The sequence below is a fragment of the Nannobrachium achirus genome, assembly GCF_963921795.1.
Source record: "Nannobrachium achirus genome assembly, chromosome: 3".
Classification (NCBI taxonomy): domain Eukaryota; kingdom Metazoa; phylum Chordata; class Actinopteri; order Myctophiformes; family Myctophidae; genus Nannobrachium; species Nannobrachium achirus.
This window is the reverse complement of record NC_137812.1, coordinates 60,484,694-60,556,782: the sequence shown is the minus strand read 5'-3', so window position 1 is coordinate 60,556,782 and position 72,089 is coordinate 60,484,694. Positions and strand designations below refer to the sequence as shown.

General features: G+C 43.7%; 1 protein-coding gene across 1 annotated transcript; it reads left to right on the top strand.

Annotated features, from left to right (window-relative positions):
- Positions 1 to 21,165: 21,165 nt before the first annotated feature.
- Positions 21,166 to 64,347, top strand: LOC308282353 (high affinity choline transporter 1-like; the record flags this gene model as incomplete). Its single annotated transcript, XM_080722700.1, has 10 exons — positions 21,166 to 21,231; positions 21,550 to 21,682; positions 23,302 to 23,369; positions 27,726 to 27,786; positions 29,033 to 29,146; positions 56,629 to 56,777; positions 57,598 to 57,744; positions 62,103 to 62,256; positions 62,811 to 63,028; positions 63,673 to 64,347. The coding sequence occupies 10 exons, from the start codon at positions 21,166 to 21,168 to the stop codon at positions 64,345 to 64,347; spliced, it is 1,785 nt and encodes a 594-aa protein (XP_080578826.1).
- Between the last annotated feature and the right edge of the window lie 7,742 nt (positions 64,348 to 72,089).

The following is a 72,089-nucleotide window of genomic DNA, read 5'->3' as shown; positions in this document are numbered from 1 at the left end:
TTGAAAATATCAGATCTAAAGCTCACAACGTGCTGCAATATTGATCTCTGGCATTCCCCAGTGTGTTGTAATGTGTTCTCTTTTACACTTTCCCTTCACTGTATGAACTGTTTCAATGGTGGAGGTGCAAGCCCATAAAGAACCTTAAAAATTAGACAAGCATCTGCAACATTTTTAAAGCTATCAAAAATAATACAATTATATTATTAACTATATCGCAATGGTGGTAACAGTTAGGCTTTTTGATCAAGTGCTTTTAATGTCTGTTTGTAAATTGCCTATAGGTTTCCAAGTTAATAATGAACTTACCCACAAAAAGCTTCTTTCTGGATGTACTTTTAACATGTGCCTCATAGGGACACCTCGATGAAAATGACCTAGCGTGGAAATAATCACAAGCAGATATAACTATATATTCCAATGTTACTATTGCTTACAAATTTGTAGCAGCCGTTTACCTCACCCTCAATGTGATAAATTGCTTGTACACCAAACACGCCACTATCAAGCTCTGCACTGGAAAGAATGTGGAAAGGTACGTGTCGGTGATGATACAGGATGATACGGCACTTAACTAGTAGGGGTGTAACAATACATTTTAATAGCGATTTGATACATATCACGATACATGGTTGAAGATACGATACATGGACGATATTGGTTCATTCATGGCATTACGATACGATTCGATTCAATGATTTAAAATCGATATAGTAACTATTTAGCAAAGAAATTAGATCTGTGTGAAAAGTGTGGATAGTGCTGGTTTTTAAGGGAAACATGTATTATTATGGATATAAATAAGTAAACACTGTGATTATCTTCCAAATACATGGACATCGTATATTGACAAACCTGCACCTTGACATGAACCCAGAGATTACACACATTTATCGATAGACCAGTGTAGCTATATGGAAAGGAAAAGTAATTAAACCCCCTCCCTTTATTTTTTCTTCTTAAAAATGCTAAATACAATGGACAAGTAGGTAGTATCGATACAATCGATTCTTTGCACTGCCGATTCGATACGATACAAAATAAAACGATACGATTCGATTTTAGCTGTTTTCATTTCGATATACTTCGATTTTTTAAGTTAAAAACGGTATTTCGATACAGTTACTATATCGTTACACCCCTAGTAACTAGCTTTTGAATTTTGGCATGGTGTTAGGTATGGGTATAAGGTTTTCAAAAACCATCGCAAACTAGTTGGGCTCGCCCCCTAGTGGACGGTTTCCAATGAATTCAATAGTAGATTGGTCAGTATATGGTTGAAACCCCAAATCATTGATAAAAGAAAATTCTCAATGGATTCTGTTACTATTGGGTATGATAAACAACATAATAAAAGTTTAGGAAGAAATAACTACCAGAAAGGCATCATTTCCTAGATGGCGTCCACAATGGCTGCTGGGAGCTAAAAATGCCTAGAAACTGGGTTTTAATGTGTAGAAATTCATAAGAAATATGCACTTTGTGACTAGCTTTTGAATTTTGGCATGGTGTTAGGTATGGGTATAAGGTTTTCAAAAACCATCACAAACAAGTTGGGCTCACCCCCTATGTGGTCTACACTATACTGATTTATCTAATATTTGATTCATTGCAAACATGATGATGATTTTGACCAGTGATTTCATACTCTGCGCTGAGCCAGTCCGCTCAGAGAGTGGGCGGGTCTATGGACTGGAGCCATGCAAGGTCTAAAAGGTTTTCCTAAAGGTGTCTCCACACCAATAATAGTTTTGACAGGCCTAGTCACACGCAGTGTCAGTGCTGCTTTCTACCTGTCACGCGGGTATACGGAGTGTGCTGTGTTAAGACTTTCTTTTTTTTTTTTTTGTATGCCCTCGTGAACCTTTCAAAGTAGCGCATCTGATAGGCATTATGCAGTGTTAAAGTACGGTAACTAGTAAAGTGTCTGTCTTTCTGAGTGTCTGTCTGTCTGTCTGTCTGTCTGTCTGTCTACAGTGTGACAATGGCTCTAGACATAGGTGGGTTGGTAGCACTGTTGGTCTTCTATGCTCTGATCCTGGCAATGGGCATCTGGGCCTCTAAGAAATCCAGAAAGGAGGAGAAAAAATGTGTGGGCTCCAGGACTCACATCACCATTCTAGGGGGACGCAACATCAGCCTTTGGATTGGAGTCTTCACAATGACAGGTAAGGACGTCTAAGTTGTGTTTGTTTGCCTGTGCACATGCCATGGTGATCTGAATGAGATCCGAATGGGGTAGCACTTTATAATGAAGTACCTCAATAAAGGCTAATTAACAGCTAATAAGGCACTTATTAACAATTAATTAACTCTTATTCAAACGTTATTAAACCGTAATTAACGAGTTAATTATAATTAATTACGTTATGTGCTTATACGTTTCTTGTTCTATCTTAACTAATAGTTATAAATGTATTATAATACTATTTAGATTTATAAATGGTTAATAAGACTTAATTAATAATTATTAGTCCCCTTAAGGGAAACTTAATATCCGTTGAGTCCTAATAGTGTATTTATAAACCCTTTACTATGCACTTATTATGAGATCAATTAACACTAACAAATCCTTAATAAAATCTTTATTATAGCAGTATAAACAACAACAAGTCATCAATTAAGCCTTTATTAACACTTTATTAGGCAATTTGCAGCCACCTATGCTAAAGTGGGAACACATCGGTTACACCCGCCACTCCGACATGTCTCCTTTCCGACATGTCTCCATTCCGACACGAACCCTATCTCTAACCCTTGCCCTAAACTTAACTTCTATGGAAGTGTCGCCACTCCGAAATTGACTTCTTATTAATGCGTTTCTGGTCCACGTAACACTGATAAGAACTAGATGCGCGCGCAGGTCGGTACTCCCCAAAACAACAGGTTTGGGGATTGGTGGAATTGATTACATGATGTTACATTTAGTCTCAATGTTTGTAAAAAAGAAACCTGTCTATTGTCGGAATGGAGAGCGACACCCGAACACATCGTATAAACGTTAACAAATCCTTCATAAAGTCTTTATTCACAATCGCCATTGTTTATAAGGACCTTATTAAGTATTTGTTAACGTTTATAAGAAGTGATCCCACTTTAGAATAGGTGGCTGCAAAATGTTTAATTAAAGTGTTAATAAATGCTTTATTAGGGTTTTATTGATGTGAATAACACATAGCTTGATTGTTTATAAGGACCTTATTAAGGATTTGTTAACGTTTATACGAAGTGTTCCCACTTTAGAATAGGTGGCTGCAAAATGCTTAATTAAAGTGTTAATAAATGCTTTATTAAGGAGTTTTAATGTTAATAACACTGCTCCATTGTTTATAAATTGCCTAATTAAAGTGTTAAGGCTTTATTAAGGATTTGTTGTTCCTTCCACGCGCTACGTCCAAACCAGGGAAATCTCCACTGTCAGGTGAAAAGAAGCAACTTGGACTCCTCATGCATAGAAGGAAGCATGAGGTCAGTCCGTTGTCTTCCCAGGCGGCAGAGGGAGAGCAGAGCCCAGGATTACATAGGCAATTAGCACTGGGTGAAAAAATGGGTTACAAAAATTGTGGGATAAAAATTATAAAAGAAAAAAAAAAAGAGATAGGGTTTGTGTCGGAATGGAGACATGTCGGAAAGGAGACATGTTGGAGTGGCGGGTGTAACCGATGTGTTCCCACTTTAGAATAGGTGGCTGCAAATTGCATAATAAAGTGTTAATAAAGGCTTAATTAATGACTTGTTGTTGTTTATATTGTTATAATATAGATTTTATTAAGGATTTGTTAGTGTTAATTGATCTCATAATAAGTGCATAGTAAAGGGTTTATAAATGCACTATTAGGACTCAACGGATATTAAGTTTCCCTTAAGGGGACTAATAATTATTAATTAAGTCTTATTAACCATTTATAAATCTAAATAGTATTATAATACATTTATAACTATTAATTAAGATAGAACAAGAAACTTATAAGCACATAACGATTAAGTATCTCATAAATACACTACCCCCCTTATTATTGCTTTATTAATGTATAAGCACATATTAAGGTTAATAAGTATCTTATAAGTGTTTAATTAGTTGTTAATTCATTATAATTACAGTTTAATAACGTTTGAATAAGAGTGAATTAATTGTTAATGTTAATTAATTGTTAATAAGTGCCTTATTAGCTGTTAATTAGCCTTTATTGAGGTACTTCATTATAAAGTGCTACCAGATTCCTAAGAATATTGAATTAAATCCTGACTGAGATGGCGATTAATAGCATTATAAAATATATAAAGACGGGGTGTTGTGAGTTTGTGACATATCATTTTGGAGGTCCTTGATGTGACAAAGTATGAGAACCACTGATATATGTTTTTCATTTTTTTTAGAAAACTGTTAGGATTTAGAAGAATCGGAAATATGTAAAATTAGCATCAAAAGATGTCCGCCAATTGGGACTATTATCAGAAAATTGGAATACATTTCTGACCAAGTAATTGTTTTCTTCACAGACCATTTCTATGACGTCTCCAGGACCCCATACTAAAAGTTCTAAGAAATCCTAGATGTGGAAATATTTTTAATTGGCATCAATCCAAAAAGCCACATCAAATTATGACATGTCAAATTTTAATTTTTCTGAGATTTCAATTGCCTTCCAAATATATTTTGAGATGATGAATTCAGATAAAATATTCCAAAAGCCATTTTTGAACACATAACAGAACTACAGACTCCATAGAACACGTTGCCATCACTTTGTTACTTTAACTACTATTCATTTTGAAGTAGATCACTTGCTAGCCTAGCACTAGTAAATGCTAGTATTCATAATTGCTGCCAGACAGCTTATTTTTTTTCCAGAAACCCAAACCAATTTTTTATAGTAATTTAGTTGCCACTGCCCTTTTCCCCAAGAAATACATAATAATAGTTACAATGGTTGCTCTCTGTAATGTTGTGGCTGTGGGTGTCTCTCGAAGTAGTTAGACAGGTATGAGGGTAATGAGGACACTGTCCCTTACATACCTATCCCTTTGATATTTGCCCAAATAGGTAACCTCTTGCTTGAGATTACTTATTGTCAACTCTGACCTTGAAATGATTTACATGACTAATATAAGGGTATGTTTAGACAAAAAATAATGGATTCTGTTTTACCAAGGTAATGACAAAAGCCAAGTAGGCTACAGATTTCAGCACCGATCTCTTCTTGCGTCCCCGACCCAGAGTCGTGTCCCCACGGTGGGGACTCGTGGGGACAGAAGTTAACATTTCACCAGCGTCCTCCCGTGGGGACGTGAGGATGCGTCCCTGCGGCCAGCATCAGTTTTACTCAGGTTAGGGTTAGGGTTAAGGTTAGGTTTAGGCCCTCCGTCCCCCGTGGGGCTCGTGGGGACGCGACCCCAGTCTTGGATGCAAGAAGAGATTTCCCTCCCTCACAGATTTTGCAGAACTAAGGACTTCCTCAACTTGCATTTTGTCCTTGCCCGAGACTACGAGTGCTGATTCGACAGCAAACAAGACCAAAACGCAGTTAGAAACTGCATGAAAGTTGCCTGCGGTTTGTTCGTTAATGTATTGAAGGAACTGTAACTTCCCTAGTATGCTTCCTTGGGGGACTAGGGGTGGCTCGGTATCAACATTTTGTTATCGCGGTTACCGTCCTCCCATTTACCGCCGGTTTTGCGGTAATTACCGCACCCCCGTATCTATTAATTAAGGTTCGGCGATAAGACAAAATATTCCTATCATCTGCCCAAAATTCGTCTCTCCACGGTCCTATAAGCCCGACTGCTCGAGTTCCCCGTACAGCACAGTGGGTCTGGCTTTTGAAAGTAGCAGATCTACAAGCTCACAACGCGTCGCGTTCGCAACGCGTTCTGAGCTTGTAGATCTTTGCAGTGTCGGGTTACTATAGTAACGTAGGCTACAGAGGCGTCAATTGGGTATGGCACCTGCCATACCTAGGCTACAGGGGGAAATAATAAAATGTACTTTCATCGTGCCTGTTGCTAAGGTATGGCAACATGACTGGTGTCTGTCATGTTGCCATACCTTAGCTTTTTCTGAACTGACGCCACTGGTAGGCTACTGGGGCTTCAGACACTGCACGCTGTATGTGAACAAACAAACCAGATGAGACGGGTATAGTGATTGTGTACGGTCTGTGATTATGCAAACTCACGTCTCAAATCGCATTGATTGAGTGGTGATATAAACATAGTAAACAGGTTTTAGTTACCAGACTTGACAGAAAAGGTTGTAGTCGAACAATGACGGGCACACGCGCTATACTGTAAAAGTACTCACTAGCGCTGGTTTCATTTTCGGTTTTAGTCCTCGCGCTCCGCGCGTATGAATAAAAAAAGAAACGGCCACGAGGTATGTATAAACATACTTGTGTGAGTTGTGTCGTGTGGATTATGGAGAAAGTTTAACTCTGCTGAGGCTACGAGGCTACTGCACTGCTCCAGTGTCTACTGTGTCTCACTCTCTGTCGGAGACTGTGACGGGCCACGCTTCCAATTGTTCCAAACATGTGGTGCGCGGCCCAGAGCAGAGCGGCATGAAGCGCATGCGGTCCTCGCTTCTCCCCCGTTTTAAAACTCGCTCGTTCTCAATAAAAATAGCCAATTTTTTGTCTTTTTTGACCGCGGTAAGGACCCTGACACCGCGGTAGGCCGCGGTATACCGCGATACGGCGGTACGGCGGTTACCGAACCCAGCCCTATGGGGGACCCCACAGTTCACTGGGAGGGACAAGGGGGAGCGTGTCGCTGTTACTACATGTCATCTTTACGACACCCGACTCTAACCCTCACCCTAGCCTCCGTGGAGTGAGTCGCTAACCCTCCGGTCGAAATGATGGTTGTTCGAAAGAGCATGATTTTACCGGGACAAGGACTTGTTCTCTACCCTCATTGCAAGGTATAGGATTCATCCAGTTCACAAAATGTGTTATCAAAACGAATCGCCTGGTCACCTTATTCAGTATAATTGAATGACTGACAGTGTCAAACGCCTTATGGAGGTCCAGCATGACCATGCCCCGGATCTTCCTTACGTTTGATGTAGTCGGTCAAATACAGTAAGCCGGTGTCAGTGGTGTGGGATGTTCTGAAGCCAGGTTGGAATTCAAACAGCAGTTTTCTGTGAGGTAACTACTGATCTGTCCCTGAATTAATCTCTCTATAACATTTGAGATGAAACAAAGGATGGAAACAGGGAGGTAGTTGCCAGGTTCTAATTTGTTTCAGAGGGATTATATTCACCAGCTTGAATTCTTGTAAGACACACTGACTTATGGATACATTTGTTACGTGAGCTACCTTGTTTCTGAGGAATCTTAATGTCATGGCCAGTGCCCAGATTTTACCGGTTTAAGTGAAATTTTTTGAACCCTTAGATTTTCATAGTGTGCTTGGATATTATCTATTCTACTGTATACCATAGTAACCGGAATGCGAGGGAATTTTGCCAACCAACAGTGAAAAGAACATTAAAAGAAAACTAAAAACAAGGTGCTCTGGTGGCGCAGTGGTAAAGTGCCTGCCCACCACCACAGATTGTGATACACACAACTGCCCGTCTCTTTGTGTATACATGTGACCTGACGGTCGCGTATCGATTAGCGAGCCTTACTGGTGGGTTCGAATACACACAACTGCCCGTATTCAGGGAAGGAAAGCAGGGTAGGGAGGGTGATATTTGTCGAGGAGTGAATTTGAGGCTGTTTATTGTAAAATGTTCACGCCCCTCACTGCTTGGGAGCTTTTGGCTACGCACCCACGGGGAGGTGCCTAAAGTCGGGGGAAAGAAGATTTACGATTCTCTCCCTATTGGGACGTAACTTGGACAGCGCTGAGTCGTCTCAAGCAGACTTCGTAACGCTCGACATGCCGACTCTCTTGCTTTAGCTCACTCTGCGGTGTCTTGCGTGGATCAACTCCGCTTGAGACGGCGCGCATCCATCATATTTCCGCAGATACAGTATGGTGTTCTAGGGTCTAGAACACCCGACACCTCGTAGAAACTATGTGCGTTGAATTCCTGAAAAAAAGTACCTCTTGGTCAGGAATTCCAAGATTGGCAAGCCTTTTATATAATAGTCCCATTTGGCAGACATCTTGAATTGATGCCAATTTAACATATTTCTGCAACAAGGATTTCTTAAGACTTTTAGTAGGCTACAATGTTCTGGAGACTTCATAGAAATGTTCTGTGAACAAAAAAATCTGTTACAATTACTTTTTGTTAAGGAATTTATTCCAAGATTGGCAATTTTTCTGAAAATAGTCCCAATCAGAGGATATCTTGGATTGGTGCCAATTAAACATATTTCCGCAACTAGGATTTGTTAGGACTTTCAGTATGTTGTTCTGGAGACTTCATAGAAAAGGTCTGTGAAGAGAAAAAGTCTGTTACAATTACCATTTGGCCAGGAATGTATTCCAATATTGTCCATTCTTCTGATAATAGTACCAATTGACCGATCGCTATGCCCCTCCTAAAGCCGTCCTTGCCCAATGCCACGTTAGCGACAGGTTACTAAGGCCATGGCGGCGTGCAGACTGCAGAGGAGAAGCCAGCTGTCAAAATCCCATGTTAAACCTGCCACAAACGCACGTCCAGGAAGAAAACAATAGCCTATACCATGCGCGCAGCAGATAGGGGGGGATGGGGGGGATTAACACCCCCACTTTTTTTTGGTTGGGGGGATATCCCCCCCAGTGTTCAGGTCCAAGAAAAAGCCGCAAATATGATCGATTATACTGTACACAGTAGTTCTCATTTCAAGGCGTATTACTGCCCTCTAGAGGCACAGTCCCACCAGTGCAGTGCAGTCGGCAGCTCAGCTCAGCTGTTCTGAATGAGTTTAATTAATGCGACGCGATAGTGACAAGCAGGCAGGCAGTGGCAGAAGGAGACCGTCATTGCAGGTGCTGGACCTGCTGCTGGTGTGTGTAGGCTAGTCTCACATCATTCTCAGTCAAAATGAAACGGTCAAAAAACCAACAACAACAACAAAAAAAAGACAGCAGCCGACATGTGTCTTTGGTTTGACACTTGTCAACATGCACAGAACATAGTGATTTAATTTTCATGGTTTATGACCAGGCAAATTCAGACGACAACAACAGCTGGAGGGCAGCCAGTACAGGCTTTGGAGGAGGTGAGGAGAAACCTACAAATTATTAATTATACCATTAATGGCCCCCTTTAACCTTTATTTTCTTTATATTGCATTGTGTATGAAACTACTATTTCCTTCATGTTTTCAGGACATTTCTAATCATTTTAAAAATGCCTTGAAATCTGCGTAAAACAACTGTGTAATTCAGCTCAAGTGGAGGGGATATGTCCCCCCCTCCTCGGGGCAAAAGTGGGGGGGATATCACCAAAAGTGGGGGGGATACCCCAAAATGTTTCGCGCGCGCGCCCACATACCTCCCAGATATGTCCCCTTCACTTTTAAAATGCCTCCTGCGCCCCTGGCCTATACTAAAGTCAGATTAACATACAGTACACAAGTGTTACCAGTTATATTTTCTCATGAAGTGCTCCTAAATTATTCCTGTGGGTTTGTAGGTCAGTGCAATCCGTTCTGTTTTTGTTTCAGTGTTTGTGACACGGAGCGAGTGGGTGGGACGTTCGCGAACGAATCGAGTCTTTTGAACGGCTCTTTGAAATAGTGCGACGATTCGTAAGGATCAAAGCTAGTTCAGGGGGCGGTCCCAAGGGAGCGCGCGCGCGGAGGGGGGTGGGTCACTAGGTCCTGCCCCCCCCCTTACCCATAGTTTTTAGGGAAGTCAGATGGTGGGACTCAGTCTTGTTGCATAGCACTGCTGCTGCTACCACGCTGCAGTACACACACAAGTGCCACACTTGTTGCTTGCAGGTAGCTGTGCTGCTGCCCACCGCTTGGACAGGGTGTCTAACTTGGCTGAGTATTTCTGGCGGTTTCTGCTATTTTACTATCGCTCAATTCATGTTCTTAGCTGCCAAACTAAGAAGCTGTGTTCTTGGCCAGGTGTATGGGAAGTTTGAGATTGTTATTCTGGTAATCGCGGAATTCTAAACTGCTGTTTCAAGGTTCAGATTCTTGCTATCGTTGCTGGTGCCTAGCTGATTTCTGTACTTTCAGTTGTTTGTTGCTAAAGCTATTTCAAAGGTGCTACAGGCTTGCTAAAGTTGCAAAGGTAAACTCGGTATCATAGAAGTTGGCCGTGGCTACGGGCTAAATGCTAACTTATTTCGTGCCCTGGTGGGCCTTTACTGGGCTACCATGAGTTAAAGTAATCTCAGTCGTTGGGTTTGTCGATAACAATGTCAGTACTTTGCAACGGCGCGGGCCGTATCGGCTAGCGCGGAACAACAGGTTTAATGTACAGTCAGCTAGGAGCTAGCTGGTGGCTATTGCTAGCCGGCTATTTCGGTAAGGATGCTGTTAGCTGGTAAATCAGTAGCAGGTAATGAATCACGCTAGGAGGATTCAGTTTGTAGGTTGCAGGTGTCTGTAAACGGCAGCGTTCACCTAGCTCCTGAGCTAGCCGAGTCACGTCAAGCGGTGATTTACGGCATGACGTTCGGCAGCAAATACTAGCGCTGCGTGTGGGAAATGTAGTTCTCTATCATGCCAAGCCTCGGCGTCGTGCTAGTAGCAAGCTTCGCCCGCAGCGTGCTTAATCTAGTTAGTATGGGGCCTATATTGCTTCTGCCTCGCCTCGGGTTATGTGTATGTTTTCCTCTTTTTGCACTGTCTGGCCGTCTTAACAGCTGCTGCTTATGAGGTGCTAGTTGCTATAACATAGCAGCTAAATGGTTTCTGTCGCTTCTTGGACCACAGTAGGGCTGCTGCCAGTTACCGTGGCGTAGAAGCCCTCGCGGGATGAATTATTAAATACAGTAATCGCCTCTCTTTGAGAAGCCTATAAAGGATGTCTGTCTGCATGGGCTCCTGAGAGGAGGAAACCAGCAAGCTCATAGGTGCCACAGTTTACGTGCAAACAATGTTTTGCTTCCGCTAACGCAGGTCGTGCCTGTCTGTCCTGACGTCACCAGTTGAACTCGCTAGTGCATGCAGGGAATCGTAGTCTTCTCTAAATGCTCGGTAGCTCCAGCTAAATATTCTCTTCAGTTTCAGCATCCATCAGCTGCAGCTCATCAGCTTTCTTCGCACCGCAAGCTTTAAGTTAGGGTTTGATAAGTTCTAAGTTGTCAGTTGTTCTGCTTATTAAATGCTAAGTAAAATAGGCAAATTGTTGCCGCTGCCGCAGTTGGATACTGTCATGTCTCCGTGGTTTCGTCTGAGGCTAGCTCTACCCAAGCTGCTAATGCTGCGGTAATTGCTGCTCATAAATTAAAACTGATGCTACCGCTTGTAGGATGCTGACACCATGCTTATCTGGGCAGTGCATGCTCAGCTCCCACGCGTCTGTTACTAAACTAGAAATGTGCAATTTGGGAAATTGCGAGTGTGCTGCTACACCATCAAGCTATCGGTACTGCTGTATGTTAAAGCTGCTACCAGTGTATCAGAAGTAAAAGGGATGGTTATAGTATTGGGTCACATAGCACACTGTATTTCTAGTAGTGTTTCCTTAGCCGCCGCACTTGGCTTCAGTGCTGGTTACAGCTCACGCTTAAGCTGCTACATGTCCGTTTGTAACATCATGTTCATATCCAGGATTTCTCCTTATCCGTTGTGCTGCTATCTTGGAGGCAAAAATGGTCACATTATGGTGCTAGTGGCTCTTGTTGCCGCTGCTACAGTCAGATACCACAATGTCTCCTATAGTTTCAGCTATTGTTAGCTCCACTCAACCTGCGGCTGCGTGCTAGCATAACTGCTAATAATTACAGCTAAGGCTGATGCTTGTAAAAATGCTGCATCATGTTTTCTTTCAGCTCATGCTAAAACTAATACTTGTTAGTTGCTAACATCTGTTTATTATTTCAGCTCCAGGCCGGAGTGGCTGCAGGCCCACATGTTCCACTAATCGTGTTTTACCCTATAGCTTCTTGCTGCGGCTGCTACATGTCTAACTGCTAACACAATTTCTATCCTTTCAGCTCGTGCTGGAGATGCTGCATAGCTGCTACCAGAGCAGTATAATCAGAGAGTGGTGTCACCGCGGGGTCAGAAACAGCGCTGGTCATGTGGTTCATTGTCACTTTACACCTCATAGACTTCAATGCATTTTGTAAACTTCCGGTTGGCCGTTTGTCACTATACGCCAATAGATGTGTGCGTAGACGACCTGGCCCCACGAAGTGAACGGGAGTGACGCAACTCTCCATTCTAGGGCTCTGGCTGCTACTACAGCAGGTCGCCATAGCAGCATGGCGCTGCAGCTGCTGAGGTTTTCTGCTAACATATTTATCATTACAGCTCCAGGCCGGAGCTGCGGCATGCCCCCTGCCACGGCATCAGGTTAGCACTGCAGCTTCATGATAAAGCTGCTTCATGTTCCACTACATCGCGTTTTTCTTTATAGCTCGGGCCACGGCTGCTACATGTTGCTGCTAACATCATGTTTGTCCTTTCAGCTTCTTGCCGGAGCCGCTGCATAGCGGCTGCTACAGCATGCCATCATTGCAGCGTTGCGCTGCAGCGGCTGAGTGTTTTCTGCTAACATGTTTCTCTTTATAGTTTCGTCCACTACTGCATAATTCCATGAGACCAGTCAGGAGTCGGTTAGCACTGGAGAGGGCATTGCTACTACAGCTTCCGCTACTTCTGCCGCTACCATGAGCTGCCAGCCTGCCCGCCCGCCCTCCCGCCCGCCTGCCTGCCTGCCCGTCTGCACGCGCCATATTCAGCAGACGGAAGTGGCCTACCGCCAGCCCGCCGCCTGCCTTCCCGCCCGCCTGCCTTCCCACCTGCCTGTCGGCCCTCCCGTCCGGCTGCCCGCCCGCCCGCTACAGCATCAGTTAATGCTATTACTGCTGCTACCATGAGCATGAACCAGCGCTGCGTCGTGCTGGAAGCCTGTGGTGCCGGCCCATCTTCCGGAGGCGCTGTCAGGCTGCGACCGTCGTCGCCACCGCCAGGTCGCAAGGGAACATGGGAAGCTGCAGTTCCAGCACCAGCGGTGGGAACTCCATTCCTCACGCCAGCTGCAGCTTTCCCAGATGCCCTGAGGAGCCTCACTCTAGCAGGTAAATAGCAACGCATTTGCTTGTTCGATTCTGTGAGCGTTCAGCCGCTCTCTAAGCTTGCTAATAATAGGCAACCATAGTTACATAGCAGCGACTTACTTGTACTGAATGTTGGGCTTTAGCCGCTCTCTAGGCTTGCATAGCTTGCCTTTAAAGGTCAAGACGGGTATCTCGTGGAGATTCTCATATGTGCAGCAGCAGACTCTGCAGCAGAGCGCTCCGTGGGCTGCGAAAATTTCTCTGTGATCTTAAAAGTCAGCGACCTTAGGCGTGGTTTCATTGTTATGGTCAGCTAAAGCTAAGATTGTAATTTCTGCGGCAAGCACATGCGGTCACCAAGGCCAGGCTTAAGATGCGACTAGCACATGGCCTCTGAAGATTGCAGCTCGCAGTTTAAGCAGGGAAGGTACACCAGTGTCAGTCGCAGAACTAACTCTCCCTTCTGTCCTTTCATGTCCATGCTGAACACCGGGCTGTCTGCCCGACGTCCTCGTCACACGACCCCCGGAGAGAGCTGCCAGATTTGCGGCCCGCCCCTCTTCACTCTGCATTCTCTCCGGATCGGAGCAGCCACACCACCAGCACTTCTGGTGCCCTCAGCTAACTCAAGATCCTGCACGCCAAGCTATCAAGCACACACAACACAGGACTGACCGAAGCGTAATGGTTCCAAGCTGGAGTTGGACGCGTTTCAGTTAACGCTTCTGCTGCTGATGCTAATAGTGCTGCAGGCACTATTGGCAGGGTTGTTCCATAGGGTTTCATTTTGCTGCTTCTGCTGCGTTACTCGGGGCACGCGCCCCTGATAGGTTGCGTGTTTTATTTGCTGCTTCTGTTGCGTTACTCGGGGCATGCGCCCCTGATAGGTTGCGGGCCACGCATTGCATTGCGTGGCCCGTTGCTGCGCGCTCCAATATTTCTATCATGCAAAAGCTAGGTGGTTGCTGGGGTGTTAGTTAGGTAGGATGTGAAGCTGTATGGCGCTGTAGTTATATGAATTAAAGGTTTCATCGCTGCTTCTGGTTCTGCTGTCTATATATATATATACGTCCATGTTGCTGCTCCCGCTTTTCTCTAGGGTGTTTTAGTATGGCTTCAGTCAGATTGCAGTATATCGTTATAGTCAGCAGTACCACCTTCCTCACCGTTGGTTCGGTCTGCCAGCTGCTAACATTCTTAATTATTAAATTGCTTTAGCAGTACTTATAGCGTTTTTGGCAAGCTGCCAATATCATTGCTTAGTATTTTGCCTTAGTAATATTCGCTCTGCCAGATGCTAATATGCTTAATTATTTTTTTTTTGCGTTAGCAGGAAAGGCAGTTCATAGTTTGCCCCGCAGTAATGATAACTTAATCGCTAGAGTCACAGCAGAGCTGCCTTCCTCGCAGTTGGCTAGCACTGGCATGGGATTCTGAGATTTTGGCGTGCTTTGGGGGTTTGTAGTTTTGGGGGGTATCGGGCCAGGGCTCGCTGTAATTAAGTTATGCCCTCGATGCTCATGGTAACATGAGGATCGTGGGTTCAGCGAGCCATGGCCCGAGGCAGAACCCCATGCCAAACCATGCTAACTTAGGCTATAGATTCTATGCTGTCTTATAGTAGAGCTAAGGTAGGCTGCCAATACTATGCGCTTAGATATAGGCTTAGATTCTATGCTGTCTCTATAGTAGGGTGCTCAATATGCCATGCTGTGTGATGCTTGCTTTCTGCTTCATTCTGGTCAATAAAGTATATCTTAACCCAAGTGATCGTCTCCTGAAATAGTGCGACGATTCGTAAGGATCAAAGCTAGTTCAGGGGGCGGTCCCAAGGGAGCGCGCGCGCGGAGGGGGGTGGGTCACTAGGTCCTGCCCCCCCCCCTTACCCATAGTTTTTAGGGAAGTCAGATGGTGGGACTCAGTCTTGTTGCATAGCACTGCCCCGCCACCACCCCAGCGCCACCTTCAGGTTCTGCCTTAGATCCCCCTCGGGGGGTATCGGGCCAGGGCTCGCTGTAATTAAGTTATGCCCTCGATGCTCATGGTAACATGAGGATCGTGGGTTCAGCGAGCCATGGCCCGAGGCAGAACCCCATGCCAAACCATGCTAACTTAGGCTATAGATTCTATGCTGTCTTATAGTAGAGCTAAGGTAGGCTGCCAATACTATGCGCTTAGATATAGGCTTAGATTCTATGCTGTCTTTATAGTAGGGTGCTCAATATGCCATGCTGTGTGATGCTTGCTTTCTGCTTCATTCTGGTCAATAAAGTATATCTTAACCCAAGTGATCGTCTCCTGAAATGAACGATATGATTCGGTTCACAGTAGGGAGCCGTTCCTTTCTAATGAACAGTGGTGGGAAAAGTACTAAATATCTTTACTTAGGTAAACATATCAATACTGCAATCAAGTTTGGAATGTTATTAATGTACTTGAGTAAAAGTAAAATAGTATTGGTATCAAAATGTACTTAAAGTAGACCTACCAATAGAGGGTATGCGTGTGACATCATCATCATACCAGGAAGTTATGCGGGAACGCCTACTGAGTGGCAAAAACACTACTTTCTAGCCTTGACAACCCATACATCCACACAGAAAAGTCCTTTCTGATTGCATTAAATGATGTTAAACGATGTTAAACTCACTTTTCCACTCACTTTGCCACTCGAATGCCACTCGATTTTTCCATTCACTTTATGCATTCGCATACCCTCTATATTAGAACGTAGACTACTCATTATGCAGAATGTCCTGTTTCACAGGTTTTCCAATGAGTAAAATGTAGAAAAATCATGTGCAAATAGCCGATCTACAAGCTCACAATGCATCGCAACGTGACACATTGTGAGCTTGTAGATCACCTATTTTCAAATGCCAGAAATGTATCCAATGGCCAAAATGTATAGGCCTATTTGGGTGGAAGTGATTTGCAATCATAATCAAAATCTACAAAGTAACCAGTAACTAAAATGAGCCAGTCTTTTGAACGGCTCTTTGAAAGGAACGGATCTCAGAGTCAGAGATCCGGCTCACTTCAAAGAACCATAAATCCCATCTCTATCTAGCAGCCAGACTCGCGGTACACCGATGCGCGCCGCCATGGCAGCTTGCCAAGTCAGCTGTGTTAGTAACCTGTTGCTAACTTGGCATTGGACAAGGACGGCTTTAGGAGGGGCATAGCGATCGGTCAATTAGCAGCCATTTTGGATTGCCAAATTAAACATATTTCCACAACTGGGATTTCTTAGGACTTTTAGTATGTTGTTCTAGACATCTCATAGAAATGATGTGTGGTGAAAAAAAATCTGTTACAATTACCCACTGAGCAATAGTCGGATATTACACGACTAGTTATTTTTTAGCCATCATTTCAACCAGCTAGAATCCGGTTATATTCACACCGAAAATATACTTTGCAATTTATTCCATAATTCGATAACTATTTATTAAAAAAACAACAGTAAGGTGCTTAACTGATCTCCTAATATTGGACTAACATAATTATAATATCCGTTGATCATTATTAAGTATAGTTTAGATCTAGCCGAGATTTAGCCGACTAAGTATAGTCGGCGTATCTACGTTTATATTTAGACAGAATTTAGACAATTGAAGTTAATCCCTGTTTTAATAAATATTTATTTAAAAAACAACTGCACGTTGCAGAACTGATAGCCAAATATTGGTGTAAAATTATTTTAATAGCCATTCATCACTATAAGGTATACGTCTGGACGGTCTGGGTGTAGTTGTTTTAAATACAGCATTTCAACGACTATCTTTAGACCATGTAAAAGTTATCCTTGGTACTAAGGCGCGGTAAGCCGGTAGAGTGTTAATTAATTACCGTGATTGTGTGTAGTCACTGTAAAGTGGAAACGTCCAGACAGCATGCTACTCTGAATTACATTTCTGACAGCAACACACACAGTCAAACGCAGCCGCGGCGCCGCCCCCGCCACATCATTCAATATGTATTGATTAAACAAAATAATTGTAATCGCTATAGGCTTATTAGGCGCCCAATACATTTAGTTTCCTCAACAATGCGCACTACCCTAAAATGAACACAGGTGGGCAATGTCACCTTTTAATACGGCCAGTAAGTCTATACTTTCATATCTGCGTTGATGGCCGAGTGGATAGCGTCGCCGACTTGAGTGCCAGAGATCACTGGATCGAATCTCACCGTCGCCCTTCTTTTCACTACTTTCGACGGCCGCTAACGGCGAAATGTAGACTTTTTGTATCCGACTAATAGTGGTCTAGTGTAGCAACCCGTGTAAATATAGCCGACTAAACAACTAGCAAAAAATTTAAAATCTAGACCTTTACAACACTGATTTTCAACGCGTGGTGTAGAAGATAAAAACACCACTATTAGGCAACTAATAAACCTCAAAATGCTCAGTGGGTACTTTGTCGTAAAACGATAGTTTGCCTGCTAGTTTGAAAAAAAGAAAAAATCTGTTCCAATTACTTTTTGTTAAGGAATTTATTCCAAGATTGGCAATTTTTCTGAAAATAGTCCCAATCAGAGGATATCTTGGATTGGTGCCAATTAAACATATTTCCGCAACTAGGATTTGTTAGGACTTTCAGTATGTTGTTCTGGAGACTTCATAGAAAAGGTCTGTGAAGAGAAAAAGTCTGTTACAATTACCATTTGGTCAGGAATATTCCAATATTGTCCATTCTTCTGATAATAGTATTAGCAGCCATTTTGGATTGCCAAATTAAACATATTTCCGCAACTGGGATTTCTTAGGACTTTTAGTATGTTGTTCGAGACATCTCATAGAAATGATGTGTGGTGAAAAAAAATCTGTTACAATTACTTTGTCGTGAAACGCTAGTTTATTTTCATACCTCCAGACAGGGTCCTCCATTGGGATAACAGCGCCATCTGGCGATGCAACAGAGTAAAACTCATAAGCTGCAACTTCGCGGGACTACTCGCCGGTTCTCGCCCTCTCTCCCGCCGGTTCGGCTGGCCGCCGTCCCAGGGAGGAGAACCTGCTAGCCCGCCCGGCCGCTCCCACGCCGGGGGCGGCTAGCGGCGAAGTTTTTCCCGCCTGCAGCCACGACGCCTATGGGGGCTCCAGCGCGCCGCTGGTGCCCTACGGCTGGCGTCTGCAACTTCGCGGGACCACACGCCGGCCCTCGCCCTCTCTCCCGCCGGTTCGGCACCGCCGTTCCAGGGAGGAGAGCCTGCTAGTCCGCCCGGCCGCTCCCACGCCGGGGGCGGCGAGCGGCGACGCCGGTTCCCGCCCTCTCTCCCCGGCACGGCTGGCGCCGTTTGTTCAGGGGAGAGAACCTACTGGTCCGCCTGGCTGCCCAGGCTAACGGCGACTTCCTCCTCCTTCCCCTTGGATATTTCGTTCTCGGCCATGCTGGCTGAGCCCGGATCTTCCTGGCACGCTTATGTTCTGGTGGCACGCCTCCGAACAACGCTGTTAAAGGCGGGGATGAATTTGAGAGTGAGGATGAGGAGGAATTGAATTTGGTTGAAGGCTCTTCTCCCAGTATTCCTCCTACAAGTGAGTCTTGCAAGTCCTCGTTTCCACGAGGACCCTGCATCCTTCCGCCCACCTCCGCCTCAACCCCCTCTCTCCCCTCCTCCATGCAGAAGGAGGGGGATGGGTCGGCGGCGCCCCAGTACATCCCGCCCTCCCCTCCACTGTACCAGTGGAAGGGGGCCTGGGTCTGCGGCACCCGGACTGTGTTTTTTCCACATGACCACTTACTTGCGCCCAAGCGCACTAAACACAGCTCTCCCCACAAGGCTTGTGAGTGAGTTGTGAGTGAGACGTTGACGCAGAGAGACGCTCTGTCGAGTCGCTCGCATCTGTACAGACCATGGCAGCGCCTATGCTGGCAGCTGGCCATCTAAGCTGGATTTTCGTTTGGTTTGTCTTGTTTGTATGTTCCATGTTATGTGTGAACAGTGTGAACTCAGTGGCTGTGTATGACCGACATACCTTGCTGAACATCCGTGACACGGTGACCTGCTGCCTGTCCCACCGACCTGAGCAATGGAGCTCTCACCGGGCCCTGCGCCTCGAAATCCCCGGGAACATCTGGGCGTCTTCCTGCTGCTGTCCTAGGACCAGGCGGGCTAGGAGACGTGGGAAACGAGCCGGAGTCGCAGTGAAGCGTCGGACACAGATCCGAGAACAGATCCACGCTCTCTCCGGGACCTGTTCCATGGCCCCCGACCCCGGCGTGGGTCTGTCTTGCCCCAGGCCGATCCTCCTGGTTTCCCCCTCGCTGCGATCGGCCCCTGTTCCTGTGTTCCATCGACGGTGTACTGGGAGTCGACCCGCGTACCTGCGGTCTCTACCCCGGGCCTCATCGCTTGGTAAACATGGATCCGACTCCATCAGCTTTGGATTACTAAACGCTAGATCCATAGGCAACAAAACATTCTTTTTGAATGATTTCTTCGTTTCCAAGGACTTGGATTACATGCTGATCTCTGAGACTTGGCAAAAAGTAGGTGTTTTTGCCTCCCTCAACGAACTCTGCCCGCAAAACTGCACCTACACCAGTACTCCTGCCCCGAGGTCTTCGGGTCGTGGGGGTGGGCTGGCGGTAGTCCATAGGAACTGTTTCACATCACGGACGGTGAGTTCTGGAGCTTATTCGTCCTTCGAGGTACTCATGAACAAAATCGGGCGCTCTAATCCCTTCTATTGTGTTTTGGTTTATCGACCGCCTGGGAAAAACAGCTCGTTCCTCGCTGAATTTGGTGACTTTCTAGCGTCCATTATCCGCCTGGAAAGGATCCTTTTGATCGGGGACTTTAATATCCATGTAAATAAGAGCACAGACTCTTTTGCCACTGACTTTTTAAATGTTATGGATTCATTCCATTTTACCCAGCATATCTCTGGTCCGACCCACGTAAAGGGAAACACGCTGGACCTTGTGTTCACGATCGGGTTAAAAGTCAGTAACGTTTGCATGGAGGAGCTATCGGTGTCTGACCACAAATGCATTTTGTTCAATGTGTCTTTCGATAATGATTTTGTGCCAGAGAGGCGCGTTAAAAGCTCTCGTATCATAAACAGCACAGTTGTCGCTAATTTCATTGCTAGGTTTGATAACAACAGTGTTGTGGTGTCCCCCGGTGATGACGTCAACTGTTTGGTAGACTGCTTCAACGTGCGCTGTGCGTCAATCTTAGATGACGTAGCACCCTTAGTCACCCGAAGTGTCCGTCCTGTGAACCTTTCCCCCTGGCTTGACAATGACATCTGCGAGCTTAGACGCAAGTGCCGCAGAACAGAAAGGAGATGGAAAGCTACACAGCTGGAGGTTCATCGCCTCTATCTCAAAGATTTGAGGGTTGATTTTAATGCTGCAGTAGAGCGTGCTAGGGCTACTTATTTTAGCAACATTCTCTCCTCTAGCAGGCATAACCCAAGAGTGCTATTTAAAACCATAGATACTCTTGTGAGCCCTCCTCCCCCCTCTGTGCCTGTGCTGTCAAACGAGGACTGTAATCAATTCCTGCAGTTCTTTGTCACTAAGGTTAATAGTATTCTGATAAACATCACTCCCTCCCCTTCTCCCCTCCCACTTCATCACACCACTCCAGCATCCATGAGCAGTTTTTCACCTGTCTCTTTAGATGATATCACAACTATAGTGTCCTCCATGAACTCCTCCTCTAGCCCCCTTGATCTCCTGCCCACTTCCATGCTGAAGGAGGTCTTTAGTTCTGTTGGCCCCAGTCTTGTCAACATCATTAACACATCCTTAGTCTCTGGTTCTGTTCCATTACATTTCAAGCAAGCAGTTGTACAGCCTCTCCTCAAAAAGGCCAACCTTGACCCCTCCATCCACAATAATTACAGACCCATTTCAAAGCTGCCTTTTGTCTCAAAGGTGTTGGAGAAGGTTGTAGCCAACCAGCTTACCTCCCATATGACACACCACAACATCTCAGACAAATTTCAATCCGGTTTTCGCAAACATCATTCCACTGAATCCGCCCTCCTCAGAGTTTCAAGCGACCTCATGATGTCCGCTGACACTGGGAAGTGCTCCGTTCTGGTCTTGCTGGATTTGAGCGCGGCTTTTGACACGGTCAGTCATGGCATCCTTCTAGATAGGCTCAGGGAGTGGGTGGGCATCACTGGGAGTGCCCTTGACTGGTTTGCCTCCTATCTACGGGAAAGAAAATTCTCAGTGGCTATGGGCCCCTTTAAATCAGTCCAGGAACCCCTCCTCTGTGGTGTACCTCAGGGGTCTGTACTTGGACCCCTCCTATTTGCCATTTATATGCTCCCCCTAGGCCTCCTCATCAATAAGTTTCCCGGCATTCGCTATCACTGCTATGCAGATGATATACAATTATACTGCTCCTTCAAGCCGGATAAACTGGAACAACTAAATGTCCTCCAGGAATGTCTGCTAGCTATTGAAGCCTGGCTGGGACACAGCCTCCTTCAGTTGAACCCCAATAAGACAGAGGTGCTGATTGTTGCAGCTGAGAATAACACTGCCAGAATAGCTGCACACCTGGGGGCCCTCAAGGGTAACGTACGCCCTTATTTGAGAAATCTGGGCGTGGTCTTTGACCAATCCATGCACTTGGACAATCATGTCAAATCACTCACACGCACCTGTTTCTTTCACCTCCGAAATATTGCAAAACTCCGGACCATCGTATCCCACCCTGAACTTGAAATGGCTGTACATGCTTTCATCTCATCCAGGCTAGATTACTGTAACTCCATTTTTACCTGTCTCAACAAAACATCCGTTGACAAATTGCAGCTGGTTCACAACGCTGCTGCCAGGTTACTCACTAGATCCAAAAAGTCATGTCACATCACCCCCATTCTAGCCTCTCTGCACTGGCTCCCGGTACACTACAGGATCCACTTCAAAGTCCTCACGTTTACCTACAGAGCAATTCATGGCCCAGCCCCTACGTACATCTCAGAAATTATCCGTCCCACCCCTACCACTCGCTCACTCAGATCCGCTGATAAACACCTCCTTGATGTCCCTTGGACAAAGCTAGTAACCAAGGGCGACCGAGCCTTTGAGGCCATAGCCCCAAAGCTCTGGAACGCCCTCCCCCTGGACCTAAAAATGGCCCCCTCAGAAGCCTCCTTTAAGAGGCATCTGAAAACACACATGTTCAGACAGGCCTTTGGTCACTTATAGGCATCCTTGTTTTTTTTTACTGTTCTTTTGTATTCCGTGTTACTGTGGGTGTTTTAATTTATTGATGTCTTCTCTGCAACTGTAGAGCTTATTTTTATTTTATTTTGTATCTCTGCAACTGTAGAGCTTACTTTTATTGAGTATTGTGTATCTGTAAAGGCCCATTCCCACTGGGCCAGATAACAGATATCTGGAGATATTTCTCCAGATATTTCGCCATGCAAAGTGGATGGTAGATACAGATTAAAAAAAATGTTTTGCCACAGATAAAAGTATCTGTGGCAAATATCTGTGGTATATATATTTTTTATCTGTATCTACCATCCACTTTGAATGGAAAAATATCTGGAGAAATATCTCCAGATATCTGTTATCTGGCCCAGTGGGAATGGGCCTTAAAGCACTCTGTGCATTTGTGCTGTGAAGATGTGCTATATAAATAAAGTTCATTCATTCATTCATTCATTCATTCATTGTGGGAAGTGGGTGTGTTAGATGACATGGGGTTGAGGGCCTAGCCCTCCACGGGGTCTGGGTTCCGTGACTGCACACGGTCCTCCTCCCCCCAAACGTTTGAGTTCTGCCCCATGCAGGGGGGAATGAAAATCTCTGTTGCCCAGTAGTTTTTTCCCATGTCATCAGTGAGAGTGTGGTGGTCGAACACATTTTTTGTTTACCTACCTCTCAGTCCCTAGCACAAAGGACCCTCCTCTCTGCTTACAGCCAGTCAGTGTATAGAGACCCATGCAGGGCTCTTTGATCACTCAAAGGATAACTTATTGTCCCAGTCCTGCAGACTGATGACAATTAAAAGGTTTTCCCTGGTTTGCAATGGGCTCCACTGCTTTGCTATTAGTCACAATAACAAAGCTTCTCTTCTGTGCTATTCTCCTCTGTCTCCACTGAGCGGCACTGTCGTGCCGAGTTCAGTTCAGAACAGGAGCATTGAGTGTTGTGTACCAGCGTCTTCACACTCTTCAGGGACGCCGAGCCGGACTCCTCCCACAAAACCTGTGGGAGGAGGCGGCGTAAATGACTTTGGACTGTGGGTACAGGGGTCCCTGACTACACAGGGGCCCCCTTCCCCCAGGTGCTAATATTTATTTTCCTTATTCCATGCAGGGATAATGAAAATGTTTGCTGCCTCCCTTGTCCCCAATGTCTCGGGAAAAAAGTGTTTTGAGCAAGCGTGGCCTGCTCACTCCTACACTTGCACGGACAACCTCTTATCGCATGCAACCACTCAGTGTAATGGAGCCCATGCAGGGCTCTCTACTCACTCACGATAACAGATTTCCCAGTCATGCAGTCATGCAGACCGGTTACAATCAGAATGGGTTTGCAGACATGCTGAGGTTCCCACCCATGTTAACTGCGGTTCACAGTGGTTCGGTTTCTCCTCTGTGCAATTCTCCTCTGCCTAAACGGCACTGTAGTGTCGATTCTAGTGCAGGACAGGAGGTGGGATCAGGAGTTTTCAAGATGGATTCACTATCGGTGTGTGGGATTGTGAGTTGGCCTATTTTTCCCCGCAAGGAACTATTAAAGGCCTCAGATCTGGTTTAAACGTAGACACGTTTTTTCCCCGTGCTGGGGTAAATGTTTTTTACGTAACGAACCATGCCTCGCAGAATGCTCTTTCTGTTTCTCTTTCCACCACCGTTCAACGTGTTGACGTCACGCCCGTTGGCGCGGCCGTCACCGGATACGGAGGGGAGCCTCCCGGATACGGAAGTGCTAATCCCCAACGTTCCTTCTCCCCCGTACAACCTAACGGTTTCTCCCTCGTTTCACAGCACGTTAGCACGTTGTGTGAAACGGTTAGGTTCCGAACGGAACCCTTGTTTATTTAATACCCCTGATGGTATGTTGATAAACATTGGAGACTGTGCAATTAGAAGCAATGGGTGTTACGTCAGTAACACGCGGCCTTAGATTGCATTTCTTGAACCACCCCCGCTTCCAGCAGGGGTATTTACACTCGAGCCCGCGCTTGTAAGCAGGGGCTCTGAGTGAGGAAATAAGCTCGGTACTATGCAATGGTGCTGTAGTAGAGCTCTTGCGAGACCTGAACCAGCTTGGTTTCTGGACTCGAATTTTTCCTGGTTCAGAAAAGAGGGGGGGGGGGGGGGGGGGGGCTGTATCCCTTCTGGAATAGGGATATCGCACCAACTTGGTGTTGGCCCACCTAGAGGCTTTGGTTTTCAACGTCCTTTTTTGGCAAAAGTATGTTGACGCCCTCCCAGCAGATCTCCTTCATAGGGATATCTCTGGATTCGACCACGATGTCTGCCCGCCTCTCTCTGGAGAGGGTGGACAGGTTCCTGACGTGTCTTCGCTCTTTTCAATTGGACCAAGTGGTCAGTTACAAGGAGTGTATGAAGTTGGCAGGGCTGATGGCTTCAGCGGTGCAACTTCTTTGCCTGGACAGGTTTCATATGAGACCGTTCCAGCGGTGGACACTGACGCTCAGGTTTCCTCCCCTGCAAGGGTACAGGGAAGTGGTGGTCAGCCAGGCCTGCATGGACGCGCTAGTCCCATGGCGGGACCAGGCGTTGTTAATGAGTGGAGTCTCCATGGGCGAGGTGGTGTCACGCAAGGTGATCACCACAGACGCCAGCCGCTCGGGCTGGGGCGCCACCCACGAGGGGCGCTCAGCCAGGGGTCTGTGGACCCCGGCCATGTTGGAGTATCACATCAATTATCTGGAGTTAATGGCGATCTACTTGGCTCTCAAGTATTTCGAACCGTTTCTCCATGATTGTCATGTCCTGGTCAGGACGGACAACACGGCAGCCTTGTACTTTCTCAACTAACAAGGCGGCCTCTCCTCGCGCTGGATCAGCTGGCGCACGAGATGACTCTCTGGTGCGTACCGCGCCTGAGGTCCTTCAGAGCCTCCCATGTTCCAGGCCTTCAGAACGGCGGCGCCGATCTGTTGTCCAGGGGGGAGCCTCGCTACAAGGATTGGTCCCTCCACCAGGCGGTGGTGAGGCAGATCTTCTCCAGGTTCAGTCAACCTCGGGTCGATCTCTTTGCTTCCCAGGAGGACGCGAAGTGCCCCCTCTACTTCTCAGTGAGGGGACCTTCTCCTCTGGGGGGGTGGCCGGAAGGCCTTCTCTATGCGTTCCCACCTCTGGAACTGATCCTTCCCACACTGGAGAGGATCAGGAGTTCCAGCCTGGAGGTTCTTCTCGTGGCACCATCCAGGGGCGTGTGGAGGTCTATGATCACCCCACTGCTCTACCGGTCCCCCTGGCGGCTCCCCTTGCACAGGGACCTGCTGCGCCAGGCGGGGGACGAGATCTTCCATCCCGACCCCCAGGCCCTAGACCTGTGGGTTTGGCCCGTGAGAGGGAGAACCTGCTAGCCACAGGCTTCTCACCAGCGGTTGTAGCCACTATTCAGAGTGCTAAAGCCCCCTCCACTAGGGCGGTGTAGGATGGAAGGTGTAATGCTTTCTTGGACTGGTGTGAGCTACAGGAGCCACCTGTGGTGGCTCACCTGGCCCCAGTCCAGAAGGTGTTGGATTTCCTGCAGGACCGCCTGGACCTTGGTCTGGCGTTCTCTACGCTTAGGGGTTATTTAGCAGCTGTTGATGCCTGTCACCGGGGGGTGTCAGGCAAGGGCCTATCTAAAATCCCTGAGGTGGTCAAGTTCAGGCACGGTTTCGACCGTTTGAGACCTGTGACTAGAGAGCTTTGTTCCCTGCTTGGGATCTTCAGGTGGTTCTTGAGGGTCTCTGCAGAGCACCCTTTGAACCGCTTGAGAGGACCTCTTTGAAACATTTGAGTTTCAAGACGGCTCTTTTGCTGGCTTTGTCTACGGCCAAGCGAGTGAGCGACCTTCATGCGCTCTCTGTGAGCCCTGATTGTATGAGGTTTCTCAATAATGACTCTAAGGTTCTTTTGAAACCGCATCTGCGTTTTGTTCCTAAGAACCAAGTGGTCCCGAAGGAACCTGTTGTGTTGACGGTTTTTTCACCCTCCTCCGTTTGCATCGGAGGAGGATAGGCGTCTACGTTGTTTTTGTCCTGTAAGGGCCTTGAAGGCTTACTGTGACAGGACGGTGAACAGCAGGTCTACTTCTCAGCTTTTCGTGGTCATGAATGCCCGTCAGCGAAAAGCAGTGTCCAAGCCCACCTTGTCGAGGTGGATTGTGGATGCTATAAAGTTGGCTTACGCCCGTGCGGGATCTGAAGTGCCGGAAGCACTTAAGGCCCATAGCACTAGGGGTGTGTCGACTTCTTGGGCCATGTCCAAAGGTGTCTCGGTTAATGAGATGTGTGCGGCGGCGAATTGGTCTTCGCCGTCTACCTTTGCGACCTACTATCACCTAGATGTTGCGCCTTCTGCTCTGGCGCGTTCGGTTCTGGGTGCTGCTGCCCCTTCTACTGTGTAGTGGGGCGGCTCTCCCCTTCCTGGGGCAGCGTGCCGCTGTCCCAAGGATACCTGGGGGGACCCTGAGTTTTTCCCTTATATTACTGTAGTTGCGACCGTCAGGGAGCAGTTTACTATGAAAACCTCCACCGGCCGCCCGTCCGTCCGTCCGTCCGTCCGTCCGTCACACGTCACACCTTTGTTTGTGTACGGTGTGATGTCATATATCTTCAGTATGACATCACACCACATGTGTACACAAACCTTTGTGTACGTTGCTGTGGCAACAGTCTGTTGTTGCTGGTCTGTTAGTGTACGTTAGCAACCACCTTAGCAACCATGGTTTTACCCTAGCAACCAACTGTTTACCCTAGCAACCAACTGTTTACCATAGCAACCATGTTTTTTTACCCTAGCAACCAACTGGGCATAAAAGGGATTCTGTTAGGGATCTCCATATATGGGCATAAAAGGGATTCTGTTAGGGATCTCCATATATGGGCATAAAAGGGATTCTGTTAGGGATCTCCATATATGGGCATAAAAGGGATTCTGTTAGCTGTTAGTGATCTCCATATATGGGCATAAAAGGGATGCTGTTAGGGATCTCCATATATGGGCATAAAAGGGATTCTGTTAGGGATCTCCATATATGGGCATGAAAGGGATTATGTTAGGGATCTCCATATATGGGCATAAAAGGGATTGTATCCCAGATGATGCCCTGTACTTGGGATTTGTTGATGTAAATGTTCACATAGAGTGTAATAATTGGTAAAACAAACTTTTGGCCTATGTGTGGAGATAAGCGACCAACGGTCGCTTATCTCCCGATTAGGGAGTCTTACTGGTATTATGAGGCGAACCCGTGTCTGCTCTTAGCGCATAAGGCAGACTTCGGTCTGTCAGGGTCTTTCTTACTGTCTGCACACGCCCAGGCCCTGTGGGTCTGGGTCGGTCCAGTCTCAGGAGGGGTCACGTCGGTTGACGGGGCCTCCTTTTGGGTGTGGTCTGTGTACACGACAGTTCTGTCGGTTCATGGCTTCTCGGGGAGTATATGTGTCCCAATGGAGGACCCTGTCTGGAGGTATGAAAATAAACGCATAGGTTCCGAACGGAACCCATGTTTATTTAATACCGGAGGACAGGGTCCTCCAGATTAAGGCCCCTCGGTTCGCAAGTTGCGGGCAGAGGAGCGGTCTTAGAGGCCGCCATGATAGGCGGGCTGGCCTTTATGCACTCGGGGGCTACGCCCTCGTTTGTGATTGACAGCCCTTCCGACAAATGAATTTATCGTACAGGAGCTTATGAGTTTTACTCTGTTGCATCGCCAGATGGCGCTGTTATCCCAATGGAGGACCCTGTCCTCCGGTATTAAATAAACATGGGTTCCGTTCGGAACCTATGCGTTTGCCTGGACTATTATATCAGTGGTTCTCAAACTTAGTCATGTCAAGGTCAATGACCCCCAAAATGATCCACCTGTTTCTGCGAGAATTTACTGACAGAACCACTGATATATATATATATATAAAAAAAGAAAATTTTAAACTGTTAGGATTTAGAAGAATCTGCTTATATCAGTGGTTCTCAAACTTAGTCATGTCAAGGACCCCCAAAATGATCCACCTGTCTCTGCGAGCATTTACTGAAGCATTATGTGTGGGACACATCCGGAGAACAGCTGACATAGAAGCTGACGTCGCGTCGCCAATGCAACCATTGTGAGCTTGTAGATCACTCTCGGCTGCGATGCCGGAACTGCCACACACCTTCTGCGCAATGCACAATGGGACGTTGGAAACTTGTGGTTATGTATTTGGCATGCGTTTCCGCCATGGTAACAGACGCAAGCTAAAACAATGCCCAAATCTGGACTGACATCACTGATACCGCCACCATGGTAACAGCTGCATGCTGAAACAGTGCCCAAATTTCTACATCTACATCAATCCCTCATATACTGTGCACAGACCCCCCCCCCCCCCCCCCCCCCCCCCGGGCAAGGACTAGTAGCAAATACTGTAAATCAGCTAAACCCAGCTTGTGCATATTTTACTGTAGTTCACATATATCCATCAGTGGTATTGACCTGTTTATTTGTTCCATCTGCATTTGTAGTGTGCTTCTGTACCCAAAAAGTACAAAACTATGGCACCACCTCTACTAATAACTAATTAAGGTGTGTGTGTGTGTGTGTGTGTGTGTGTGTGTGTGTGTGTGTGTGTGTGTGTGTGTGTGTGTGTGTGTGTGCTGCACGTGCGTGCGTGCGTGCGTGCGTGCGTGCGTGCGTGCGTGCGTGCGTGCGTGCGTGCGTGCGTGCGTGCGATCAGCTACCTGGGTTGGAGGAGGCTACATTTTGGGAACTGCTGAGGCTGCCTACACTCCCTCTCGTGGTCTTATCTGGGCCTTTGCACCCCTTGCCAGTTTCTTAAATTTCATCATAGGTAAGAAACATGTCTGTTCATTCCAAATTCAATGAAAAGCATCCTGACATTTGATATGTTCTATATTCAAACTGTGGCTGGAGGTCACAAAATTGTCTTTGATCTGGGTTCTTAAAATGTACAAGTTCACACATTAGTTTAAGACACAGCTCTCTATGTCCACAAGCATAATTTGTTTTATGTTAATGCAAAGTAATTTCTTCTTTTCTGGATCTAAAATGTGTTATTATTTGATCTCCAATAATAAATAAGTATTCATTTGCATAAAACAAGCATGTTTGTCCACTCCTAAGAGTATTGAAGACTTAAGGTACATTTGGCCATCAATATGTTACAGGAGATTTGTGGTATTGTACATACCACAGATTTTTTTTCTAGATTGATATTTCTATGCAATTGATGTATTGATGTAAATGTATTGTTGTATTACCTTGCTTATTGTATTGACTAGTAAAGAATGACACATTCTAGTCAGTCACAATTCTGCAAATCGAATGTGTGCGATGCAAAATACGAATTCAAATTTTTATCAACAAAGGAACTAAACTGTGAAAAGAATCGACTAACAGATCACTATAGAAGATTAAACAGAAAAAAGTTGTTTTGAAATAAAATTTCTAACCAGAGCTCAATCTTGAGAAAAACACATCTCACAGCAACTACCACTATCACCCAGCATGGTTACCCACCTAATTCATTAAATATAAACTAAATGGTTACACAAAATTTGTGTAACCATTTAGTGTCAGGTCAGGTCATTTAATGACCTGACATAGAACATAACACATGAATTCCCATAGTATATAACAGTAACGTGATCACACTCAACAACAATAAAATGGTAAACATGTCTGCCCTGAGGCATGCTGGGAGGTGCTACCCAGTTGATTCGGCACATCCTAATATGACAATATGATCACGTGTGGGGCCGGGCTTCTCCATACTTGTACTGTATAAGAGAACAATGCATGTGAAAGGGTGATAGTTCCCTTTAGCTGTGCCATGAGGAAGAGTGTGTGGAAACACACTCTTCCTGTAGCTGTTTTATTTGATTGTATAATGTGTGTACAGTACATGCCCTGAAACATTAACCCATTTAGGCCTAACCTATAGAATAGGGCTAAATCAGAAATTAGCCTACAAAACAAATATGTTGCTACATACTGTACATGTACTGTAAGCCCCTCCCAAACAGCAAAATGTGTTCCCGGCCTGAAGGCCTTTTAACATTTGTCCTTGCTCGTCGGGAGCGTGCTTGGAGTTTGCCTCTTGGGCTTACTTTCATGTGAAAGGGCAGTTGGGACTGCCTAAATCCATTGTTAATGTAATAGCAATGTGTGTAAACTGAACACCCGGCATAGCAAAGAGAGGTTGTGTCAAGAGCTGCATGGTGATAAATCATAAGTGACAACTTTGGACTGACGTCTGCAAAAGCTACCAAATTCTGAACAAAGCAAATGCTACTCTTAGATTGTATTAACTAGAGGCGTCCGCTCACATCTAGAGATCGCGCCTGCTTTGCAGGCGGTCACAGTTACGCTGCAGCAGTGATCCAACTGATACAGCCCTGCAACGCCTACTGCATGGGGGCCCAGTCCGGCCCTGCAACGCATTCTGTGTGGGGGCCCAGTCCGGCCCTGCACCACCTACTGTGTGGGGGCCCATTCCGGCCCTGCAACGCCTACTGTGTGGGGGCCCAGTCCGGCAGCTATACCCTGTGTGTGTACTGTACTGTACTGTATTGTACTGTACTGTACCGTACTGTACCGTACCTTACTGTACTGTACCTTACTGTACTGTACTGTACCTTACTGTACCTTACTGTGCTGTACCTTACTGTACTTTACTTTAACTTACTGTGCCTTACTGTGCGGTACTGTACCCTACCTTACTGTACTTTACCTTACTGTACTGTACCTTACTGTACCTTACTGTGCTGTACTGTACTGTACTGTACCTTACTGTACCTTACTGTGCTGTACTGTACTGTACCTTACTGTACTGTACCTTACTTTACTGTACTTTGCAGTACTCTACTGTACCTTACTGTACTGTACTTGACTGTACACTGCTGTACCTTACTGTACTTTACCTTACTTTACTGTACTTAACTGTACTCTACTGTTCTTTACAGTACTTTACTATACTGTACTCTGCTGTACCTTACTGTACTGTATTCTACTGTACCGTACTGTACTGTACTGTACTTTACTGTACTCTACTGTACCTTACTGTACTGTACTTTAATGTACTCTGCTGTACCTTACTGTACTGTACTTTAATGTACTCTACTGTACCTTACTATACCTTACTGTACTTTAATGTACTCTATTCTGCTGTAACTGACTGTACCTTACTGTACTGTACTTTAATGCACTCAACTGCACTCTACTTTACCTTACTCTATTTTACTGTACTCTACTGTACCTGACTGTACCGTATTGTACTGTACTTTGCTGTACTCTACTGTACCTTGCTGTACTGTATCTTACTGTACTGTACTCTACTGTACCTTACTGTACTCTACTGTACCTTACTGTTCTGTACTGTACCGTACCTTACCTTACTTTACTGTAACTTACTGTACTCTACTGTACCTAACGGTACTGTACTGTACATATTCTGTGTTCTATATCTATGAATCTTATGTGTTCTAGATCTATGAATTCTATGTTCTAGATCTATGTTTTTGATTCTATGGTGTTCTAGATCTCTCTCTCTCTCTCTCTCTCTCTCTCTCTCTGCATCTGACCCCCCCCCCCCCCCCCCCCCCCTTCCCTCTTGTAACCTGAGACTTGGTGATGATAATGACACTTCGCTATATTTTTTAATTTTAGGTGTTCTAGATCTGTGAATTCTTTGTTCTAGATCTATGTTTTTGATTCTATAGTGTTCTAGATCTCTCTCTCTCTCTCTCTCTCTCTCTCTCTCTCTCTCTCTCTCTCTCTCTCTGCGTCTGACCCCCCCCCCCCTTCCCTCTTGTAACCTGATACTTTGGTGATGACAAAGGTAATGACACTTCGCTCTACAGAGGATTGCGCAATAGGTATTGCGAAATAAGCATTAAAACACAAACTGTACGGTAATTATGCATTTTGAAAAGATGACATTAACTCTATTGCTTCCAGCATAGCATGCACTATGTATTTCTGCATAATGTGCGGTTGCCTGGCATATGGTTGTGCTAGGATAGGATGCTGGAATTGGCCTTTGGTCCCTCTTGTAACCTGATACTTTGGTGATGATAATGACACTTCGCTCTACAGAGGATTGCGCAATAGGTATTGCGAAATAAGCATTAAAACACAAACTGTACGGTAATTATGCATTTTGAAAAGATGACATTAACTCTATTGCTTCCAGCATAGCATGCACTATGTATTTCTGCATAATGTGCGGTTGCCTGGCATATGGTTGTGCTAGGATAGGATGCTGGAATTGGCCTTTGGTCGGTCTCGATATGTGGTGCTAGGGATGTAAGTATTACAAGTAAATTGCTCTGGATTAAGAGTAAACTGTATTTGGTGTGCGCACCCGTGTTTAAAATCATTCTATTATTCTATTCATGCTTTGTCCCAACAGGAGGCTTGTTCTTTGCCAAGCCAATGAGGTCACAGAGGTTTGTGACAATGATGGATCCTTTTCATCGTCGTTATGGCAACTGTATCACCACCATCCTTCTGCTACCCATTCTGATATGTGACCTGCTTTGGGCTGGCTTTACCCTGTTGGCCTTGGGTCAGTGATCATTTGTGTACTCCGACTACCAACCGGGCGTGTATCGGTATTTTGATGTCCCGTTGTTCCGATGCGGGTGAACGCTAACCTCCCGACGCTGGTGAACACTAACCTGCCGACGTAGGTGAATGCTAACCAGGTGAATGCCAACTCTAAGCCTCAATCTTAACATTAACCCTAAACCTAACTCGTACCCTAAGCCTAACCGGACTACTGGGACTTGAAAACAGCGGGCCATCAAAATATTGAGATTTTGTTAATAATATTTTTATTGATTCTTTTTAACATATTAACACAGTACACACACATTCACTCACTTTCACACACAAACAGACACCACCTGCACATGCTTATCCATAACAATAACAATTATAAATATAGCTGCAAGCAGCGATAAAGTGGCCAAGGCAGAAAAAGCAGGAAAGCAAAGAAGAAATCAAAGAAAAACTAAGCAGTGTTCTTCCAAACAGGTCTCCGGCAGGTCAGGTGTTTTTTTTGGCCTAGTGGTGACTATAATATGCCAAAGTGAAAAGGGTACCACGTGTTCTTGGGCCTTTCACGGCAATCAGACGATGCATGCGGGATTTGAGGCATTTTGTTGTTTGTTGTAAAATGTGTTTTACAATATTAATCTGTGGAACAGAGTCAAAATAAATGTAATGCCTCAACTCCTACATTCCAAGTATCATGGTGGCAACCTTTCATTTGTCAACGGATCTGAGCTTCGTGTATCTATTCGGCATCTAGCTTAAGACAAGACCCAAATTCAGAGTGAATATTTTAACGCAAATAGGCCTATTTAATTTTGGGGTCCCTGGAACAAAATATTTTGAGATGGTGGTCTGCAACCAAATACCTTTTTTTTTTCTTCCATAACTCACTTCAGTGCAGGTCCAACTAACTACCTTGTCTGTCCATGTGGCCTCCTTTAAATAGAAGTGGACTGTACCACAGGACACTGCCCCAATTAGCAACAATACTTAATTTAAATACTTCCAAAATAACCCATTGCCTAAAATTAACCTATACACAAGATGCATTATTATTAAATTGTTTTTATTGGTTTTTCAATTTTACAGCTAAACACATACATGTCACAAAAAAAGATGCGTTACTATTAAACAAATATAATTTGGGTTAACCCTAACCCTAACGCTCATTAGCAATTTAAATAAACAAATTACTCTGAAAAAAAAAACCTTCTCCTTCACAGCACTTGGCATGTTCCTATTACTCGAGGAACAGCCCACAGCAGTCCAGGAGAGACCCAGGAGAAATGGCCACACCCATTATAACCACCACCCGTCCCCAATCATTAAATAAACTGGCAGGCATAAACATTAAAATGCATTGGCTTGTAGTTTGGTCCACTAGCAATTTATACTTTTTCTCTACAAAGCATATGCTACACCTGTTGTTGCAGAAGAAGGTGTTGGTTGGAGGAATTACATTGATGACAACATTAAATAAAACTCAAGAGACCAAACTGTATTGCGAGAGATTATATTGTAAAAGCAAAAGGAAAATAAAGCATGAATGCATACAGTTGATATTCACATTTGATTCCCAAATATCAGTCCGGTCAAAGTTCTTGGTAGTCAAGTCAGTCAGAGTGTTCAATGTTCATAGGGCAAAGTGGAGATTGGGAATTTGGGATTGAGAGAACTGGGGGGAATGTTTGTGTACGAGTTGCTGCAGCTGAGTTTCCTACCCATGACCATATAGTCTAGTTGCTAGAAGGGGTTTTCATGCACCCCCCGGAAATACATTTCTAATCAGTGTTTCCTTGTTGGAAAAAATGTGTTGAAAATTGGTGGAAATGTGATTATATTGTAATGGCGGGACTGATTGTCACACCAACAAGATTCCCGCCGGGGGACACTGTGGGCACTGGCGGCGTGTTCCTCCTCCGCGTCATCAGCGCCCACACCCTAGGTGGGGTTGGCAATAGGGCCTTTCTGTGTGGAGTTTGCATGTTCTCCCCGTGTCTCCTAGGGTTGATACCCTCACAAAAACATGCACGTAATCCTGGTCTCAATAATGCCTCCCCCTGGCCAGCCCGGGCGCCTGATGGAGGGGAAAGGAACTGGTTGGAATAACGTGTTCCTTCCACGCGCTACGTCCAAACCAGGGAAATCTCCACTGTCAGGTGAAAAGAAGCAACTTGGACTCCTCATGCATAGAAGGAAGCATGAGGTCAGTCCGTTGCCTCCCCAGGTTGGCAGAGGGAGAGCAGAGCCCAGGATTACATAGGCAATTGGCACTGGGTGAAAAAATGGGTTACAAAAATTGTGGGATAAAAATTAATAGTTTCAATGAGATCCTTGACCCTCAAAACATAGGTCTAGACACCTTATTTGTTCATTTTAGTGCAATATTGGCTGAGACATAGTGACAGTTAATTTTTCAATAATGGCGGCACTAATTTGCATAAAAATGGTAGATGGGACATCTTGACAACTTTTTAATATAGCTCATAATTTTCAGCATATTTTTTCTAATAAGGAAACATTGATTAGAAATATATATCCGGGGATTGCATGATACTTCTAGGGCTTCTGGAGAGCTACTGACTAAATATCCAATTTTCTCTGATTCGAGGTATAGTGCAGAACTTTGGCTACAGAAAGAGAAATTCTCAAGATAGAAAGGTCATCTTGGGCTCAAATTGAAGCTTAGCGATAGGGGAAGTTTTCTAAAGACAAATGAGGCAGTGATATTCACCATAAAGTGCTGGAAAATAATCATCCTTGTTGTTGTTTGTCAATCGGACAGTATATTTTTGTGCGTTTCTGGGGATGAGGCTGTTCATATTTACAAATACAATTGTAGCACGCCCCAAAATCCTATTCTCTTACTTACCCCTATGTGTCAGGATACTCCATGCCCAATTTCAGACTTCCATGTCTATTTATGTAATTTTAGTGAATAAATATTTGGCTTTACCCAATTTCACCAGAGAAATATACAAAGGGGGGGTTTTGGGGTAGTAGGGACTTTTTGACAACTTTTTAACATAGTTAATAATTTTCAGCAAATTTTTTCCAACAAGAAAACACTGATTAGAAATGTATTTCCGGTGGGTGCATGAAAACCCCTTCTAGCAACTAGACTAATAGGTGAAACAGGACTGGGATCATACAGGGATCGTACAGGGCTGGCTTGCCATCATTCAGTTCAGTTCCTAGCCAAAAAACCTGGACTGGATACAGAGAAAAAGGCAAAATGAATATAAAATAAAATGAATACAAAATAACAAATTCAGTTAATCTGCTGATCTACCATCTTAAAAAAATATTCTGCTAATCTGCTGATCTACAAGCTGTCTTTAAACTCAAAATAGATCAATTCAATAATCAATTTAGCAGCTTACATACAAGCATTACATTCAAAAATAAATGTTTCTTACATTTAAATCCCCAAAACATTACATTACAGAGCACATGATCACTCACCAAGTCACAATGTTCCTCATTCAAACAGCCAGTGTAGCGAGTGGATCAGGTAGGTATGGTATCTAAAAGCCAAATTATTGCATGGGTAAGTATAAATAATGAATGAATTAAACTGTCAGAAATTGGAATAGGTGTTGAAATAAAAAAAGAGTACATACCTGCTGCCTGTAACACCTCCAGTGTTGTGCACCACACTGAGCAACTGCAGAGTGACTGGCTTTATACTGGGTGTGGTTTGATTGCCAATTGCTGGGCAGCTGTGGGTGATTGTGACTTGTGGACCGGGAGAAAACATTGCATGTGAAAAATAAGAAAACATTCTATTTGAAAAATAAAATAAAAATATATTCAATCTGAACCCTGGGTTACATAGGTGTGTCCATTGTCCTAAATCATTGTATGTGTGTGTATAGGGCACGGGCTGCCCCATGACACTCTAAATTTGGGTCTATTCTGCATTAGAGGTGGGATTTATGGCTCTTTGAAGTGAGACAGTACCATCGATCTGGCTCACTAAAAAGAGACGTTCAAAAGACTGGCTCATTTGGCTCCTTGTATATTTATATATTTTTAAGAAGAATTTGTTTAAACATGAATCCACAAGGTGGCACCACATTCCTCTGCTGACAGTTGAGATCACAATTTAGTATTTACCCTTTTCATAAAATGTGTGTGTAAATTAACTCATTGACTGCCACCATTAAAAGTGAACTATCAAGCTAGGTTGCCAAGCATTTCTTGATTTCTTACCATGTTTACCATTTTTTTTTAAATTCTGTCTAATGATGACTATGTCATGCCATGGCCCAGAGGAAAGAGTATAACTTCTAGTTTCCACAGAAAAAATAATTATGTTTTTATCATGTACACTTCTTTAGTTATAGCCATTTGAAAACCCTTGTTTCACCAAAACCAAGCCCTCTCAGAATAACAACTGGAGAAAAATACGTTTTTGTGAATGGTCTCTTTTCAAGCAAACAACTATTTTTTTTTACTCACAGCTCTTTATTTATTACATGAGATGCTTACTTTATGATCTGAAACAAAACAATATTTTCTTACAGTGTAATGGGCACATTGTCTGTCCGTCCGTCACACGTCACACTTTTGCACGTCACATCGTATCTCCGCAACCGTTGCCCAGATCCATGCCAAATTTTGCACACACACTCCTTGCCTGCCAAACTACAACCTCCACCCATCAATTCTCACATGCCCCTCTTCTAGCGCCACCTTGAGGCCGATTCTTGCAAAACACATTTTTGGACACTGCTCCTACACATTTTGCCCTAAAATCACGCAAATCGGTACATACTTGCTCTACACTGATGTCATCAACATGGAGCTCTCATTTAGCGCCACCTTCAGGCCAATTTTTCAAAACACATTTTTGGACACTACTCCTACAGATTTTGCCCTAAAATCACGCAAATCGCTACACAGTATGTCTACACTCATGTCATCAAAATGGATCTGTCCCATATAGCGCCACCATCAGGCCGATTTTTTCAAACACATTTTTGGACACTGCTCCTACAGAATTTGCCCTAAAATCACGCAAATCGGTACACAGTATGTCTACACTCATGTCATCAAAATGTGTCTGTCTATCATCGACGTCGAGCACCGCTTGCATGCTCATAGTCAATCTCTGCGTGGTACCGTTCGAAACAAAGCCTCCTGTGCAAAGGCACAAGACACAGATGGCAGTAGAATGAGGTCTCACTCCTTTTCTTGTGTATTTTGCTGCAGATGTAGCAGACCCTTGTAGGGTTTCTCCTTCGTGGTCTGGGCGGTATCTTTTCAGGGACATGGGCTGACCTCCTCACAGTCCGAGAATCGGGCCAGAGGGGTTGGGTGGGTCGCGGGGTGCACCAGGCTTCGACAATGGCTTCGGTGAAGCTCAAGCCAACACAAACACATCAACAACACAGCAACACCTCCCAGATGAAAGCATTGACAAATCAACACTCAAAATGTTATAAAAGTTTCAACATGAACTTACCTCAGTGTGATGAGGAGAGCGTTGGTGTAACACACACACAGAGAGAGAGAGACAGATAATTCCAGTGCCGTTTAGTGTCAGTAGATCAGTAATCCTATAGTTTCATTCGTGTAGTTTTCTTTTTCTTTTTTCGTTGTTTGTGAGCGGGTTTCATGCCCTCACCGCGGAAGCCTAAGGCCCCGGCCGGGCACAGCAAGCGCCCGACGGCTAGCCATGGTTCACCGGTCGCCTCTAGTTCTGGTTCCCGTCGCGAACCAGCCCGATCCTGCCCTGGACGCGGGCGAGGTAGAGGGGCTAGAGGGCCTCCATCGAACCCCGGTCCTGGTCAGACCACCATGGATGCCTTTCTAATCGCCAATTTGCCCCGTCCGGAGATGGATACGGAGTACGAGACGGAGGAAGAAGAGGCGGCACCAAAATCAAATGATGTGTACAGGTCCGTGTCCGAGGACTTCTCCGATGCAGATGATGTCATCGGCAGCACTGGTGATGGAAGTGCTTCCATCACCAGTGCTTCTCTGTCAGGCACTGGGACACAGAGACCTTCAAGCAAAGGAACAGGCAAAGGTAAGATAAAAATAATGATATTTTATATATATATATGTATATATATATATATATATATATATATGTATATATATATATATATATATATATATATATATATATGTGTGTATATATATATATATATATATATATACATATATATACATATAATATATATATATATATATATATATATATATATATATATATACATATACACACATATATATATATATACACACATATATATATATAAAATATCATTATTTTTATCTTACCTTTGCCTGTTCCTTTGCTTGAAGGTCTCTGTGTCCCAGTGCCTGACAGAGAAGCACTTCCTTGATCAGCTTCTGAAAACGCATACCAAAATAAAATAAATGATTTACTCCTCAAATTGAATGAAAAGTTCTGTTTCCATGTGTGTGTGTGTGTGTGTGTGTGTGTGTGTGTGTGTGTGTGTGTGTGTGTGTGTGTGCACGCGCGCAATGTGTGCTGCATGTGCACAATTTACGCGCAAAGAAAGAGTCATCTTTGCTCTCCGGGGGGTGCCACTCAAAATCACCAGTGCTGCCGATGACATCATCTGCATCGGAGAGGAGAAGTCCTCGGACACGGACCTCATCATTTGATTGAGTGAATAATTTAGCGAAAGTTAGCTCAGGAAAGTAGGCTACGAAGTGATGCGCTGTGAACTTGCACTGACTGCTATCTGCTGTTTTTGAATGGATCAATGATATGGATTAGGATAATACATACATCTCACTCTGGGACTGGGAGAGATAGTGAGTCTCGATATTATCTCTCGGCGACATGGGCATGGCAGAGCGTTCTTCGCGTGGCCTCGCGGGACGGCGAGCCACCGATTCCGGCGTGAGGAGTGCGGGCAGTGGAGCCGTGTCTGCCCGCGGTGTGTGTTGTTGGGACGGCGACGCCGCCTCTTCTTCCTCCGTCTCGTACTCCGTATCCGTCTCCGGACGGGGCAAATTGGCGATTAGAAAGGAATCCATGGTGGTCTGACCGGGGTTCGATGGAGGCCCTATACCTCGCCCGCGTCCAGTGCAGGATCGGGCTGGTTCGCGACGGGAACCAGAACCAGAGGCGACCGGCGAACCATGGCTAGCCGTCGGGCGCTTGCTGCGCCCGGCCGGGGCCTTAGGCTTCCGCGGTGTGGGCATGAAACCCGCTCACAAACAACGAAAAAAGAAAACTACACGAATGAAACTATAGGATTACTGATCTACTGGACACTAAACGGCACTGGAATTATCTGTCTGTCTCTCTCTCTGTATGTGTGTGTTACACCAACGCTCTCCTCCTCACACTGAGGTAAGTTCATGTTGAAACTTTTATAACATTTTGAGTGTTGATTTGTGAATGCTTTCATCGGGGAGGTGTTGCTGTGTTGTTGATGTGTTTGTGTTGGCTTGTTTTGGTATAGAGAGGCCTGAGAGGCCGGGCGGTTGCTACGAGGCTCTGATGTAGCCATTGTTGTCTTGCTGTTTTGGTAAACTTTTGTTGTAGAGACTTTGAACTTTTTTGCGTGTATATGGAGCTGTGTGTGGGTTAGGGTGACTCAGTGCAGCAGGTCACAGCTTTTCAAGTGAAAATGTTTTTGATTCATGCAGAATGGTCTGCTTGAAGATCTGCTTGTTTTGTTTTCATTGTCTGACACCACCACTGCTGCGGCCGCGCCGCACTGTGTCGGCGGAGCCGTGTCCTGATAAATGAGTTCACTTTGGGTTCATGGGGAGGTCGATTTCTCCTTTGTTTTCAAACAAGCTGACTTTGATGTGTGATTTTTAACCACCCTTTTATCATAGCAACATGACATTTTGTCACAGGCTAGAGGAAAGTGTACTTTTGCATAAACCTTGAAAACAGCCCCAACTGTCGGGAAACTCGTGGCGGCGCAGTCAATGAGTTAAGCTACCTTGACTTTTGTTATTCATAAAACACCTAAAAAAAACAAGCAGGCAACAATGAACTCGCTCCTCCACTTGTTCTCTCTCTCTCACTCACTCACTGTACTCAGTCAGTACTCAGTGGAGTAGCAAGGAGATGTTGAATTGGGGGGAGGGGGTCTCCCCCCCAAATGAACGGCTCTCTACTGCGCAAACCGGATCCCATCGTTCACTTCAAAGAGCCGTTCAAAAGTTTCGATTTGTTCGCGAACGTCCCACCTCTATTCTGCATCTAGCCTAAGGCCCAGAGCATGGGAAACCCCTACTCACATCAGGGTGGGGGGTCCCCAGTTCAAATATGATTCTTTTTGGTTTCAGTGATATTTGGACTTACCCTCTACAGTATTTCATCATGAAAATGTGACGTATGTATGCACGTATGTTTTAGAGGCAGAAGAATAATTTGCATATAACTGCAATATTCATTGAATAAAAAAAAAAGCATGTTTCAATTTTTTAAAAATCCGATCTGACAGATCTTTAGATATTGGTCCAAAGTTAATGTAAAAAAAGTTCTGTGCACTTGATGCGAAAATTCCGGAATAAAAGTTTAAGCGTTTTACAAACTGCTCAAAATGGCGGAAAATTGAAGGGTTGAGCTTACTTAACAAAGACACAGATGTCTTCTGCTTGAGTCAAGGCACGCGTGTAAGCAAGTTGCATGTCTTCAAACGAAACGAGGCATTACTTATGCCGCTTTAAAGTTTGAGTTTTCAAACGCTTCGTATAGCGCCCCCCCCCCCCCCCCCCCTTTGGCCAATTGGAGTAAGATTGCTTTCAGTGATATTTGGACTAACCCTCTACATATTTGCCAAATGCCATGAACGTGTCACTTTGCATGTATGATTTAGAGGCAGAAGAATAATTTGCATAAAACTGCAATATTGAGTGAATTATTAAAAAATAATGTTTCGCTTTAAAAAAAATCCGCCGAGACAGATCTGACCGTATTGGTCCAAAGTTCATGTAAAAAAAAGTTTAGCACACGTTACGCGAAAAACACAGGAGGAGATAGATTTTGGCTGTTTTTCATATAATTCAAAATGGTGGGAGAAGTAAAGGTCAGAGGTCAAAAGTCAGAGTGTAAAAGTTGTTCGGCATGAGGAGACGCATAAGTGTATACAGGTTTCATTGCTGAACCTGAAACAGAGCATGAGCTTTACGTGTTCAAAGTTGGCATTTTTCAAAGGCTTCCTACAGCGCCACCCTTTGGCCGATTGTTGCGAGCTTCGCGTTTTAGCCGTTTTTAAACTCGGCAGTATGTCCTCTGCCATACTGCCGAGTTTCGTAAAAAGCAACTGCACGGTCTAGCCGCTAGAGAAAAAGTGGCGGAAGAATAATAATAATGATGAAGTCCAATATCAAGGAGTGGCCAAGGGCTTTGGCCACTTCGTGGCCCTTGACATTGTTTACATATAATTTATTTTCTCTTTTTTTCTCTCCCCTCCTTTCTTTTCTTTTCTTTTTTTCCCACTTCCTTCCCTCTTTCTTTCCTAACCATATATTGCCATTACATTCAGACACTTGTTTCCATGGCGTTCATGTGCGTCTCCCAGAGCCGGTCAAAGTCACTCTGTCTACCTCTAACCACATAGATTAGCCTTTCCAGCCCAATAGAGTTCATGAGCTCCCTATGCCACGTCCTCAATGTTAGGGCTTCAACACTTTTCCAGGATAATGCCACAGCTCTTCTAGCTTGGAGAAGTCCAAAGTCAAAGATTTTAGTTTGCTTTGCTGAATGTATAAAGTTCCTTTGGTGAATTCCAAGTATACAGAGCTTAGCACTTAGTGGAACGGTAATTTTAAAGATTCCTGACATACACTTTATGACTTCATTCCAAAATATTTGCATCTTAGGACACTCCCACATACAGTGAAATAAAGTACCTTTCTCAGTTAAACACTTGGTACAGATATCTGGAATGTTGGCGGACATATGATGGAGTTTGACAGGAGTTATGTATGTTCTCATTAACCATCTATATTGGAGTAATTTAAACCTTGTATTAATTGTCTGTTTTTGTGCTTTTACACTGTTTCCACTCTGCGTCACTATGCGTTTGATTTATCAGTTGCCGAATCAGTACTATATTCAACTAACAGATTATAATATACAGATATGGAGCCACTCCCTTCTATAATTAGTGTTTTCTCAAGTATCGAAAGGGGTGGAATGCACATCACGTTGTCACATTTTGTTGACAAAAAGCTTCTTAACTGCAAATATTTAAAAAAATGTTCATAGGTATTTGATACCTCCGACATAGGTGCTCAAATGAGAACATAACTCTGTCTTCATAGAGGTCCATTATTTTCTGAATACCCCTAATATGCCACAGCTTAAAACCTCCATTGTTTCTAGCCGGAATAAACTGTTCATTACCCAATATAGGAGAGAATTGAGATAGAATAGGCATATCTCTCATATGTTTATGAGCTGCAAACAAAACTGATATTGTATTTTTATATCATCTTTTGTACGTTTCTTTTTTATTGTTTTAACATCTGACGAATATAAATGTAATGGTAAATTTGAAATAGATGCTTGTTCGATACTTACCCACCCTGGGTGTGAAATAGTATTAAAATGATACGATGCAGAGGTTAGTTGGGCTGCCATATAATACCATAAGATTGGGCAGTTGGAGTCCCCCTCTTTCATAAGGCAAATATAACAAATTAAGACGTAGTCTGGCTTTCTTACCATTCCAGATAAATCTGCTAACTACTTTAGATAGATTGTCAAAGAATGTATTTGGGAGTGGCAATGGGATTGTTTGAAAATAGTATAGAAATTTGGGTAAAATGGACATTTTTATTATATTTATTCTTCCAATCATCGATATGGGCAAATTGGACCATCGGTCAAGTGTTTCAATTGTTTTGTCCACCAGGGGGGTTATAATTTGCTGGAACTATTTCGCCAATATGAGGGGTAATCTTGATACCCAAGTACTTAAAACCTTCTGTAGTTGTCATAAAGGGGGTGCTTATTATGGGATTATGTCTTTCTTCGCTATTAAGGAACATTAGGACTAGGATCCAGAGAACTCTCCAAACTGCTCAATTAGACTACTTAGATTAGGAATACTACCTTCTAATTTTGCCACAAAAAATACAATGTCATCAGCATATAAAGAGAAACGATGATCTACTGACCCAATTTTAATTCCTGATATTTCTGTATGTGCTCTTACTGTCTGCCATAGCTAATGGTTCAATGGCTAACGTAAATAGCAATGGAGACACAGGACAACCTTGTCTTGTCGATCGAAAAAGATTTTGATACATTGTTATTTGTTAGTATCTCAGCAGCTGTGTTTGTATATAACAATTTAATCCATTTGAGGAAGGTTTCGCCTAGTCCGTACCTAGGTAGAACATCAAAAAGGTATTCCCATTCTATTCTATCAAAAGCCTGGCTAGCATCAACTGATAACATTGCTGTGTCTTTTTCAAAACTCTTCTAATGGTATCCTTGTCTTTTTTGTATAAAGCCTTGTTGGTCCTCATTAATTAATTGGGGTAGGTATTTGTCTAGTCTTGTAGAGAGGGCTTTACATGAAATTTTCATATCACATCCCATTAGACTAAGCGGTCTGTATGACGAGCATTCAATTAAAGGGTTTATTTGTTTTTTGTATCACTATTATTGTAGCCAATCTCAAGGAGTCTGGAAGTGTTCCTTTATTAAATGATTTCTTCGTACATATCCAAAAGTGGTTTTACCAGTTGTCTTTTAAAGGTTTTGTAAAACTCTATTGGTATCCCGTCAGGTCCGGGTGCTATACCACTATTTATTCCCCCTATAATTTCACTAAGGTCATTTATCGTCAATGGGCTATCCAATTCTCTTTTTTCTTCCTCTGATATAGTCTGAAATTGTAACCGATCAAGAAATGTAGTTGGTGCTTGTTTATTTATTGTATATTCTGATTTATATAATGCTTTATAAAATTCTCTAAATGAATTGTTAATCTCTGTTGGATCCATTGATATGTGACCGGATTTTAACTTTATACTATCAATTGCTTTTTCAGATTGCATTTTCTTTATCCTCCAGGCCAATAATTTCCCTGCTTTCTCCCCTTGATCATAATATAACTGTTTAGTTTTCATTAAGCTTTTTGCAACTTTATCAGTTGTTAGCTTATCAAAATTTGCTCTCAAAATCGATAAATTATGTAATTTTCCAGGGTCATTGTTATTGTACACTTCTTTCTCAGCCTCTTTGATCTGCTTTTCCAATGTTTCTAGATCTTGTTTCTGCTGTTTGTTTTTAGAACTTGAGTAACTGATAATTTCTCCTCTTATGTAAGCTTTAAATGCTTCCCAACTAGCTGAGGTTTCATCTGTATTTAATTCAAAATATGTATCAATGCGACTTTCGACAAAGTTAACAAAAGCTGTGTCTTGTAAAAGGTCAACTTGCAGTCTCCATCTTGGACAATATTCAAGCTGGCCCAGATTGATCTCCAGTGATACAGCAGCATGATCACTGATTAGTGATTACTATACTATTATAAGTCAGAAAGAACCAAGTAGCACGCACATCTTGCAAAATATTCTCCGGGTGCTGAGAAAAAAATACGTACAATAAAAAAGGAGAGGCTCGCACACCGTCATGGGCTCCCAGTTAAGTTTACCTGGGAGCCCATGACGGTGTGCGAGCCTCTCCTTCTTTCCTGTACTATACTATTATACCAGCATTTTCTCACCTTAGTCCATAGCCCTTGAGAAATAAGAAAGAAATCAATTCGTGAATGGGTTTTATATGTACTTGAGTAGCAAGAGTACTCCTTTTTGTCTGGATTTTGGGATCTCCAAACATCAATTAGTCCCAGTTCTTTCATATAATTAAACAATATTTTCCTGGTTTGTACATGGGTTTTATCGACTTAGGTTGATCTGTCAATCTCCGGTACAGGGGCAATATTGAAATCTCCCCTAATCACATAATGACCTCCCAAGGCTGATATGGTTAAATATATATATATATTTATATATTTAAGTGGGTTGTCTTCATTGGGGGCGTAAATATTTACAAGATACATTTTTTGTGTCAGAATAAGGCCCTGTATGATTATGTATCTCCCACCTGGATCTTGTATAGTTTTTTAATGTTTTGAATGGTATTGATTTGTGTATAAGTATAATTACACCTCTTGCATGACTGTTATAAGGTGCAGAAAATATTTGACCTGACCTTTTTCCAAGTTAATATCAGATGCTATCAAAAGTGATTCCTTTAAAAATATATATATATTTTTCATTGAAGATACTTTATCCTTATTTATTACTTGTTTTAATTTAGCTAATATTCTCTCATTCCCCGGACATTCCAGCTTGTAATTTTAATATCCGAACTGTTTTTCATAATTTTCCCCCTACAGAATTATGGACTTGTTAAAAAAAAAAAAAAAAACATACTGAGAATAAACAACAATATATATAGGCATTGCAGGTGGCTTCATTTCTCCATCCACACTCACACACATCCACACATACAACCAAACCACGCAAAGACCCGTTTCCCCTATTAACCCCATAAACAACCTGAGGCTTTCCTCCCTCCCCCTACGTGTAAGACACAAGGACTGTTGATCTTCCGATACCTGAGGAGCAACTATTAATGTGCCCTAGGTTTCAAAAAACAATAAAAAGAAAAACAAAGCAATAAAATTGCTCATCAACCGCTTCATTAATCAATTAAGTAACCTAATATTAATTCCCTCCCCATATATGCCAAATTAGACTTCTAAGTGGGTATTTGTCTGCCGTAGTTATTTACCTTCACAACTTCACTAAATTTAAAAGGGGAAGGACATTATAAATTAAAAAAAATAATAGTGATAATAACCTAATATGAATTCCCCATATTTGCCAAATTAGATTTCTAATACAGGTATCGTTTGCCTTGTAGGTCTACAACCCAATAAAACTAAATTTGGAAGGGGAACAGTAGTCTATTGAAAGAAAAGAAAGAGAGAGAGAGAGAGAGAGAGAGAGAAATAAAAATAAGAGGTTAACGTTTAGGTGTGTCTGTCATACCCAGTTAGATGGATTAATTTAATTATTCTCTCGGTCGTCCTCAGACGAGCTTCCATCGGAGTCTCCAATCTTTCCGGTTCTCCATACATCCGGCCAGCTCCGAAGAGCTTTCAGCTCCCGCATCCTTCTTCAGGACGTCCACATACGTTAACGCGGAACGTCCTCGCGATCGATGCCCGCGCGTTGGTTCCCACAGGATCAGCCTGCTGGCCGGGAGCTCCCGATGTCTGTGGCAGTGGCCGGCCAGCTTCATCCTCCTAGCTGCTACCTTCTTGCTGAGCCTCGGCAGTTGCCTGTTCAGGTCCTTGTTGGTAATGTGGATGTTCTGGTCCACATTCAGAACAGTTCGTAGCATTCTGGTGTAGCACCCATCCAGGGACTTCTGCAGGGTGGGTGTCAGGGTCCAGCTTTCGCAGCCATACAGGAGGACAGACTCCACAGTGGCGTGGAATAGGCTCAGCTTTATGTGTCGGGGGAGATTCGAGCACCACACTCTTGATATGCCGTTCAGGGCCCTCCACGCTAGTGCCTTAAAGGAACCCAAGTATTTGAAGTCATTGACCTCTCGCAGAGCGTTGCCATCTGATGTTGTAATCGGCTGATGGTCCATGTGGATGTTATGGGTGATTACCTCAGTCTTCTTTATTGCCACAGCATCATTGTTCGTGGATTCCAGCGATGGTTTCACCTGTTGCTCGTAGAACTCCATTGCCTCCGTTGCCGTGGTAAAGGTGTGTTTTTTATCTTCAAAAGTTACCAGTAGTTTGACGGCAGGAAAAGCGATGCCGTTTCTCAAGTTCGCTGCTGACAAGAGCGCCCTTACGTCCTTGAACTTGGCCTGTAGTTTCCTCTGCTCCGCGGTGACGTCTGGGAAGATTCTTATTACTTGGTCTTGGTATTTTAGTTTGCCCTTCATGGCTCCCACCAGGCGTTGGATGGTCCGTTTCACCTCGAAGCTGTATAACCGGTCGATCATACAACGAGTCCCGTCTGGAGCCACTACCAACCTTAATCATCTTTTGTGTTTATCAACAAATATTGAGCCTATTAGCAGAGCTAAAAACACAGTGGTAAAGACTAAAACACAAATAGCACCGGATTGACCGGAAAGACAACTATAAAACTTAGGGGGGAATTAAAACAACAAACATGGAGACAGGAGACACGACTTCTCTGTTACACATCCTTCACTAAGACTGCCCTCACTTTGCTGTGAGGCATTTTATTAAACACACACACAAATCAGAGCAATACACACGCCCACTCGCAGGTGGCTCAAATCAAATCATCATCAGTTCAATCAGTTTTAGTTTATACACAAGATAATGACCAAGTATCCCACTTAACTGTGTATTCCCATCTATCTATCTATCTATTTTAGTTTTGTTTATGTATTTTCAATGACAATAATAGTCTATAAAATGTTCTTTGGTGAGTACCTAATTGTGTTGGGATCAAATATATTAATCCTTAACTATTAACAAATGCTTAACAAGTCAGTATGTAGTATGGCGGATTACAATAAGTGTTTTGCCATTGCATGGCAGGCACACTTAATAACTTGTTAATAAATAGTTTATTAATGACTAATAGTTATTATAAAGTGTTACCGTAAGTTGCAGGAGATCTGTGGTAATGTACATGGTACTGTACATGATTGCATCAGATGAGAAGACAGCTAGAAGTAATGTTTGATAATAACTACCTTAATTCCCTGAAAATAGCAAAACATGTTTAATCCTTTTTTGGACAATGGATTCATATGGTGTGGTCAGACAATGAATCAACTTAAATCAATAGGACCGCACCAATTGTGCAGGAAAAGATCAAAAAACAGATCTCTTCAGAAGGATCTATTTGCTACAAAAGCAAAGGAGGGCAGAACTGGACAAGTAAAGCTTGATGAAAAAGATTTTAACCCTTGAGAGAAAGTGTTTGAAAGTGTCCAAAAATAACAATATACTGTAGCAACAGGAGAGTAGGGATGGAGCTCGTTAATTTTTATTGATAATGAGCACCTTATCGATCATGCTTATCGAGCCGGGCTTTTATCGAGCCCACTATTGAGCTTTTTCTGTTATTTTGTGGAAAGACATGATCAGACACTATCAATTCTGAAGCTTTAAATATATATATATATATATTTACAGTACGTTTGGGTAACTCAGTACGTTCATTGTAAGAGCGCTTGTTTTGTCGTTCACCACACACCAATCACCACCAGATGGCGACGACAGCCATTCACTAGTGAAGGCGCTGACGTCACTCGTTTGCGACTCTCTTTCTTTATTTACTAGCCTAGCTCGGCAGTGTTTAGCCATTAGCTTACTATGAGCTAGGGAGCGCTCCATTGTAGTCACTTGGACAGGGCGTTTATCGTGGGCTTGCCCAGGCCTTACGGCCTGGGCATAAATATAACGATTGCATTCACCACGGCTTCGTAACTCGCGCGGCCGGCCCTGGCCCGCTCTTCGCGGCCACTCACGCCTGCGGCGCTCGGGGGCGAAGAGCAGGACCAAGGTCTGCTGGCCTTCGCGCCGCTTGCAATGTCGTGGACAATCGAGCGGCTCCGCCTGGAGGACGTTGTTGTGGCGACCGCTTGTTCCGCCCCGTGCCGCACGACGAGTGCTCCGTTTCTCGACCGTACTGTTTCTCTATCAAACCGTGACATATATACATATATTGTGGTGGTTCGTTTAGACACCAGGTAGGCCCTACACGTCGGAGAAGCGCACCCTGGATGGGAGAGCGAGGCCCAGCAGAGCAGCGCACAGTGTGGGCCAAGTCATTGAAGGGCGTTACCTGCCGGCTCACATGCTTCATCAGGTAGAAGCATACGCACCTGTGGGATTCTCCAAACACAGGGGGCATAAATAGAAGCCTCGCTCTCTCGCCCAGTCTGTGCTGGGACTCCGAAGGGCGAACACATGGGCAAACAGGCGGTAAGGAACCACCATATTTCTCCCTCAACCGCATATTTCTGTCTAAAGCGCATTATAGTGATATCCCTTCTACTCGTCACTTTGGCTGGACCGGGAGCTGACTTACACTGAGGAGTGTGTACCTACCACTGAGGAGTGCGTACCGAATCTCTGGACAGAGAGTACTCAGGCGACCTGTGGAGAATGGACCTGGAAAAGGAGGAAGCAGCCTTACCAACCGGACCCCCAGGAAGCCACCCAGAATCCCATTATGTTGAGTAGTACTCACCTCCCTTTAAAACTTACCTTGTATCCAACCATTCTCTGGCCCTAGGTCCCTTATTCCCCGTGTTTAGTTTGTTTAGAAAATAGTGAATCGGTTGGATTTATTTGAGAGCTCGCGGCACCGTACCTTACCTGTCACCTGTAGAGAGAAATACTCACCTATTACCTGTGGGAAAGAAATACTTTACCTGTCACCTGTGGAGAGAAATACTCACCTATTACCTGTGGGAAAGAGACACTTTACCTGTCACCTGTAGAGAGAAATACTCGCCTTATTACCTGTGGGAAAGAGATACTTTACCTGTCACCTGTAGAGAGGAATACTCGCCTATTACCTGTGGAGAGAAATACCTTACCTGAACAATACTCACCTATTACCTGTGGGAAGAAAACCCTAACTGACTCTTACCTACCCCTGGCCCCCAAGAAGAGAAGAGACGGCAGCCCCCGCCCGGGGAAGAACCTATGTTGAACTGTTTAGTCCTAATTTGATTCATTCATATTTATGTTGCACATTTATGCTACGTTGCATTTACCTGCTGTTGAGATCTGAAAATTGTTAATAAATGCCTGGAGTTAGCAACACAGACTTGCTCTCTTGTGTCTGGTTTGGGTTCAGTCACCACAATATATATATATATATATATATATATATAGTTTTACAGTACTATTCATGAATTAATAATAATAGCCTACTGTAAAACTATACTATAAATTGTGTAGGTGTATAATATAAACTATAGGCTAACATTTCCATGTACTTTTTTTTTTTTTTTTTTTTTAAGTAGGCCTAAATGCTATTATGTTATTGATTGCACTTGGGTCTTATGTGATGCACTATGGACGCCTGGCTCCGTCTGCATTGTCGAAGTGTTCCCTCCCGAGCATGATGTAACAACCGTGCTGCATATAGCCCATTGCATTTAGCTCTCCCCTTGTCTTTTCAAAAAGGTAACCAAACTTTTTAGTGTTTCAAGCGTTCCACCGTTGTTCCGCGGCACGCATGCACTTCCAAAGCACATAACTATCAATGACGCAATGTACCTCCCGGCCCGGCCGCTATAGTCTCGATAAATTCAGAACCGGGTTTGTAATGGACCCGGTTTTCGGGCTCCATCCCTAGCCTAGAGTCCACAATCACCTCCACCTTATAAATCTGCTCACCTCTGATTAAAGTTAGGAGACAGTGTCACTGCATTCCTTTAAATCCTCCCAGGCCCTTTATCGTTACCTAATCATCCAATCACTGGTCATGTACAGTACATGACTTTTCTATTTCCATTGTTCCACATCTCTTGCATCACAACTATGCAAGGTCTAACAACAGAACACAAGCAACTCTGTCTACTTGATCACATGCAGCAAATGCAATCTACAATATGTAGGAGAGACGGGTAACACGATCGCAGATAGAATTAACTAACACAAGTACAATATTAATAATGACAAACAAAACACATTAGTGATTGTACAACACTTTAGGACACACGGAATAGAAGCCCTTTCTGTGACCGGGTTAGAACATAACCCCCATTGGACGATAGGCCAAAGGAGATTCCATGAGAGACAATGGATAAACAAATTAGACACAATGTTCCCAGCAGGACTGAACATGAAGGGGAATAGAATTACCCCAACAATGGGAGACTAATGACCCTAGAACAGTAGGCTGACCAAGGACCGCTGGCCTTCGCGTCGCTTGCAATGTCGTGGACAATAACTATGACATCTAACTATTGTATGGATTGTTGGTGAGAATAGGGTTGCTATTAACAATGTATAAATCTGAAAGCCATTGGTATGTGGTCAGAAATAAAAAATAACACTTCTGACTCACGAAATTTGACCATCGTGCCATGCACAGTCTAACATAAAACCCACAGGACATAAACTACAAGATGACCTGTATGATTTTATGAACTAGGGGAACCAACCCAATCTAAAATTGCAACATTCTTTCTTTTAAAACAAGATGGCGAAAGCACTATTCTCTATATTGCATCTTAAGCATTGACTTTGCCTAGGACAATATATTGAAGTCTCACACCCTTTCCTAATAATGATAGAATATTTCTCATCAAGATATCACCACAGTGGAAAGAAAGCTACTGTCGAAGCTACTGTAACCATACCAAAAAATAGTTTTAGATTGATAAGGTAGAACTGGTAGAACTTGATCTCCTCCTGATTGATTGATTGAAGACTTTATTAGAAGTTTGCATAGGAAAAGGTACAGTTTCATGACGGCACAGTTCACTGGTACAAGGTCTACTAAAAGGAGATCCATGAAAAGACTAAGCTTATTTCCACAGGAAACCATTAAAGTATCTCATATAACATTGAATGACAGACGAATAGAACACAGTACTATGCAGTAGAAACCTCAACTAACCTCTGACAAGCGTGTAATCTCTACAATAACCATATGACACGCACTCACCTCTGCACCTAAATGGCCCTTTGGCTCATGTAACATGCAATGGAAATACTAACTGTACTGATAAGACCCAAATATTGAAATCCCAAATTCAGAATAGACGTTCACCATGTCACATTTAATGCCCCTCTTAACTTCCTGGAAGTCTGAAGTTTTTCTTCAGAATATGTACTGTAACCTCTTTAACCCCCCATTTTGGACATGTCATTGTAGGCCAAGTAAATAAACAAATAAGTAATGAGAAACATTTCTGAAAATGTGTTGTGAGCTTGTAGATTGGCTTTCAAAACAATGGCTTATGTTTCTATGTGCTCAAGTTGTAGCATAGACAACTAGAAGCAGTGCTCTTCCAAGCACAGGTCTCCACCAGGCCGTGCGTCCTGGTGGTGCTACTGTATAATAGGCCAATGTAAAAAGGGTGGCATATGTTCTTCACCTTAGATCTTTCATGGCAATCGGACGCTGCATGCATCATTTGAAGCATTGTGTTCCAAAAATGTGTTTTGCTAAAGTCTACTTGCTGGTGGCGTTATAACAGCCCAATGTGAAAAAGGAAGCATTTGTTCCTTGACCTAGTGGGAATATGTGTGGCAAATTTCACGGTAATCGCAAGCTGGGTTGATGATTTGAGGCATTTTGTTCAAAAACTGAACAATCCTGCAAACTTTGGAAGCTAATATTAGCCAATCAGGATGGAATATGAAATATCAGACAGATCGGACTTGATCACATGACTGTGTACCGATTTGCGTGATTTTTGGATAAAATCTCAAGGAGTAATATCCAAAAATGTGTTTTACATAAGTCGGCCCAAAGGTGGCGCTATAAAAGGCTGATGTGAAAAATGCAGGGCAAAGGTTTATCCTTAGCCTCTAGGGAGTGCGCTTACAAAGTTTGAAACTGATCGGTGGAGTTATAGGTAAAACCACAAATCGGCCTGTTATAGCGCCACCATGAGGCTGATTTAAAAAAATTAAGTGGCATTTCTTCCTCGGCCTAGTGGGAACGTGTGTGCGCGAATTCATGATATTGCATCATGTTTGCACTTTGCATTTGTGATTTGAGGCATTTTGTTCAAAACGCTCAATCCTACAAAATTTGGAAACCAATCTTAGCCAATCAGGATGGAATATGCAAAATTGGACAGATCCGTGTCGATCACATGACTGTCGAGATACTGCCTACCGATTTGTAGGATTTTTGGACAAAATCTGTAAGAGTAGTGCACAGAAATGTGTTTTGCAAACATCAGCCACTAGGTGGCGCTAGAAAAGGCCCATTTGAAAAATGTGGGGCAGAGGTTCTAGATTGGCATCCAGGGAATGTGTGTGCTCACTTTGGCAGCGACCGGGCCAACGGCGACTGAGATTAGGTGGTCACAAACTGCGAGGACGCACGGACAGACGCACGGACGGACACACGGACGGACGGAGGGGAAAACATACTCTCCCCCATGCCTTCGGCTGGTGGAGACAATTAGGAGTTTATTATGTATTTCTGGTAAAGAAAAAAAGAAAAGAAAACATAGCATTCCATGCAGGGTATGAACACAAATCGCTGCATGTTATATATTTGACTTAACAATATAGTGCTTTCTTTTAAAGGACAACTTCGTTTTTTTTACAACACAGGTTCATATTTTAGATTGTAATTAGAGAAAAGAAAAGATTTAGTATTTTGATTTTAGTGGGTGGGGGCATGTCTTGAATGCTGCCTTCAGGTATGGCATGGAAAGGGGGCGGTTTCATTTCTTTCACCGTAGTGAAAACTGCATTCATGGTCTGGAGAGGGCACTTTTTACAGACGGATAAAAGGGCAGGGGCTCAAGCCCCCTTTGATGTCTATGTTCATTTCATTTCATTTCATTTATTTTTGTTTCGCACATGTAGTGTACATTACAGTCCGTTATATTATACTTATACTCAGAATTTCAAAATGTTACAGTACACCCATGAACGAAAAGGAGCAAGCAGAAGAATAAATTCTTATAAATACCTGCCCCCTATTAAAATATATATATATATATATATATATATATATATCTCTATCTATAAATGCGACAAATCTCTGCGTGTCTGTCTGCGTGTATGTAACCCGCGTATCTCGAGAACCGTTCGTCCCACCGGCTTCAGATTCGGCACGCGCGTTCCCCGCCGCGGCACGGAGTGCAGTGCCGGGTCTCGACCCGACCCGACGCGCGGTTTTCCCGAACCGGCGCGAAACGTTCGGAATCTCCTTATGCGGGGTTGATTGTTGACATCAGGCTGTTCCGGAGGAAATCGGCGAAAGCTCTGACTCATTGTGACATCACTTCATAAAAGGCTCTGACATCACGTACGCCACATGAGTCAACAAAAAATCTCTGTGATTGTGTATGTATGTATGTAATCCGCGTATCTCGAGAACCGTTCGTCCCACGGGCACGCGCGTTCTCCATATATTGCCCCCATATATGGGCATAAAATGGATTGCAGACAGACAGATACAGATATCTCCATATATGGACATAAATGGACAGAGGCAAACAGATGGTCAAAGATGTCCATATATGGGCATAAAATGGACGCAGACAGACAGATACAGATATCTCCATATATGGGCATAAATGGACACAGGCAAACAGATGTTCAAAACGGGTCCTATGACAACAGGTATAATGAGGTTTGCATTAAAGGGGGAACCGGCACTGTGTCTGCAACACAGTTGGAGGCACAGACAGATACTCCATATATGGGCATAAAATGGACGCAGATAGACAGATATCTCCATATATGGGCATAAAATGGACCCAGAACTATAACTGCAGTGATCTCCATATATGGACATAAAATGGACGCCGACAGACAGACAGACAGACAGACAGATACAGATATCTCCATATATGGGCATAAATGGACACAGGCAGACAGATGGTCAAAACGGGTCCTATGAAAACAGGTATAATGGGGTTTGCATTAAAGGGCGGGGCATTCATTCCCTATTTACATTGTTCCGAGTTGGCCAGGTCGCCGACTAGACGCTGGGCCGCCCGCAGCTTCTAGTATATACTAATGATCAGCATATACAGCCTGTTCTTGCCTTGAGAAGTGTAAACAAAACCAAACTGAACCAAACAAAATACAACAACAAAATGACGAAAAAGCAAAACAAAAACAAGCATCAAGTGACGCACCATTAAATAAATAAGCAAAACAGAATAACAAGAAAACTCCAAGGTCATATACTATCCTATTCGGATTCTTCATAGTATTTAATTATTTTATTTTTATAGCATCTTTTAAATTGATAAATATTTGAGCAACTTTTTAATTCATTGTGGAGAGAATTCCACATTCGTATTCCTATAACTGAAGGACACATCTGTCTTTGAGTGGTCCGTGTAATTTTATGTTTAAAATCATATTTCCTTCTACTTTCACCACTTTCAGAACTGACTTTTTTGCCCTAAACATTATTAATAATTTTACAATTTCTTCCAGTTTTAAAACTCTCGATTTTGAACACACTGTTTAATGTGCTTTATGCATAATTCTTACTGCCCTCTTCTGCAATATGTATAATGGTTTTATTGTTGTTACATAGGTATTACCCCATACTTCTGCACAATAACTGAGATATGGTGAAATAAGAGCACAATATAATGTTCTCATTGCCTTATAATCTAATACATGTTTAACTTTATTTAAAATAAATATGCCTTTTGACGCCTTTTTCTAAACATGTGCTATTTGTGATTTCCATGTAAGATAGGTGGAGGTGGCCATGTGAGAACTCCAATGATCCTGATGGTGCTACTGCTAGGGCCCTATTTTGGCAAACAAGTTAGGCGATGCTTTATTTGAGCGCAAACACAAGTGCACAGACCACTACTGGGTGGTGTTCCAGCTCTGAATTAGTCTTGGCTGTATTTAGGGAGCATCATCAACACCTACAAACTGCCCAAAATCTATAACCTTTTTTAACCTTGTGTCCCACATTAGAATGAAACACTGTGAGAACATTTGTACGAGTTACAAATATATACATGACTTTACAATGGTACATTCAACCGTTCAAATACTGATGTATTGTGCATTTTTACAGGTGGGACAGTCAGTGTGATCCTTGATCTTCCTTCGTCCTACTCCATCATCGTGTCCGCAGCCGTTGCTATCATCTACACACTACTAGGAGGGTTTTATTCGGTTGCATACACGGATGTTATCCAGCTCGTGATCATCTTCATCAGCATGGTGAATACTACCTATTGCAAACAGCCTCAACACTCAACTTCATGTGGGGGTCTAATGTATGTTGGAGAGGCTTATTGTCTATATCAGCCAATGTGCTAGACCGCTGGGGGACGGAATGCTGAGGTGGAGTGCAACACCTATACCATTGGCGGCTCCCAGTACTTACCGCAATTTACAATTTAAAATGTAAGCATTTAGCAGACGCTCTTAATCCAGAGTCATTTATAATAAGCAAGGTAATACATCAGTAGGCTACATCAATACATATAATGGAAAGAAATAGTTGGCAAATCTAAGAAAAAATTGCAAGTTTTGATATGACTGATGCCTGGATGAGGAGCTGGGCTGACTCCTGGGTGAGGAAAGGTCTGATCTTACGGATGTTATAGAGTGTGAACCTACAGGATTGGGTGACTGATGCAATGTGTGCCTTGAAAGATAGTTGGATGTCCTGGAAGACAACAAGGTTCTTAGCCATGGGAACCGAATCACCAGACCGAATATTGGAAATATACTAGTCATATTTTGATATAAGACGCATATGTTTGCCCTAATTTATGCTACCCTTTATATGATTTGCCTATAATAAGGGTAATAATAAAATATTACTTTAAAGCAATAAGTCAAGTGTCAAGAGTGTTACAATTAACCCTGTGAAGGGGGAAACAGTAAAAAATAATTTAGTCACATTGCTGCTATTTTATATTTAACCTTTATTTTATTTGACATAATTGGTAGGTAAGTATATTTTCTTTTTAAATTTACGTTTATATTTTTTATTTGCATGTAATGTTTCTTTCTTTCTTTCTTCTCTCTCCAGTGGCTCTGTGTTCCCTTCCTGTTTCTCAACCCATCATCATCATCATCATCATCTAATGTCACGCTTACACCTTTACAATACCCTTCCTGGCTGGGTGAGCTGAAGATGGAGGATGCTGGAAAATGGATGGATGAATTCTTGTCATTGGTTTGTTTTTTTAGTATCTGTGTTTTTTATTATTATTATTTCCATGATTTTTGTAACCCACTTTTTCACCCAATGTCAATTGTCTAATGAAATCCTGGGCGCTACACTCCCTCTGCCAACCTGGGGAGAGCAACGGACTGGCCTCTTGCTTCCTTCAATGCATGAGTCCAAGCCGCTTCTTTTTTGCCTGGTTAATAAACCAGACTGAACACATCACCACCCCCTGGCGGTAGTGGTGTTGTAGTACGGTCTGGCACAGATCCATTGAGATTCTATTTCCTCAACCAGCTTCAAGGGTTGGCCAATCAGGGTTGTTTGCTTGGAGCATGTGGTTTCTGTAGGCTTGGAGCACGTGGTTTGGGGCAATGACGTAGAAATGAAAGCTCTTCCTGAAATCCCAGACTCTCTTCCCAAAACGAAGTGTGTGATAGAGGCTGTCAATGCCAGGCAAGCTTCTTATCACCTGACAGGGGGAGTTTCCAGTTGGACCTAGCGCATGGAAGGAACACATTATTCCAACCAGTTCCTATCCCCTCCATCAGGCCCCATGGCTGGCCAGGGGGAGGCAGTATAGAGACCAGGATTTCTGCATGTTTTCCGTGAGGGTACCTACCCTAGGGGACACGATGAGAGCGAGACTCTTTGTGGAGTGTGCTAACTCCACACAGAAAGGCCCTTTTACCAACCCCACCTAGGGTATCGAACCCAGGACCTACTGGCCGTGAGGCGACAGCGCTACCGACTGCGCCACCGTGCCCCCCTAGTACTGCATCTACTGTGTTAACATATCCATGTGTGCTCACTGGTTCAGATCCTTTGATGTAGGCCTGATATTACTGCTGTTATTTTAAATAAGCTTATGGTCAATTGGAAAGAGTACTCTTTCATATCTTTCAAGGATTTGAAGTCAATTTGGATCAGCAATCAGTATGCCACACCGTGTTAAAGGGCTCTCTCATCTTACAATAAAGTTTCTGCGTATGTATGTATTAGGGATGCGGAGATATACCGGTACGGATCGTAATCGCGATACAAACGTGCACGACACGAGTGAATCGGTTCATTCAGGGTGGATCGGTACAATTGACGGCTGGAATCGTGATGTATCGTATCGTGAGTGTCTGGATCGGTACACTCCACGGTTGGATCGGTTTTTGCATAATAGTATTTCATTCTATCCTGTGTTTCCGAGGCGCATTGAATGCCCCATCAGCCCTCCCCCCAAAAAGCACTTGTAGCGACTCTACTCTTCTACAGCAGCACTACTACAGCAGCACTGAGCTGCTCAGCGGAGCGCAGTGAACACCCGACCCGACCGAATGCAGATACAGACAGACAGCACTCGTGAGCCCACTGGTTAAACATGCAAGATTACTAGTACCACGTTTAGCTTTATAACATCCCTGTCCAATGTTCGCTGATCCGTTGTTGTGTCACTGGACTGGAGCACGCTGCATGATATTATGATCCACATTCCACACCCGTTTGTTCTTCTTGTCGAGTCTGCGACGGAATTGATTTAAACAAAGCAGAAGCTTCCACGCTTTAACTACACACACGTATGAACTACAACAACGATACTGGGCGTGCAGCTAGCGATTAAAACAAAGTATTTGACACTGTTTCACAACTTGTTACTGTAGCTGCAGACAGCACACTCTTCTGCTGCTGCTGTTCCCTCTGCAAAGAGAGGCTGGAGCCTGATTTATACTTGGCAGCTCAACGGTGTCGCGCACGCACCTAAATAGCAGACCTACAAGCTCACAACGCGACGCGCTGTGACTCAAATATCTACATTTTAAAACATTTTGGCTAGAAATGGCAAAATCCTAGATTATATTCATACAATATAATAATAATACAGGTCAAGGATCCTTAACTGAGAAGAGAGAGATCAAGCAGGGACCCCCACTGTAGGCTATTTTAGACTACTGTAGGCTATTATATAAAACTGTTGCAGATTAAAACTGGTCAGAGACTTGTTTGACAGCACTATATCATCAGTGACATTAATACATTACTATGTTGTCTTTATTTGTTCACACATTATCTTTTCTATTAATATGATGGATTTATGTTATTCATTATAATCCATGAATTATTATCTCTTAAACCCTCAATAAGTGTTAATGTATTGGCTAATGTTCCCCTATAGGGTTGCTACTTGCTAGGGTTCAATTGGTTACTGTAAAAACCAACTATTAATATTTGGCCGCCTCACATAACTCTGAGGACCCTAGGGGTCCCTGACCACCTGTTGAGGATGTAATGATATATAATAATGATATAATGATATAGTATTAATCAAACAATTCTACCAGCCAGCAAGGAGTGTTCTCCCAGATTTCAATAAGTTGGATTGTTAGACAGAGCCTAGTACTACAGTGAAACAATAAATTGTTTGGAAATTAAATGTAATGCATTTTTAGTAATTTTTTGGGGGGGAAATTTACATGGGCTTTAATATAAATCCTTTGCATTGTGTTGAATCGCACCGAATCGTGAATCGTATCGCATCGTAAGGACCAGGGGTGTATCGCAAAGTATCGTGAATCATATCGCATCGTATCGGGGTCAGGGGTGAATCGTGATGTATCGTATCGGCAAGATTTCAATGTATCGCAATTATATCGTATCGCTGGTAGTGTATCGTGATGCGTATCGTATCGCCTCAGTGGTCGAGATTCGCATCCCTAGTATGTATGTATGTATGTAATCCACGTATCTCGAGAACCGTTCGTCCCACCGGCTTCAACGCGCGTTCCCCGCCGCGGTTTTCTGGAACCGGCACGAAACGTTCGTAATCTCTGTATGCGGAGCTGATTGTTGACATCAGGCTGTTCCGGAGGAACCGGTGCAAGCGCTGACTCATTGTGACATCACTTCTGCTGACTGATTCTGACATAATTCCTGTGCAAATAGTATGCGGACCTGATGTCTGATATCAGGGTTTTCCGGTACTGGCATAAAAGGCTCTGACATCACCTTTGCCACATGGAACAACACAGACTTCGGCACGCACGTTACCCGTCGCAGCAGGTAGTGCAGTGCCCGGCCTCGACCCGACCCGATACACAATTTTCCAGAATCGGCGCAAAAGGTTCTTAATCTCCGTATGTGGAGCTGATGTCTGACATCAGGGTATTCCGGGACCGACACTGTGTCTGTAGAGATCGCCATATATGGTCATAAAATAGACGCAGACAGACAGATACAGATATCTCCATATATGGGTATAAATGGACACAGGCAAACAGATGGTCAAAACGGGTCCTATGACAACAGGTATAATGGGGTTTGCATTACACCGACTTCGGCACACGCATTCCCCGCCGCAGCAGGGAGTGCAGTGCCCGGCCATATGGGCATAAATGGACAAAGGCAAACAGATGATCAAAACGGGTCCCATGAGAACAGGTATAATGGGGTTTGCATTAAAGGGCGGGGCATTCATTCCCTATTTACATGTTCCTGAGTTGGCTGGCCCCCGTGAGCTTCTAGTCTTAAAGGAGTAGTTCACCCCCAAAATGACTTTTTTTCTATTGATTTGTCACGCCATGGAGAGTAGAGTTCAATAAAAAAAAATTGTTTTTGTCACGTTCCACAAGACACAAATTTTATTAGAGTAAATTTACCCCCATTGATTTCGGATGGGGACCTGTTTCGAAACGGGTCCCCATCCGGAACGAATGAGGGTAAATTTATTGTTATCACATTTTTGTCTTAGGAATGCGACTAAAAATATTATTGAACTCTAGTCTCCATGGCGTGACTAATCAATAGAAAAAAAGTCATTTTGGGGGTGAACTACTCCTTTAAGTAGTTCACTAAATTCAGTGCATTAAGTTTGATGCGGGTGCAATGGATATACTTATAGCGTGTTCAGCAGAACAACAGATGCAGGAAGTATAGGGACACTCGCAACTTCAGCCTATAGTTAAATCCCTTAACTTGATCAGTAACAGGATGGGGGCATGCATTCCCTATTTGAATCGTTCCCAACATGCATCATTCCCGAGTAGGCCGGTGCCCGACGGGCACAGGTCTAGTGATAGTAAAGCATGTCACACAGTGTGTGTGTGTGTGTGTGTGTGTGTGTGTGTGTGTGTGTGTGTGTGTGTGTGTGTGTGTGTGTGTGTGTGTGTGTGTGTGTGTGTGTCCCTCTCTATCTCTCTCTCTCTGTGTGTGTGTGTGTGTGTGTGTGTGTGTGTGTGTGTGTGTGTGTGTGTGTGTGTGTGTGTGTGTGTGCGTGCGTGCGTGCGTGCGTGCGTGCGTGCGTGCGTGCGTGCGTGCGTGCGTGCGTGCGTGCGTGCGTGCGTGCGTGTGCGTGTGCGTGCGTGCATGCGTGCATGCTGAAGGTCCTGGGAGGACTGTGCTACCAGGCCTTCTACCAGAGGATCCTTTCGGCTGCATCAAATGCTCAGGCTCAGATCACCTGCTTTGCTTCAGCGCTACCCTGTCTCATCTTGGGAATTCCCTCAATCATCATAGGAGCAGTGGCTTCCACTGCAGGTACGTTATGAACGCACACATTGCACACACTGTTAAAGAATGAGAGTCTTTGTTTCCTTATTGTTGTCATCATGACGATCAATGATAAAAACATACATTTTGTCTCTGCCCGATCAATGAAAAAAACATACATTTTGTCAGTGTACAGCCCTCTGCCCGATCAATGAAAAAAAACATACATTTTGTCAGTGTACAGCCCTCTGCTGGTCCTCTGAGTATAAAGCCCCTTTCCCACCACAGGGCTGAACCAGAACTGGAACCATAACTTTCCAGAACCAAGACCTTTCAAGAACCTGTGAAGTTCCAGGACCAAGTTCTGCGTACGTTTCCATATAAACAGACCTAGCGAGGCACCTTCTATAGGTTCCCAGAACTTAAGTTTAGTACTACATCAAGAGTAGGACCTAAAAAAGGTTCCCAGAACACAGGTCGTGAGCTCTGGAAACGATAACAAAAAATAGGTTCAGGTTCTGGAAAGTTCTGGAAAGTTCTGGTTCCAACTCGTGGTGGACAAGGGGCTTCAGACACAAACATGTGGAAGTTGATCTTTTCAGACTGGAACCAGACACAATACGGACTTCCACCTCCGTTTGAGCGTGGGGAGGCAGGGATTGTGCTGCCGCTGGCCCTGCAAAACCTCACCCCATACTGGGTGTCAGTGTTGGGTATCGGAGCCATAAGTGCCGCTGTCATGTCTTCAACGGACTCGGCCCTGCTTTCCGTTGCCTCCTTGTTCACTCATAATTTCTACAAGAACCTTCTCCGGAAACAGGTTTGAAACTGTGTACAGTATCATGTGCTAAGTGTCTCTGCGAATGAGCTCATGTGCACGTTTGTGTATCTTTGTGTGTCTTTGTGTAGGTACGTAACCATTTACTGTGAACCTTTGCATGTGTGTGTGTGTGTGCACTTGTGTTTATGTGTCTTCTTGTACGTACTGTCTGTAGGTGTGTATGAGTAAGAAGTCAGAGAGCCAATAAAAATCAAACCCTCGTTGAAGTGATTGGTGCATTTGAGCAGTTCATTTCATGAAGCTACTGTATACCCTATGTGTGTGTGTGTGTGTGTGTGTGTGTGTGTGTGTGTGTGTGTGTGTGTGTGTGTGTGTGTGTGTGTGTGTGCGTGTGCGTGTGCGTGTGTGTGTGAGGAAAGTGTGGCTGTGATTGTAAAGCATATTACATAGCATGTGTGTGTGCGTGCGTGTGTCGGCTATTTTCGGTACATATTCATGGAGAGGGCACTTTTTAAAGACGGGTAAAAGGGCAGGGCCTGAAGCCCCCTTTGATGTCTATGTGTGCACGTGCCTGAATAAGACACAGTCAGACAGCAAAGATGATGCATACATAGGCTATATCATGTTTCACCATCACTGAAGTGACAACTTATTTAATGAGTATTTTTCCATTCTCTCTCCAGGCATCAGACAGGGAGTGTGCATGGGTGATCCGCATAAGTATTCTGCTGGCAGGCGTGGCTGGCACAGGTCTGGCCTTCTCCGGGGATGGTGTCACGTCTCTCTGGCTGCTGATTTCAGACCTGCAGCTCTGCATGATATTTCCCCAGTTCGTCTGTGTCCTGCATTGTAGCCACGCCAATGGTTACGGCGCAGCTGCCGGCCTCATACTGGGGACCTTGCTGAGACTTCTGTGTGGGGAGCCGTTCATCCACCTCCCCCCTGTCCTGCTGTTCCCCGGTTGGAAGGAGGATGAGCTAACAGGGGAGATCCTCCAGAAGTTTCCCTTCAGGACGTTGATAATGTTGCTAACCTTTCTCACCATTGTCTCATGCTCTTTGCTGGCACGTCTGGTCTTCACCCGCCACCTGCTGCCTCGTTCCTGGGACCTCTTTGGTGTCTTGAGGGAGGATGGGGATGCCATAGGTTTAAGGAATGTAAACGGAGTGAAGAGAGAGGATGTAGACTTAGCCGCTACTACTGAGAATTTGCCCGACCCACAACCCGCGACCCCAACCCCAGGTGACCCCAGAGGTGGAGACCTGAGATTCATACACCCTGCTAAACCTGACCCCGATTGGCTGACAGCATCAGAAGATGTCTGCGAGGACCAATGTTCAAACATTACCGCTTTCTGAGCAGAATTGGTCCACGCAGAGAAGAACGTCTCCCAGGTCTTAATGTGGGAATGTCTTTCTATCAATTCTGACTTTCGTGCTCCTGAATTATTACATTTTATAACTCAATTTAGGCTCTGGTTCATTTGCCCATAATGTTGTTTGGCAGCACATTGTGTAATTGTGTAATAGGTAATAGGGAGTAGAGGTGGGTGAGGGTGGGTTAAAGTGAGTGCAGATGGGTGAAAGTGGGTGGAGGTGGGTGGGTGTGCATAGAAGTGGATGAAAGTGGATGGAGGTGGGTCAGGGTCGGTGAGGTATTCTTTCCCTCAAGTTCAATCTTCCATGTTTCTATGGCTTACATTGCATATTGCTTATTATATATTTTTTCTGTCATGTATGCCTTATCTTACAATAAATGCGAGAAGTCTCTGCGTGTATGCGTGTATGTATGTATGCATGTATGTAATCCGCGTATCTCGAGAACCGTGCGTCCCACCGGCTTCAGATTCGGCACGCGCGTTCCCCGCCGTGGCACGGCGGCCCGGCCTCGACCCGACCCGATGCGCGGTTTTCCCGTAAAAGGCTCCATAAAAGGCTCTGACATCATGTACGCCACATGAGATAAATGCCATGTTTTGTTAACAATCCGGATTTAGGTGAAGCTTTCTGTGCTTCCGACGATAGGGGAAGGGGAGGGGAGAGGTCTACTCAACCACCCCACAGGCCCTTCCCCAAAGTCACTATAGGCCTTCTCCCTCCGTCAGACAACTTTCCCTCATTTGTGATAATTAATTTCCTGGATTTCAACCTAAGGCGAATACTGCACAAGACCAATCAGGACCTCGACCAGGGCCCTCTCCGGGCCCTGTACAGAGCCATAAATCGTATCGGATGGAACACCAACATTTGAAGCACTCTACAAGATACAAATACGGAGGACAGGGTATAAATCACCACAATCTGCACCACCCATGCACTTCTCCCCTTCATCATGAATGAATTCATGGAATGCCACAGACCCTGGCCAAACACAAATTGACATTGACTTTGCCCAGTTAAAAAGGGTCTCTTCTCAGTTGGACCGAAGATTTATATACCCACAGCCCCCCTTTCCCTGGAACGCTATCACCTCGCCTTATCCCCCTTGTCCCCCCCTCTCCCTCACAATGAACCCTAAAACGACTTAAAAATGCATTGATTTACTGATGATGGTTTACACTGACAAAACCTGATGAAAATATTGATGTTACAGTACCTCGTTGTGGGGATAATTGGAAAAATGTATGATGATTAGAAGAATAGGATGGCTAATGAATAAAGTCATAATTGCATGTCCTAATGAAGTAGGCCTAGTTTTTGTTGTATATTAATTTGATTTAGTTTAATTTAATCCAATTGAAATACAAGAATGTGTTGTCGGGATGATTTTTGCCTCCCCAATGTTTTGATAAATGTGGAATATTATAAATGAAATCTATGTTTTATTAATGTTTTATATAATGATTGTATAATTTAGGGGTGTAGAAGACTTAAGCGTTTTGTTTTGATGTCACAAACTTTTGATTCTTTTAGTCTGCAATGACACTGGTAAAAGTTCAGGTATGGCATCAGGAGAGAAGAATGTGAAAGAAAACATTGATTGATTGATTGATTGATTGATTGAAGACTTTATTAGAAGTTTGCATAGGAAAAGGTACAGTTTCATGACGGTGCAGTTCACTGGTACAAGGTCTACTAAAAGGAGATCCTAGAAAAGACTAAGCTTATTTCCACAGGAAACCATAAACATAACATTTAACCTATACAAACTAGGCTGTCAAAGTGATAGAAACTAAAAGGTCTATATTTTGAGATGATTAGGCGCCAGCCACAAGTTGGCGTTAAAAAAAAACAAAAAAAAACACAGTTATTTCGCAAGTTAACGTGCCAAGTATAGATAAATCAAAAGATACCTTGTGAAGGGTAGTATAAAAGCGCCAACAGAGACAGGAGTTGCATGGGGCAGAAGAGGCTTGACGTGATGGCGTGATGGCTGGCTGGAGGACTCTGGAGGAATTATCCTTCAACAATATTGGACATTTCAACTTAGGAAAAGTTGGAACTTTGTGAACCGTTTAAGCCTATAAGTGACACAAGGACATTTAGCTGATGGACTTGGGAAGTATCCCATCTTACGAACCTTATCAGTTTCAAGCTGCTTATAAAATATATTTTGTTTTTAATCATTTTTGTGACTTATTATTTCACATTTTTTTAATAAATCATTTTGGAATTATTGGACATTAAGAACTTGTCGTGTGCTCTTTTCCCAGTGTACTTCTGGTGAGTAATTCATATTTTATTACCTTTGTGGTTATAAACTCTCTTTCCCAGAGCAATAGGTGAACAACATGTCTAAGCCAAAGTGTTCCAACTACTGCTACACAATATGAACAACCTTGTCACAGTGTTCCAACCACTGCTACACAATATGAGCATTGAGCAACCTTTAAGCAGGACAAGAATCAATGAAGAAAGATTCCACTGAAACTAGGGGAATCTCCTCGGTGCAACAGCTGCGAACCCGACATTGCAACTCCCCATCAGCTGTAAGTCCAGAGGCTCATGGAAATGGAGGGGAATCACCTCTATTAAAACATCAAAAAACATGTCAACAGCAGAGAAACAGATTGAGAGTTGCTCCTATTCCAAGGCAAAAAAGCAACAAAGCTGTCATCTCATCTGTGTTCAAACTAGCAGGGAATCACTGCTATTTAAAAGAAACAAGGTCTTCCTCCTATGTTCAAACTAGCAGGGAATCTCTGCTATTTAAAAGAAACAAAGTCTTCCTCCTATGTTCAAACTAGCAGGGAATCACTGCTATTTAAAGGAAACAAAGTTTTCATCTCCTCCATGGTCAGAAAAGCAGGGAATCGCTGCTATTCTTGACCTCGTAAGAAACTAGTTGGTCAGCGGCAAAAGGCACTTCATCTGTGTCTAAAACTAGTGGGGAGTCACCACTGTTTTGGACCTCGGAAGATATCACAGAATGACCACCAAAAAAACAGCATTGCTACAAGACTTATTAAAGCACCTTATTAAGGTTGAAATAAGGACAAATCCATACAACTATGGCAAAGGTTTACATTGGATTATTGCACTGTCAACAGTTTACGTATTGAATGTCATCAGTAGGCCTATGACGTGTTCTGATGTTCATATATCGGGCGGCCGAGCTTCTGGTACTGTATATACCAGTAAGACTCCCTAATCGGGAGATAAGCGACCGTTGGTCGCTTATCTCCACAAATAGGCCAAAAGTTTGTTTTACCAATTATCAAGACATACGGGCAGACGGGGCAGTTGACAGTTTGCCATGGTTACTCATTGAAGTTGAATCTCCATATATGGAGATAACCTACGCATCACACTAAGTCTGACCTCACCAGCCCATATTTGGGCATGAGCAACTTATGTCTCCATATATGGAGATATGATGACATCACACAGTCCTCAGCCGATGATGTGGTGTGATGTCATACAATACACAAACGAGCCCTACAGTATAAAGGGGCAATTCTTGCCAGGAAAGAAGCATTTCTTCGACTCAGACCTTATCGCCAGGGTTGGCTTATAGCAGCTGTCGGTAGGACCATATATGGATTCTGTTAGTGTGGATCTCCTAACAGGGCATCATCTGGGATACAATCCCTTTTATGCCCATATATGGAGATCCCTAACAGAATCCCTTTCATGCCCATATATGGAGATCCCTAACAGAATCCCTTTTATGCCCATATATGGAGATCCCTAACAGCATCCCTTTTATGCCCATATATGGAGATCACTAACAGCTAACAGAATCCCTTTTATGCCCATATATGGAGATCCCTAACAGAATCCCTTTTATGCCCATATATGGAGATCCCTAACAGAATCCCTTTATGCCCATATATGGAGATCCCTAACAGAATCCCTTTTATGCCCATATATGGAGATCCCTAACAGAATCCCTTTTATGCCCATATATGGAGATCCCTAACAGAATCCCTTGTATGCCCATATATGGAGATCCCTAACAGAATCCCTTTTATGCCCATATATGGAGATCCCTAACAGAATCCCTTTTATGCCCATATATTATGGAGAAATCCCTGCTCTGAGTATCTGACATCAGTGTGATGTCACCTGTTTATGCCCATATATGGAGATCCCTGCTCTGCGTATCTGGTTGCTATGGTAAACAGTTGGTTGCTAGGGTAAAAAAACATGGTTGCTATGGTAAACAGTTGGTTGCTAGGGTAAACAGTTGGTTGCTAGGGTAAAACCATGGTTGCTAAGGTGGTTGCTAACGTACACTTTTTTACCCTAGCAACCAACTGTTTACCCTAGCAACCAATTGTTTACCATAGCAACCATGTTTTCTTACCCTAGCAACCAACTGTTACCCTAGCAACCAACTGTTTACCATAGCAACCATGTTTTTTACAGGGCCTGGGATTGATGACATCAGAAATCTCCATATATGGGCATGAAAGGGATTTTGTTTCTGGAAATATGTCTGTGGGGTGCCACATTTGGAATAAAACACTTACATCACACATCTGGATATCCATACAGCCCATCTAGTTTGCCTGTGTCCATTTATGCCCATATATCTGATGACATTGGGACAATGATCTCCATATATGGGCATAAAACTTATGTTAATTAGTAAAGCCTGGGGATCTCCATATATGGGCATGAGGGGTACCCTAAAAGGGCATCATCTGGGAATAGCAAATATAGTTATCCTAGAAAGTGAAAATCTTACATCAAAGGCCATAACTACCTACCTACCACCATACTGCATTCCTCATTAAACTACCTACCAGTAAGATGCCTAAGGGAGAAAAGCAAAGGGCGAGGTTGCACCATTTCTTGGTCTTCTGGCCAGTGATGTATATCGGACCATTTAACCATATATGGAGACATCTGGTACCCATAGATATTCACAGATATGGGCTTAATATTGATGACATAAGGGATCTCCATATATGGGCGTAAAAGGGATTTGGTTCCCCTGGCATCACAGGGATCTCCATATATGGGCATAAAATGGATTTGGTTACCCTGGCAACACGGGGATCTCCATATCTCCATATATGGGCATAAAAGGGATTTGGTTCCCCTGGCATCACAGGGATCTCCATATATGGGCATAAAAGGGATTTGGTTCCCCTGACATTACAGTGATGTCAGTGGCTGGTTCTACAGAGGGCATCTCCATTTATGGGCATAAAAGGGAATGTATGTATGATGATGTCAGATATCATAGACGTCATAGGACTTTCACATAACGAATAACTGAGTAAGCATGTAAACCCGTAAAATCTATATTTGGGCATGGCTGATTTATGACCTCATCATGATGACACGAGCAAACACAGCTGAATTGTATAAATGATCAGTGCAGAAACCAACAGAAGTATTTGACCAAGACTCTTGATCTTCAAGAACCCTGAGAACCTGTATTGTTTGGTATTTTACCATTTTTGGTGTTTGAAATGTTGAACTGGACTTTACATCGTGAAAGTGGATTCAATATATTGAGACTAGGGTAAAAAAATGGTTGCTATGGTAAACAGTTGGTTGCTAGGGTAAAAAAACATGGTTGCTATGGTAAACAGTTGGTTGCTAGGGTAAACAGTTGGTTGCTAGGGTAAAACCATGGTTGCTAAGGTGGTTGCTAACGTACACTAACAGACCAGCAACAACAGACTGTTGCCACACAACGTACACAAAGGTTTGTGTACACATGTGGTGTGATGTCATACTGATGCGGAGATATGAGCAGGGCAAAGGTGTGACGTGTGACGTGTGACCGACTGACCGACCGACCGACCGACGGACGGCCGGTGGAGGTTTTGATACTAAACTGCAACCTTACGGTCGCAACAAGACATCTCAAAGAGAACACCAGCACTCACGGACAGGTCCATTAAAGGAGTAGTTCACCCCCAAAATGACTTTTTTGAGCGGTGGTCACACCGTCTCCATAGCGTGGCCGTGTGTGTATCCGTGTGTGTGTGTGTGTGTGTCTGTCTGTCTGTATGTAGCCTGTGGTGTATGTAGCCTGCTATACCTTTTTTGACCACACATGTTAAGGGAGGGGCGCTGTTGTTCAGGCCAGGCCAGGCACACTCACACTCACATTCACACACACAAATACACACACACACACGCACGCACGCACACACACACAGCCTCCACCGCTCAGTTCACACAAGTGTGATTTTTCTATTGATATTTTTGGTTTTTGTCACATTCCTAAGACAAAAATGTGATTTGAGTAAATTTACCCCCATTGATTCCGGATGGTGACCCGTTTCGAAACGGGTCACCATCCGGAACGAATGGGGGTACATTTATTGTTATCAAATTTTTGTCTTAGGAATGTGACAAAAAACTAAAAATATTATTTAACTCTAGTCTCCATGGCGTGACTAATCAATAGAAAAATGTCATTTTGGGGGTGAACTACTCCTTTAAAGGTACTTTTTTATTTTAAGTTTCGCAGCTCACCCTGACCAACGTCTTGCCGCTCTGACTGACATCATGCTCTGACATGACGGCAGGGGAACCACTCTAACAGAATGTGTTTGCCGCTCTGACATGGAAAGACTGCCCCTCAGTGGCAGATCTCCATGCATAATACAGACAAGTACTGGGCCTTACAGTATGTCAGTGTGTGTACTGTAAATAATAGTACTTGATTGGCTATAAGTTGCCACATGAAACAGGACAATGACAAGACAAATTTAGACACTTTACAAGATAAACAACAGCAATATTTAGACAGGGCAAATAAACCTTCTCAGCCTGTACATTGTCCTGCTATTGTATACAGTACTCTTATTACAGATGTAATACATAAATAAAGTAATACAGATTAACCATAGTAGGTGATAGCTTTCTAGTTCTGCATCAAGTTTTCACCTGGAGGAGCACATGTTCTTAATAGGGTGATAATATGCAGTGTGACATGAAACTCTCACACTTGATCACGTGGCAAACAGTACAAAATCATTTCCCACTGCTGCTTCTGTTGTAGTCGAGTTCCTTCTCACTTCTTGAACATGTCGAGCCTACAAGACCTAATGCTTTTCATCTTTGGTGGTAAGTGCTTTAGCTTCTCACTAATGGGGTTTTATTTAATTTTAAACCAATATGATCTGGTCATCCGTGATCAGGCTGTCAAGAGAGTTGATAGCATTGTTATATTGTAATACATATTGTATAGTATGCCATTACAGTATGTACTCATTTTGGGCTGCAATGCATCTATTGTAGCATTGTCCATTTTTCTCATCATTTCACATTTTGGTGGACAAGGCCCCTTAGTTTTTATTTGATAGACTGACTGATGAGCCTCAATGGACTCATATCCTCAAGCAGATAAAAAAAAAAAGATTCAACAAAACAGTTAAAGATAGAGAATATAGTCAACAAATAACTATGCCCACCTTATTAATTAATCATCATCGTATAGAAAAAGGAAACAAACGTGGACGGAACGGATGACAAAAAAGATAAAAAAGCAAGTTATAGATGCTTTTGATTTTTATCATCAACTTCATGTTGAAGAGATACGGCAACAACAACACAGTAAGTCATCCAGTAGATCATATCTTATACAAAACAAAAATGGTGCTAAACAGCACTAAAAGTGTTTTTTGTCTCAGAATATCATAACGGTGCTATACAATGTGTAGATAAACCTTATATAGAACCATTAGAGG